Below are 72,089 nucleotides of genomic sequence, written 5' to 3'. Positions count from 1 at the left end.
GACGCAGGGTTGCCAAGGCAGCAATCGGGACCAACCCCGAGTTAGCCCCCCCTTATTAAGAATTTGGGTAAAAAATGATTCCATTCGTTAGATCTTTGTTAGATCCGGTTTGATCAACCAAAACTAACGTTAGATCTTCTCTACAAAATTAGATATTTACGATCTTTTTCAGGGGGGGCTAACCCGTAGCTAGCCCCCCCTCTTTTGAAATTGGCCGTTTTTTGGATGGATTCTGATAGATATTCGTTAGATCCGGTTTGATCAGCAAAAATTAACGTTAGATCTCCTTTCGTTCCCGAGATATTGGGGGTGTCAGGTGGGGGGTTAGCTACGGGTTAGCCCCCCCTCTTTTGAAATTGGCCGTTTTTTGGATGGATTCTGATAGATATTCGTTAGATCCGGTTTGATCAGCAAAAATTAACGTTAGATCTCCTTTCGTTCCCGAGATATTGGGGGTGTCAGGTGGGGGGTTAGCTACGGGTTAGCCCCCCCTCTTTTGAAATTGGCCGTTTTTTGGATGGATTCTGATAGATATTCGTTAGATCCGGTTTGATCAGCAAAAATTAACGTTAGATCTCCTTTCGTTCCCGAGATATTGGGGGTGTCAGGTGGGGGGTTAGCTACGGGTTAGCCCCCCCTCTTTTGAAATTGGCCGTTTTTTGGATGGATTCTGATAGATATTCGTTAGATCCGGTTTGATCAGCAAAAATTAACGTTAGATCTCCTTTCGTTCCCCAGATATTGGGGGTGTCAGGTGGGGGGTTAGCTACGGGTTAGCCCCCCCTCTTTTGAAATTGGCCGTTTTTTGGATGGATTCTGATAGATATTTGTTAGATCCGGTTTGATCAGCAAAAATTAACGTTAGATCTCCTTTCGTTCCCCAGATATTGGGGGTGTCAGGTGGGGGGTTAGCTACGGGTTAGCCCCCCCTCTTTTGAAATTGGCCGTTTTTTGGATGGATTCTGATAGATATTCGTTAGATCCGGTTTGATCAGCAAAAATTAACGTTAGATCTCCTTTCGTTCCCGAGATATTGGGGGTGTCAGGTGGGGGGTTAGCTACGGGTTAGCCCCCCCTCTTTTGAAATTGGCCGTTTTTTGGATGGATTCTGATAGATATTCGTTAGATCCGGTTTGATCAGCAAAAATTAACGTTAGATCTCCTTTCGTTCCCGAGATATTGGGGGTGTCAGGTGGGGGGTTAGCTACGGGTTAGCCCCCCCTCTTTTGAAATTGGCCGTTTTTTGGATGGATTCTGATAGATATTCGTTAGATCCGGTTTGATCAGCAAAAATTAACGTTAGATCTCCTTTCGTTCCCGAGATATTGGGGGTGTCAGGTGGGGGGTTAGCTACGGGTTAGCCCCCCCTCTTTTGAAATTGGCCGTTTTTTGGATGGATTCTGATAGATATTCGTTAGATCCGGTTTGATCAGCAAAAATTAACGTTAGATCTCCTTTCGTTCCCGAGATATTGGGGGTGTCAGGTGGGGGGTTAGCTACGGGTTAGCCCCCCCTCTTTTGAAATTGGCCGTTTTTTGGATGGATTCTGATAGATATTCGTTAGATCCGGTTTGATCAGCAAAAATTAACGTTAGATCTCCTTTCGTTCCCGAGATATTGGGGGTGTCAGGTGGGGGGTTAGCTACGGGTTAGCCCCCCCTCTTTTGAAATTGGCCGTTTTTTGGATGGATTCTGATAGATATTCGTTAGATCCGGTTTGATCAGCAAAAATTAACGTTAGATCTCCTTTCGTTCCCGAGATATTGGGGGTGTCAGGTGGGGGGTTAGCTACGGGTTAGCCCCCCCTCTTTTGAAATTGGCCGTTTTTTGGATGGATTCTGATAGATATTCGTTAGATCCGGTTTGATCAGCAAAAATTAACGTTAGATCTCCTTTCGTTCCCGAGATATTGGGGGTGTCAGGTGGGGGGTTAGCTACGGGTTAGCCCCCCCTCTTTTGAAATTGGCCGTTTTTTGGATGGATTCTGATAGATATTCGTTAGATCCGGTTTGATCAGCAAAAATTAACGTTAGATCTCCTTTCGTTCCCGAGATATTGGGGGTGTCAGGTGGGGGGTTAGCTACGGGTTAGCCCCCCCTCTTTTGAAATTGGCCGTTTTTTGGATGGATTCTGATAGATATTCGTTAGATCCGGTTTGATCAGCAAAAATTAACGTTAGATCTCCTTTCGTTCCCGAGATATTGGGGGTGTCAGGTGGGGGGTTAGCTACGGGTTAGCCCCCCCTCTTTTGAAATTGGCCGTTTTTTGGATGGATTCTGATAGATATTCGTTAGATCCGGTTTGATCAGCAAAAATTAACGTTAGATCTCCTTTCGTTCCCGAGATATTGGGGGTGTCAGGTGGGGGGTTAGCTACGGGTTAGCCCCCCCTCTTTTGAAATTGGCCGTTTTTTGGATGGATTCTGATAGATATTCGTTAGATCCGGTTTGATCAGCAAAAATTAACGTTAGATCTCCTTTCGTTCCCCAGATATTGGGGGTGTCAGGTGGGGGGTTAGCTACGGGTTAGCCCCCCCTCTTTTGAAATTGGCCGTTTTTTGGATGGATTCTGATAGATATTCGTTAGATCCGGTTTGATCAGCAAAAATTAACGTTAGATCTCCTTTCGTTCCCGAGATATTGGGGGTGTCAGGTGGGGGGTTAGCTACGGGTTAGCCCCCCCTCTTTTGAAATTGGCCGTTTTTTGGATGGATTCTGATAGATATTCGTTAGATCCGGTTTGATCAGCAAAAATTAACGTTAGATCTCCTTTCGTTCCCGAGATATTGGGGGTGTCAGGTGGGGGGTTAGCTACGGGTTAGCCCCCCCTCTTTTGAAATTGGCCGTTTTTTGGATGGATTCTGATAGATATTCGTTAGATCCGGTTTGATCAGCAAAAATTAACGTTAGATCTCCTTTCGTTCCCGAGATATTGGGGGTGTCAGGTGGGGGGTTAGCTACGGGTTAGCCCCCCCTCTTTTGAAATTGGCCGTTTTTTGGATGGATTCTGATAGATATTCGTTAGATCCGGTTTGATCAGCAAAAATTAACGTTAGATCTCTTTTCGTTCCCGAGATATTGGGGGTGTCAGGTGGGGGGTTAGCTACGAGTTAGCCCCCCCTCTTTTGAAATTGGCCGTTTTTTGGATGGATTCTGATAGATATTCATTAGATCCGGTTTGATCAGCAAAAATTAACGTTAGATCTCCTTTCGTTCCCGAGATATTGGGGGTGTCAGGTGGGGGGTTAGCTACGGGTTAGCCCCCCCTCTTTTGAAATTGGCCGTTTTTTGGATGGATTCTGATAGATATTCGTTAGATCCGTTTGAGCAATGGTCCTGAGGTGTAGATGGAGAAGAGGAGGGGTCCAAGGACAGAGCATTGGGGGACACCAACAGAGAGAGTGAAGTGAGGAGGTGGCGAGTGAGTTGGACAATCTAAAAGTTCGGTCAGTGAGTCATTCTCTTCCCCCGTGATGCCTACAGGCCCTCCTTTTCACAATCATCGCAGCACACTGCCCCCCTTCCCCCGCCACGACATATCGCCAATGAAGTCCTGATGCTGCCCACAATTCGCCCACGCCGAAGTCGCCGCTGCTCAAACGGATCTAGCGAATATCTGAATCCTTAAAAAAAAAGGCACATTTCAAAGTGGGGGGGCTTGTTTTTTGCATAGCAAGTTGTATTTTTCCTTTGCACCACTTTGGGTGCATATAATGTTTTGTATAACTTTTATTTATTTTCAGAAGAGGGAAAATTAAAAAAAAATTAATTACGGTAATGTTTTTGAGTTTTATTATTAGTTAATTTCCTGTGCGGTAAAAGTAACAGAATACCTTTATTCTCCGGGTCAGGTCGGACACACCGATACAAAATTTATGACTTTTTTTTACTACTTTTAAAAAGTAAAACTTTTTTTAAATAATGAGAGAGGATTTTGCCTCGCCGCATGTGCAGCCCCGTAGCGCTTTTATTTTTCTGACTACGGAGCAGTGGGATGCCTCATTTTTTGCTGGAAGAGTTGTAGTTTTTATTCGGACCATTTTGGGGCATATTCGATTTTTTGATCGCGTTTTATGACTTCTTTTTGTGACACAAACAGTGAAACAAATAGAAATTCTGGCTTTTTTTATTTTTTTATAACGTTTACCCTGTGGAATAAATACTAAACTATTTAATTTTTGGAGGTTGGGATCCCAGCTGATGGTAGGACAGCTGGGATCTCACGATTGCTGACAGGGCTAGCCGAGGCTGCCATTCCCCCGCCCGACGTGAAAACTATGGCAGAGGAATAAGGCCCGACTAACTCCGTCGTCAAAAGTCAATGATCGGTCATCAAGGGGTTAAAAATTCCTGTACATAGACTCTCATTTTTAGGTCCCATTTTTAATCAATTTAATTATCAAAACAATAAATCTTACTTATGTTTTTCACTGTACTAATAAGTAACAGTAATACCTTCCAGAAATAGAGATTTAACAATGGAAACCTGAACGTTTAGGACGCAAAATCCCTGGAATAGAAATAGGACACGTACATTGTAACATCTAGACGGAGGTCCTGAGTTATCGGTGTTTGACTTATACAAAAAAGAGAGAAAATTACTAATGTGACTAGATATAAATGTATTCAAATGTTTAATATCCTAGAATACCAATAATAATTTACAAAAAATATTCACGAAAGATGAAGGCTGTATCTAAAAAATAGGAGGACTGAAAACTCCCATGAGTGCCAAGCAACTCAAACAAAAGAAAGAAGAACAGTAACACCCCAACACCGATCAGTAAGACCCCAACACCGATCAGTAAGACCCCAACACCGATCAGTAAGACCCCAACACCGATCAGTAAGACCCCAACACCGATCAGTAAGACCCCAACACCAATCAGTAACACCCCAACACCGATCAGTAACACCCCAACACCGATCAGTAACACCCCAACACCGATCAGTAACACCCCAACACCGGTGTAACACTCAACCATAAAACCCAACACTGGGGTGTTACTGTTCTTCTTTCCTTTGTTTGAGTTACTTTGCACTCATGGGAATTTTCAGTCTTTCTATTCTTTAGATACAGCCTTCATCTTTCGTGAATATTTATTGTAAATTATTATTTGTATTCTATGATATTAAACATATTTGAATAAATTAATCTCCATTTCCCTAGTTTTTCTCCACTCATACAAAAACCCTACTTATGAATGGAGGAACTGTCTTTGGATAGAATTGCGTGGCGGTCAGAGCGCTCCGAGGCTGGCTTAGCTGCTAGTGCTGTAGCTGTGCTCAGCCTGTGAGGAGCTTGGCAAGCGCTGCTGTGTGTCACTGCCTCCTAAGCGTCCTGACCCAGACTGCAGATGTGGGATCAGTTTAGACAGCAGCAGCCCTCCTGTAGGTGAGTGGAGTGATGAGGGATCAGTTCAGACAGCAGCAGCCCTCCTGTAGGTGAGTGGAGTGATGAGGGATCAGTTCAGACAGCAGCAGCCCTCCTGTAGGTGAGTGGAGTGATGAGGGATCAGTTTAGACAGCAGCAGCCCTCCTGTAGGTGAGCGGAGTGATGAGGGATCAGTTCAGACAGCAGTAGCCCTCCTGTAGGTGAGCGGAATGATGAGCTCCTGCTGCCATGTGAGTCATATTGCTGTGCAGCAGGTGGTGAGCAGTGGGACTCAAGACACACAGGAGAGCAAAACAAATGCAACATTACTGACTTTGGGGGCATTATTGCTTAAGATGGGGGTATGTGAGGGTTATTATTTGTATTACATCTATTGTCATTTCGAAATCCATGCACATTTAATTTTTTTTGTTTCTTCTTGGTTGGTATAGTGTGGCAGTGAAAGCCACTGAGATTTGCATACTAACCTGTACTGTATTTATATGCAGAGTCTATAGACTATTGTAAGTGCCTTCAAATTGCCCCTTACAATTGCCACAGATGTCCACTAGATTTCCTTTTCTTCCATGATCCGCGTGATATCACGGGCATGGCTAGCACTGCGGCCAAACTCCTGATAGAGCTAGCAACCAGCCAAACAGCAGCCAGCCAATAAGGAGCACGGTCACATTGCTCTCCCCTTTTCTCCCTAATGCCAATGAGCCAGATAAAGCGGAAGAAATAAAAATCCAGTGGATGGTTGTCGGGATAACTTGGGGGCACATACAGAATCTGTAGACCCTGCATCTATATACAAGTAAATATATATGCCCTCTCCCTGCCCACTTATGAAATAGAAAAGTTAAGTTACTCTTTGAGAATTAATTGATATTCCTCTTTTTTTTTCCTTATTGCTTTTGACATAGAACTAATTTTGAAATGTAGTTTGGTTTCAGTTACAGTATATGAGAACGGTCTGTAAATGCACTTAGTGTAGGTTGAGTTCACAAGGGCATCGTATAGTTATATTCAGCTTCTCTGTCCAAAGGAGAGGCTGGACAGAACCAAATAGAATAGTTTCCTTCCCTGTTTCCTTGAACGGGGCCAGTAACTTACTGAACTGCTAGTGCTCAAATATTAGCACGTTTTTTCATACCCGCAGGCCTTTTTCCCCCCTGTTTTAAAGCAGCCTTAACATCTATAGTGCGAGCAGTTCAGAAGGCTTGTATCCTTATTCAAGTTATCGGGGAAGCGAAAGTCTTTGTTTTGTTGTATTCAGCCTCTTATTTTTGGACAGAGGAGCTGAATGAATCCCCCTGACCCCAAGCCTTAGCTTTATAAGAAGTGCTGTAAAGAATAGCTAAACTTTCAAACCAGTTTAACTCTATTGGCTTCCCCACCCTCATTATAACTTACCTTAGTCCTGCCAGTTGTGTGCTCCTGGACTGTGGTATCACCCATGGTTCTTGCCTTTCACACCCGCTCTGTCTCCCTGACATCCACCCAACATTTTCTCTGGCAAGTGTTTACATGTGTACTTACCCAAGATGGCATCAGCCCCAATCGGAGACTTCCTTTCCTCTGAAATCTGATTAGCAATAAGGAAAGGAAGGCTCTGATCCCTTCTGGTGCAATCTTGGGTGACTACATACAGTATGTAGTCACCAGCAAGAGGAAATATCTGGTGGACATTGGGGAGACAGAGTGCGATGCTGCGGCCAGGAGCGCTGTACTGCTGCAGGACTAAGTAAAGTTATAACAACAATAACAACAAGGCCCAAGGAGACAATAGAGGTAAACTTGCTTAAGAGTTTAGCTACTTTGTTATACCTGTAAACAGGAAAAACTACATTTTAACATATATTACAACTTCTGAATTCCCACATAGTTTGTTTGGGTCTACCGTTTTTACAGAGTAGCTCATGTCGTCATAAACTTCCCAACAACTGTCCTTTCTTCTACAATATGAAATGTAATGGTTTCCTTGAACATGCATTATAATGGCTCCTACTGTGTACCGTATATGTGATATGATCACTTGAGTGGGGAATTCAGAGATCCGTCGCTTTATCGGTAAACCAACACATGGCTCTATTATAAGATGTGGTCCTGGTTTGTAGATAATTGTAGCACGTTCGCTGCAGTTGGGTGTACATGGTTTATTAATGAGCTTAGATGAAATTTGCATAGCACGCTCAAAACCATGTTTTACATCATTAGTGTTGATTGGCCAAAAGATATTGCATCGTTCTTTGTTGTTTTTACATGTCACATTTTGACATGTAGATATTTCTGTTAAACTGGGGATGTCTTTTAAAAACACTTCTACTGTATGGCCAATGTAATCTTCTGCATCCAAACTTGTAATTCCACCTAGAAGTGTGTAGCTTCTGTAATTTTCCAGTATCAACTGAGCTCTCTTTCTGTACATGTTTTGATTTGACCCAAATTCCACAAAATACTTAACAGCACCCAAAAATGGGTTTTCTGAGTTAGTTATGAAGTTTCTGTATGAGTCATAATCAACAAACATGGTTGACAAACTATGCAGCAGTGAGTCAAATGGGCAAGTATTATTGACCTTATAAACATTATTATTTATATTAATGGTGTTCAAGAGATTCCCATTGCGCAGGATACCTAAAGGTTTTCGTGTACAAGGATCATCAATTATTTGACATATATTTGGATACGGCGTTAAATATGTTGGTCTCTTCTTGAAAGGTATGTTCAGTGGGGAAAGTAAATCCTTGGACTTCAACGACTTGTTATCACCTTCATTTTGTGCTATGGGAGTATGTACAATTTTCAGTTGAGAGTTGGTTTTACCCCGCCAACATTCTTCTTCCCTAAGCTCTATCACACTCTGTTCTGTGTTCCTACTTTCAAAAACACTTGTTTTTCATAGCTTGTTGAAGGGGCAGGAGAGTGTCTGTCAGCTTCTTTATGTGTTCACTAACCACTTCTTTTTCATGACTTTTTTCCTGCTGCCCATGTTTGTCTTTGGCAGATTCATCGATGACCTCTTCCTTTTCCAATGTTACTAAACTGCTACTTTCTGTGACATGTACAGCAGCTGCTATTTTTGAGCGCCCACACAGAGCACTTAAATGCAATGCAACAAATTTGTCAACTCGCATTGGAGTTTGAATATGCTGAAGAATGGAGTTCTTCAAAAGGCCAAAATCTCCCTCAATTGATGCAGAAGAGGCTGTTTTATTTGGTGATTGAAAAACTGGTTGCATCACAGATGTCCAAATAGGAAAATACTTCAGAAGGTGAAGTAGTTTATGAGAAAAATCTGGACAGAAGTAAGGGTTTGGCTGTTCCCCCTGTTCTAGACTTGCAGTTTCTGCTTCTTGCACAATGTCATTTAGCCAACCTGACAGTGGCTCACTATAGCTCTTTTCATTTTCATCACTCAGCATTTCAGTCTCCTGACAATTCTCCATATACTCATCAATAATTCTCAAATTCCCAGTCTCTATGCAATGGCAAAGGTATGCCTTTGATGATTTATATTTTGATGTTTCACGATCACTGACGTTACCTGTTGTCTCAGATACACAAAGAATAAAGGTACTGAGAACAAGCTGTTTAAGAATGTCAAATGATTCACACTTCACCAGAAGTCCAACACATCGTATATAGAACTTCCTCACAAGTTTTGCATTTTTTGGAAAGCACTTCCACCGACATACAGTTTTAATCAGGTGGGCAACATCTCCTCGTATATAGCATTTTGGTTTTTCACTTTTATTGCCAAGTAGGAGGAACAAGCAAGTCCTCAAGTATGTGTTAAGGCTACAGTCATTTAGAGCTCGTGACAATGCACCAAGTAATGCATGAGAAAAGTCGCAGACACATTCTTTAGGCAATGTCTGTACATCCTTTATGCATTTTTCCAGCCAAAACGTTATAGTTGGAGTATATTGAGTTTCACTCAACATTTGAGATACACTCATTTGTGTATTCTCAAAGTTAATAACAATCTCATATAAAAAAATATGAGCAGACAATTTATTTTCTCGTTTTATTTTGAATACCAAACTCCCTGTGGCATCTACTTGAATGCGAGGGAAGCAATGCTTTGAACAATACTTCTTAAAAATATATATTTGTTCCTTTGACCAATAATGAACAAAAAAACCATCATATGAGATAGTATGGATATCTCCTGCATACTTATGAGTACTCTTCATCTGAGACAGTGATAAAACTGGATCTTTCAACTTTGGTGTACCAAACATCCTATCCATAGCTTCTTGCCTAGCATCTTGACAAATTCTTAGTGATGGTATGGTTGGTGGTTCCTTTTCTCCAAATGCTATTTCGGAATCAATTGTTTCTCATCTCCAATTGTAGGGTAAAGTTTTTAACATTTCTTCTCCAAGTTTCCTTCTCTTCTCACCTCTCAACTGATTTTTTTTGGAATGTGGTATGGGTCTTGTGTCAGGTGCTCGAACATGAAGAATTAAAGGGTGTCCCAGATCAGGTTCCTCTTCTGCATAAATATGCACTGCTGCTTTGCACTCTGTGCAATGCCCATCTGCAGTTAAGAACTTTCTTGCTTTGTTTTCACCCACACAAACTTTGTTCCTCTTAAAGGAGAAGGCACATGGGAGTCCATGCTGTTTATAAAGAACCTCTGTGATAATAGAAGTCCATGCATGTTTTTTGAGCACCATACGCCTCTTTTTGCTGTCACCCTCATTAAAGAACACAGTTTTGGGCTTGATCTCTAAGTATTGGTTATAAGGGATTAATACATGCCATAGAAGTGTTGGTTCTTGTCCCTGTGTGCGCACAAAGCCACCCTCTGAAGAGTGTTCCTCTGGAGAGTTTTCATCAGATGTGCTTGTGTCAGGCCACAACTAGTGATGAGCGAGCATGCTTGTCACTACTCGGTACTCGCACGAGTATCACTGTACTCGGGCTGCTCGACGGGGACCGAGTAATCTCGCGATACTCGTGCTTTACTCGTGGTCTTCATTTCTGCATGTTGGCGCTCTTTTGAGAGCCAGCCCTCATGCAGGGATTGGCTGGCAGACCACTGCAATGCCACAGCCCTGTTAGTTGTGGAATTGCAGTGATTGGCCGGCCTGCACAGCGTCACCGAGCCTTTATATCGGCGGGCGCGCTGTGCTCTGCTCACAGCTATTCTGACAGTGAGTGTAGGGAGAGTGTCGCTGATTCAGGGAAAGCTTTGCGGCCCTTTATAGCTTTTTCAGTTGCAGGGCTGCAAACAGTGTGACCAAAAGTCCTTCTCAGGACTATTCTAGTTGTATACAGGCAGGCAGGGTATAGCCAGGTCGGCGTACAGTAGCAGAGTCCTTCTCAGGACTATTCTAGTTGTATACAGGCAGGCAGGGTATAGCCAGGTCGGCGTACAGTAGCAGAGTCCTTCTCAGGACTATTGTTGCTATATACAGGCAGGGTATAGCCAGGTCTGAATACAGGCTAGTGACCAAAAGAGTCCTTGTCAGGACTATTGTAGCAGTATACAGGCAGGCAGGCAGGCAGGGTAGTGGTGACCGTATACCAGCCTTCATATCTGGGGCTGGTGTACACAGTGTAAAACAGTCCAGATAGTGTCTGACTTGTCTGTAATTGTCGCTCCCCAAAAAAACCTGTTAGGTTATTATTGCGTCCGTGCTTGGTTTTTAAAACCGCACGTGTGTGCCTGTTGGTGGCAGCGTACAGGTGCACTGGTGTGCGTTTTTACCAAACTATTATATAACGCACAAGTGTAGTGTATAATACACGTCAGTCAGCAGTGGCTGATAGTGTCAGAGTTCTTAATTTTTGCTCCTAAAACCTGTGTTAGGTTATTATTGCGTCCGTGCTTGGTTTTTAAAACCGCACGTGTGTGCCTGTTGGTGGCAGCGTACAGGTGCACTGGTGTGCGTTTTTACCAAACTATTATATAACGCACAAGTGTAGTGTATAATACACGTCAGTCAGCAGTGGCTGATAGTGTCAGAGTTCTTAATTTTTGCTCCTAAAACCTGTGTTAGGTTATTATTGCGTCCGTGCTTGGTTTTTAAAACCGCACGTGTGTGCCTGTTGGTGGCAGCGTACAGGTGCACTGGTGTGCGTTTTTACCAAACTATTATATAACGCACAAGTGTAGTGTATAATACACGTCAGTCAGCAGTGGCTGATAGTGTCAGAGTTCTTAATTTTTGCTCCTAAAACCTGTGTTAGGTTATTATTGCGTCCGTGCTTGGTTTTTAAAACCGCACGTGTGTGCCTGTTGGTGGCAGCGTACAGGTGCACTGGTGTGCGTTTTTACCAAACTATTATATAACGCACAAGTGTAGTGTATAATACACGTCAGTCAGCAGTGGCTGATAGTGTCAGAGTTCTTAATTTTTGCTCCTAAAACCTGTGTTAGGTTATTATTGCGTCCGTGCTTGGTTTTTAAAACCGCACGTGTGTGCCTGTTGGTGGCAGCGTACAGGTGCACTGGTGTGCGTTTTTACCAAACTATTATATAACGCACAAGTGTAGTGTATAATACACGTCAGTCAGCAGTGGCTGATAGTGTCAGAGTTCTTAATTTTTGCTCCTAAAACCTGTGTTAGGTTATTATTGCGTCCGTGCTTGGTTTTTAAAACCGCACGTGTGTGCCTGTTGGTGGCAGCGTACAGGTGCACTGGTGTGCGTTTTTACCAAACTATTATATAACGCACAAGTGTAGTGTATAATACACGTCAGTCAGCAGTGGCTGATAGTGTCAGAGTTCTTAATTTTTGCTCCTAAAACCTGTGTTAGGTTATTATTGCGTCCGTGCTTGGTTTTTAAAACCGCACGTGTGTGCCTGTTGGTGGCAGCGTACAGGTGCACTGGTGTGCGTTTTTACCAAACTATTATATAACGCACAAGTGTAGTGTATAATACACGTCAGTCAGCAGTGGCTGATAGTGTCAGAGTTCTTAATTTTTGCTCCTAAAACCTGTGTTAGGTTATTATTGCGTCCGTGCTTGGTTTTTAAAACCGCACGTGTGTGCCTGTTGGTGGCAGCGTACAGGTGCACTGGTGTGCGTTTTTACCAAACTATTATATAACGCACAAGTGTAGTGTATAATACACGTCAGTCAGCAGTGGCTGATAGTGTCAGAGTTCTTAATTTTTGCTCCTAAAACCTGTGTTAGGTTATTATTGCGTCCGTGCTTGGTTTTTAAAACCGCACGTGTGTGCCTGTTGGTGGCAGCGTACAGGTGCACTGGTGTGCGTTTTTACCAAACTATTATATAACGCACAAGTGTAGTGTATAATACACGTCAGTCAGCAGTGGCTGATAGTGTCAGAGTTCTTAATTTTTGCTCCTAAAACCTGTGTTAGGTTATTATTGCGTCCGTGCTTGGTTTTTAAAACCGCACGTGTGTGCCTGTTGGTGGCAGCGTACAGGTGCACTGGTGTGCGTTTTTACCAAACTATTATATAACGCACAAGTGTAGTGTATAATACACGTCAGTCAGCAGTGGCTGATAGTGTCAGAGTTCTTAATTTTTGCTCCTAAAACCTGTGTTAGGTTATTATTGCGTCCGTGCTTGGTTTTTAAAACCGCACGTGTGTGCCTGTTGGTGGCAGCGTACAGGTGCACTGGTGTGCGTTTTTACCAAACTATTATATAACGCACAAGTGTAGTGTATAATACACGTCAGTCAGCAGTGGCTGATAGTGTCAGAGTTCTTAATTTTTGCTCCTAAAACCTGTGTTAGGTTCTTAGTGCGTCCGTGCTTGCATTTAAAAACCGCACGTGTGTGCCTGTCGGTGGCAGCGTACAGGTGCACTTGTGTGCAATTTCCAGAAACTTTGATATAACGCACAAGTAGTGAATATACACGTCAGCAGTGCACAGCATTGCAAAATGCGCAAGGGCATTGGCAAGGAACAAGGAAGTGGACGTGATGGTGGTGCAGGCAGAGGCCGAGGTCGTGGGCAAGCTCTAATTTCGCCACAACAAAGGGCCACATCTAGTCGCTCGCACGTCCTGTCCCAAATTCTTGGGGACCGCAGCAGTACACCGCTCTTGAACCAAGACCAGTGTCAACAGGTTGTTAGTTGGATAGCGGATAATGCTTCCAGTCAGATTGGCACCACCACAAACACTCTGTCTTCCACACGGTCAAGTGTCAGTAGCCGTGATACTGCACCGCACATTTCTGAACCTGATCCTCCTTCCTACCACCAGGCTGAGTACACGTCCTCCTCGGACATTAATGATCCCACACTTGGACACTCGGAAGAGCTGTTCACGTTTCCATTCACACATTCTGGCCTCTCGCCAGCTCATATTGAAGTGGGTCATGAGGAGATCGTCTGTACAGATGGCCAAATATTTGAGCAGCCACGTTCTCACGAAGTTGGCAACGTGTCTCAACAAGTGGTGGACGATGATGAGACACAATTGTCAGCAAGTCAGGAGGAGGAGCAGGGTGCGGAAGAGGAAGACGACGTGGTGGATGATCCAGTAACTGACCCAACCTGGCAGGAGGATATGCAGAGCGAGGACAGCAGTGCACAGGGGGAGGGAGGCGTAGCATCACAACAGGCAGTAAGAAGCAGGGTGGTGGCCCCAGGCAGAAGTCAGGCAACCGTTCCCCGGAACAACACGACGACACAAGGTGCCTGTACAAATGTTAGGTCTTCACGAGTCTGGCAGTTTTTTAAGTTGGATCCAGATGATTCAAAAAAGGCCATTTGCAACACCTGCCGTGCCAGCATCAGCAGGGGTACCAAAACTAGCAGCCTGACCACCACCAGCATGATCAGGCACATGTCAGCCAAGCACCCGACTTTGTGGGAAGTACAACAGAGTCGAGGAGCAGTGCTTGCTGATGTCACTGCTACGTCTTCGCTGGTTGTGCATGCGAGCCAATCCTCTGTCCATGCTGCCTGCGAACAAGCCTCCTCCACTCCTGCACCTGCAGTTGCCTACGCAGAAAGAACACCATCATCAAGCACGTCCTTGTCCCAGCGCAGCGTTCAGTTATCCATTCAGCAAACCTTTGAACGCAGGCGCAAATACACTGCCAACACCCCACATGCCACAGTTCTAAATGCTAACATTTCGCGACTGCTTGCGCTGGAAATGTTGCCTTTTAGGCTGGTGGAGACAGAAGCATTCCGTGACCTGATGGCGGCAGCTGTCCCACGTTACTCGGTCCCCAGCCGCCACTATTTCTCCCGGTGTGCCGTCCCCGCGTTGCATAACCACGTGTCACAAAACATCACACGTGCCCTGAACAACGCTGTTTCACCCAAGGTCCACCTAACCACAGACACGTGGACAAGTGCTTGTGGGCAAGGCCGCTACATCTCGTTGACGGCACACTGGGTTAATATTGTGGAAGCTGGGACCCAGTCTGAGCGAGGGACGGAACACGTCCTTCCCACACCAAGGTTTGCAGGCCCTACCTCAGTCAGTGTTTCACCCACACTCTACAGCTCCGGAATGTCATGCTCTTCAGCCTCCTCCTCCTCCTGCGCATCCTCATCCACTGTGCCCTCCACACCAGTCACAAGCTGGAAGCACTGCAGCACTGCCTCGGCGAAGCGGCAACAGGCTGTGCTGAAGCTAATCTGCATAGGTGACAAACCCCACAATGCAGAAGAGCTGTGGACAGCTCTGAAACAGCAGGCAGATCACTGGCTCACACCTCTGAACCTAAAGCCAGGAAAGGTCGTTTGTGACAATGGCCGGAACCTGGTGGCGGCTTTGAGGCGAGGCCAGCTGACACATGTTCCATGCGTGGCCCATGTGCTCAACCTCGTGGTTCAGCGGTTTATAAAGTCATACCCAGAGCTGTCTGATCTGCTGGTAAAAGTTCGCCGCCTGTCTGCACATTTTCGAAAGTCACCTACTGCTTCAGCCGGCCTTGCCGGCTTTCAGCGCCGTTTGCATCTTCCGGCTCACAGACTGGTGTGTGATGTCCCCACGCGTTGGAATTCAACTCTGCACATGTTGGTCAGGATATGTGAGCAGAAGAGGGCAGTTGTTGAGTACCTGCATCACCTAAGCCGTCGGGAAATGGTTCAAACTCCACACATAACACCTGAGGAGTGGAGATGGATGTCAGACCTATGTACCATCCTCCAAAACTTTGAGGACTCCACCAAGATGGTGAGTGGTGATGACGCCATTATTAGCGTCACCATACCGCTACTCTGCCTTCTAAAACGGTCCCTGCTGAAAAACAAACATGATGCATTGCAGGCGGAGCGCGATGAGTTGCAGCAAGAAACAGTAGTGGGTGTGGGTGATAACACACAGCCCAGCCTCGTCTCATCACAACGTGCAGTGGAGGACTATGACGAGGAGGAGGATGAAGACATGGAGCAACTCTCCGGCCAAATTGAGGATATGACATGCACACCAGTCATATCCTCGATTCAGCGTGGCTGGCCAGAGGACAGGGTAGATGAGGAGGAGGAGGAGGAGGAGGAGGAGGAGGAGGAGGACAGCATGTTCAGTCATCTTGTTGGTCAGGCTACTGAAGTCCTGGCTGTTAAGAGTCTGGCGCACATGGCTGACTTTATGGTAAGCTGCCTGTCTCGTGACCCTCGCGTTAAGAACATCTTGGCCGACAATCATTACTGGTTGGTAACACTGTTAGACCCACGCTACAAGGAGAACTTTTTGTCTCTTATTCCCGTGGAGGAGAGGTCAACCAAAATGCAGCAGTTTCGGAAGGCCATACTCACGGAAGTAGGCAAAGCATTCCCCTCACAAAACGCTAGCGGCATAGGTCAGGAATCAGTGGACAACCGAGGCGTACAGCCGAGAGAGGCACAAGTCCAATCCGCCAGAGGTAGGGGAACAGTCTTTAAGATGTGGGACAGTTTTCTCAGCCCCTCACGTACCACAGCCCCTGAGGTGCGGGGTAGTGCCACAAGAAATCCTAAGTTTGCCCAGATGCTGAAGGAGTACCTTGCAGATCGAACAACTGTACTCCGACATTCCTCTGTGCCTTACAATTATTGGGTATCCAAGCTGGACACGTGGCATGAATTGGCTCTCTACGCCTTGGAAGTCCTGGCCTGCCCTGCTGCTAGCGTTTTGTCAGAGCGTGTTTTTAGTGCCGCAGGTGGAATCATTACAGATAAACGCACCCGCCTGTCAACTGAAAATGCTGACAGGCTGACTCTGATAAAGATGAACAAGGGTTGGATTGGGCCAGACTTCACCACACCACCAGCAAATGAGAGCGGAATTTAAAGTTTGCCATGTACCTCCACTCACCCATGGGTACACTTCTCGACTTTGGATAATCGCTGGACTGCTCCTCCTTCTCCTCATGCGCCATCATGATGACCGTTACAATAGTTAGGTCTTTGTTTCAGGTATACCCCCAGTGGTAAATTTTTTCGCCCATTCTTTGCAGAATGGACATTACAACGACAGGAGACCCGCTCCTTTGCAATGGGAACAATGTTTTGAGGCCCTCATGCACGTCTCTACCCAGGGACAACGTGGAGCCTCCCAATTTTTGGCTGCCCTGCCTAAGGGCTATACTGAAATACACCCACTTCCTTAAAATGGACACTTAATGTTTTGAGGCCCTCATGCACGTCTCTACCCAGGGACAATGTGGAGCCTCCCAATTTTTGGCTGCCCTGCCTAAGGGCTATACTGAAATAGACCCACTTCCTTAAAATGGACACTTAATGTTTTGAGGCCCTCATGCACGTCTCTACCCAGGGACAATGTGGAGCCTCCCAATTTTTGGCTGCCCTGCCTAAGGGCTATACTGAAATACACCCACTTCCTTAAAATGGACACTTAATGTTTTGAGGCCATCATGCACGTCTCTACCCAGGGACAATGTGGAGCCTCCCAATTTTTGGCTGCCCTGGCAAAGGGCTATACTGAAATACACCCACTTCCTTAAAATGGACACTTAATGTTTTGAGGCCCTCATGCACGTCTCTACCCAGGGACAATGTGGAGCCTCCCAATTTTTGGCTGCCCTGCCTAAGGGCTATACTGAAATACACCCACTTCCTTAAAATGGACACTTAATGTTTTGAGGCCATCATGCACGTCTCTACCCAGGGACAACGTGGAGCCTCCCAATTTTTGGCTGCCCTGGCAAAGGGCTATACTGAAATAGACCCACTTCCTTACAATGGGCACTTCAGGTTTACAGGCCATAATGCACGGCTCTATCCAGGGACAATGTGGAGCCTCCCAATTTTTGGCTGCCCTGGCAAAGGGCTATACTGAAATAGACCCACTTCCTTAAAATGGACACTTAATGTTTTGAGGCCCTCATGCACGTCTCTACCCAGGGACAATGTGGAGCCTCCCAATTTTTGGCTGCCCTGCCTAAGGGCTATACTGAAATACACCCACTTCCTTAAAATGGACACTTAATGTTTTGAGGCCATCATGCACGTCTCTACCCAGGGACAACGTGGAGCCTCCCAATTTTTGGCTGCCCTGGCAAAGGGCTATACTGAAATAGACCCACTTCCTTACAATGGGCACTTCAGGTTTACAGGCCATAATGCACGGCTCTATCCAGGGACAATGTGGAGCCTCCCAATTTTTGGCTGCCCTGGCAAAGGGCTATACTGAAATAGACCCACTTCCTTAAAATGGACACTTAATGTTTTGAGGCCCTCATGCACGTCTCTACCCAGGGACAATGTGGAGCCTCCCAATTTTTGGCTGCCCTGCCTAAGGGCTATACTGAAATACACCCACTTCCTTAAAATGGACACTTAATGTTTTGAGGCCATCATGCACGTCTCTACCCAGGGACAATGTGGAGCCTCCCAATTTTTGGCTGCCCTGGCAAAGGGCTATACTGAAATACACCCACTTCCTTAAAATGGACACTTAATGTTTTGAGGCCCTCATGCACGTCTCTACCCAGGGACAATGTGGAGCCTCCCAATTTTTGGCTGCCCTGCCTAAGGGCTATACTGAAATACACCCACTTCCTTAAAATGGACACTTAATGTTTTGAGGCCATCATGCACGTCTCTACCCAGGGACAACGTGGAGCCTCCCAATTTTTGGCTGCCCTGGCAAAGGGCTATACTGAAATAGACCCACTTCCTTACAATGGGCACTTCAGGTTTAAAGGCCATCATGCACGTCTCTATCCAGGGACAATGTGGAGCCTCCCAATTTTTGGCTGCCCTGCCTAAGGGCTATACTATAATACACCCACTTCCTGACAATGGACACTTAATGTTTTGAGGCCCTCATGCACGTCTGTATGCAGGGGCATTGGTGAACCTCACAATTTTGGACTGCCCTGGCAAAGGAAAATACTACAAAGACTCACTTCCTCAAAATGGGCACATTAGACTCAAGAGGCCTTCATGTACGTCTCTTCTCAGGGACATCGGAGTGCCACACAATGTTTTCACGTAAAATCTTTCATGTATTAATCTCAAAAAGTAACATACACCAGCTCTATCTCACTATTGGGTATGTGCCCTTAACATTTCCGCCATGAAAAATCATTTTGGGGTCATTTTGGAAGGTTTTCTGGTGAGTCCGTAAAAATGGCGTAAAACGCGGACAAAATTGTTCACAGCTGTGACTTTTGAGTGATAAATGCTTCAAGGGGTCTTCCCCATGCTGTTGCCATGTCATTTGAGCACTCTTCTGAGACTTTTGTGCCATTTTTAGGGTTTCTCCATGCTGCCGGGAGGTCATTTCACAAAAATACTCGGGTCTCCCATAGGATAACATTGGGCTCGTTGCTCGGCCCGAGTACACGAGTATCTTGGGAGGCTCGGCCCGAGCTTCGAGCACCCGAGCTTTTTAGTACTCGCTCATCACTAGCCACAACTCATTCATTTCTGTATCTTTTGATTGAGGCAAGATGTGATGTTCCATACGTAAGTACATCTGCAAATCATACCTATTTTGAAATACATAGTCATGTATCTGTTTGGGTTTAAATATAGCCTTGGAAGTTTCTGATTCTTCCATCAAGGAGCTATATTTCTGCAAGGCGGGGTGAGAACATACTTCCCTCCAGATAGGATCAGAGGCTGACTTCAACTGTCCATTAGCATTGAAAATGCCAGGATAAGATTTTAATGTTTTTTTTAATGTCTGACTATCAATAGAGGGTTTTCGTGGCATCTAAAAACAAAAATAGGTAAACATTAGAATGGATAAGCTACTATGTTTTTTTCTTGTCACTAATCAGATATTACAACCTATATGTCTAGTTTCAAATAAACATTACTGCATGTAACATGGAAAGTGATCCTCGCCAATACACCATGGACATCTCAGTGTTTTGGTTGGAATTTCATTGTAATTTGAACTGTCATCAAAAAATAGATTTTGTTTAACAGGTACCGCAACCTTTTTTTTAATTAATTTATGTTGTTTAAATTCTGTCATGCTGTAGCTGCTGGCCACAGCATGACCGTAACGTATGTGTGGCAGTGCGGCGTGACATCAGTTCCCCAACGCCACTTGGCACATTTTCCTATTGTGCACTTATGTGCTTAAGGGCTAGAACACACAAACGAGTTTTGACGGGCGAATTCGTCCATCAAAATTCGTTCTAAATTCGCCTGCAATGCTGCCCTATGGGGCAGCACACACGGACGAATTTAAGCGGGTGTCATACATGGCGATATCGTGTTCAATATCGCCGCTATTTGGTCATAGCGGCGATATTGCACAGCAATCGCCACGTGTGACATCCCGACGCCGACCGTCGCAAGGTTTCTGAAGTTCCCAAACCTTGCGAGTGGGGTAAAACGCCGCATCGCCCCGTGTGACGCGGCGATGCGACGGCAGCAGAGACTCCTCTGAGCTATTCCTATGGAGCAGAAGCTCCCAGGAGTCTCCACCCCCATCGCGTGACGTCACACGCGACCGGTCCGCCTCCATCTTCTCACCATCGGCTTGCAAGGTGTCAGTGTGTGACACCTCGCAGCCATCGGCGGGCCGATGCGCGTGGCCGCGGCATCGCCTGCGATGCTGCGGTCGCGTCGCTATGTGTGACGCCCACTTTAATTCTCGTCGGCGCCCAACTAGGCGCCGACGAGAATTATCAGTTGCATGCAGCTGATTTCTGAGTTCGCCCAGCGCTGTGAATCAAAGTGCCAGGAGGCTCAGAAACGGCGCCAGCAAAACGCCCGGCATGAGCGTCTGTGTTCATCCAGCGTACTCGCCGGGTGAGTACGCTGGAAGAACACATACGCTCGTGTGTTCGAGCCCTTAGGTGGGATTTAATTTCCTAAGGCTCCCTTCAGATTGCGTTTTTCCCTATGTCCACAGGTCCCGTCGGGGCATCCATCTGGACCGCCCCTCCCCCACTTTGCAAAGCGTGCTCCGGACGCATGCGCTCGACAGGGCCATTCACTGTTATGGAGCGCACTGCGTTACCGTGTGCTCTGTTTTGTGCCATTTTTTGCACATTTACGTTTCTGCAGACGGACACCCGAACGTAGTGAGCTCTCTACATCCATTCTCCTGCTGCCATCCATATCTGCATACATTGATCAGCAGATCCATACACACACTCATGCACAGATAAAGATAGGACAATTACACACAGTAGATCCTTCCTGCATAGAAATATGCCATACATAGGAAATCAATACCTACCTTCACATTTAGTGAACACACTTGTACCAGAATGTATTTCTCTGCCTGCTCTTATGACTGAAGTGAAAATGAACATCCAAAGAAAAGGTCACACACAGGGTCAGACAGAGGGTGGGATCAAAATCACTCAAAAGTTGATACATTGTGTTGATAAAACTACATGCACATGTAAAAGGAGCTAAGGCTATGTCCACACTTTGCTTTTTATCTGCTTTTTACCTGCTTTTTACCTGCTTTTTTGCTGCTTTTTCAACTGCAGCGTTTAATGCCAAAATGGATGTGTTCTGCTTTTCAAGCAAAGTCTATGGGAATTTGGGTTTCTTGTGCACACTATGCAGTTCAAACTGCAGCCTTTTTGTTGCAGAACTTTGGTCAAAAACTCAGCTTTGCACTGCAAAACCCAAATGGCAAAAACAACTGACATGTGAATTGTTTTTGCCATTTGGGTTTTGCACTGCAAAGCTGAGTTTTTGACCAAAGTTCTGCAACAAAAAGGCTGCAGTTTGAACTGCATAGTGTGCACAAGAAACCAAAATTCCCATAGACTTTGCTGGAAAAGCAGGCAGATCTCACCAGCGACCAGTGACCAGCCCCCAGCCAGCAGCGACGTGCAAGCGACGCTGCGCTTGCACGGAGCCGGCGTCTGGAAGCTGTGGACACTGGTAACTAAGGTAAACATCGGGTATGGTTACCCGATGTTTACCTTAGTTACCAGCGCACACCGCTTAGGCTGCTTTCACACATCCGGATTTTTGCTCTGCGGCACAATACGGCGTTCTGCAGAAAAACCGCAACCGGCTTTTGTAACTCCGGTTGCGTTTTTTTTTGCATAGACTTACATTAGTGCCGTATTGTGCCGCAGGGGCTTGCGTTCGGTCCGGTTTTGGCCGCATGCGGCAGATTTAGCCGATGCCGCTGCCGGATCGAACGTTCCCTGCAACGTTTTTTGCTCCGGCAAAAAACACCGCATCGCGCCGCATCCGTCCGCTGTGGCGCATTTTTCAATGCATACCTATGGAGGCCGGATGCAGCGCGATGCGGAAAAAAAACGCATCCGGTCGCCGCATGCGTTTTTTTTCCACTGGGCATGCTCAGTAGCATGCCGCAACCGGAAAAAAACGGACGGGCCGCATGTAAAAACTTATGCAAAGGATGCGGTGTTTTCGCCGCATTCGTTGCATAGTTTTCACAGCCGTATTGAGCCGCAGGGCTCAAACCGGATGTGTGAAAGTAGCCTTAGCTTAGTGTGTGTAGGGAGCAGGAGCCGGCACCGGCAGTGTGAGAGCTGCGGAGGCTGGTAACGAAGTTAATATATCGGGTAACCACCTTGGTTACCCGATGTTTACCTTGGTTACAGCTTACCGCAGGCTGTCAGACGCCGGCTCCTGCTCCCTGCACATTCAGGATTGTTGCTGTCTCGCTGTCACACACAGCGATGTGCGCTTATCAGCGGGAGAGCAACAATAAAAAAACGAACCAGGGCTGTGTGTAACGAGCAGCGATCTCACAGCAGGGGCCAGATCCAGTGTCACACACAGCGAGATCGCTAATGAGGTCACAAAAACCGTGACTCAGCAGCGATCTCAGTAGCGATCTCGCTCTGTGTGAAGCACCCCTAAACAACTTACCAGCAATCCCAACAACGATACAACCTGATAGGGATCGCTGGTAAGTTGCTAGGAGGTTGCTGGTGAGATGTCACAAAGTCAGACCTAAGCGACGCTTCAGCGATCCCACCAGCAACCTGACCTGGCAGGGATCGCTGGAGCATCGCTACATGGGTTGCTGGTGAGCTGCCATACAGGCAGATCTCACCAGCAAGTGACCAGCCCCCAGCCAGCAGCGACGTGGAAGCGATGCTGTGCTTGGTAACTAAGGTAAATATCGGGTAACTAACCCGATATTTACCTTGGTTACCAGTGCACACCGCTTAGCGCTGGCTCCCTGCACACCTAGCCACAGTACACATCGGGTTAATTACTTGATGTGTCCTGCATCTACGTGTGCAGGGAGCAGGAGCCGGCACTGACAGTGTGAGAGCGGCGGATGCTGGTAACGAAGGTAAATATCAGGTAACCAAGGGAAGTGCTTCTTGGTTACCCGATGTTTACCATGGTTACCAGCGTCCGCAGAAGCCGGCTCCTGCTCACTGCACATTCAGTTGTTGCTCTGTCGCTGTCACACACAGTGATGAGCGCTTCACAGCGGGAGAGCAACAACTAAAAAATGGTCCAGGACATTCAGCAACAACCAATGACCTCACAGCAGGGGCCAGGTTGTTGTTGGATGTCACACACAGCAACATCGCTAGCAAGTTGTGCCTCAGCAGCGAGGTTGCTAGCGATGTTGCTTAGTGTGACGTGGCCTTTAGGCTAAGTTCACACTGCTTAAATATGACACCTGTTTTGTCTGAACCGGAATTAAACTCTGAATGTGGTAGTGCAGGGGTTCCTTGGTGTCTCCTGCTGGCGGGGTCTCCCCTCCAGTGTCCTATGCCGGGGAAATGCCAGGGAACCACAGACAAAGCCTGCAGTACAAGACCCACAGGTAGCCGACAGCAAGGGAGGCCATGAGTACCCGTGCTGCTGCAGCGAAGCGGGAGGACGATGTGCAGGGGAGCACTGCTCACCGGCATCCCTCTGTTGTGGTGCTGTAAGGATTCCCTGAGCTTTCCCGCTGGCAGGGTGACATCACCCCACCAGCGTTCTGCAGCCTGGGGAAATCCCAGGGAAACCCCTTCAGCACCATACATCACATGCTCACATTGGATTACAGAACAGGTACTACCAGGGGTCAAGTTCTGGGAAAAAAATGTGGGAACTCACCGAAGATTTCCTACTTGCCCCCACTCTGATCAGAGTTACACTAACATCGTAATGAAATAATACTGCCATACTGTGACTGAATAAACCGCATGCAAAGACCAATATTACCCCTATACAGTGACCATAGATAAGCAGAAACTAGCTACACGGCGCTCTGCAGACCGCAGTAGTGATTATGTTACCTTTAGTCCTCTTTCACATGATCATATGTGTATTGCGCGCATTAAAAATGCAGCGATGTCACTGCGTATTTACCGTCGTATTTCACGCAGCCTAGTGATTTGTATTAATTGGGCTACGAAATATGCTACAAAATAGAACATGCCGTATTTGTTTTTCACGCATTTAACGCATATGAGAATAAACCCATCGGTTTCAATGGGTATATTTCATCGTGAAATACACATGCGTGAAAAACACAGCGTATTACACGACAAAAATAAGATCATGTGAAAGAGGCCTTATATCCATCCAATGGTCACATGCAACGTTTGCTGTTACTGGGGTCATTTGCTCTTCCTATTTCTAGTCCAGACCGCCACAATGATTTTTCCCAGCCTCTACTTGTCTCTGTAGTATTTTGTATTCAGACAGCTACGGGTTAGACCCCCCAGAAAAAGAGCGTAAATATCTCGGGAACGAAAGGAGATCTAACGTTAATTTTTGCTGATCAAACCGGATCTAACGAATATCTATCAGAATCCATCCAAAAAACGGCCAATTTCAAAAGAGGGGGGGCTAACCCGTAGCTAACCCCCCACCTGACACCCCCAATATCTCGGGAACGAAAGGAGATCTAACGTTAATTTTTGCTGATCAAACCGGATCTAACGAATATCTATCAGAATCCATCCAAAAAACGGCCAATTTCAAAAGAGGGGGGGCTAACCCGTAGCTAACCCCCCACCTGACACCCCCAATATCTCGGGAACGAAAGGAGATCTAACGTTAATTTTTGCTGATCAAACCGGATCTAACGAATATCTATCAGAATCCATCCAAAAAACGGCCAATTTCAAAAGAGGGGGGGCTAACCCGTAGCTAACCCCCCACCTGACACCCCCAATATCTCGGGAACGAAAGGAGATCTAACGTTAATTTTTGCTGATCAAACCGGATCTAACGAATATCTATCAGAATCCATCCAAAAAACGGCCAATTTCAAAAGAGGGGGGGCTAACCCGTAGCTAACCCCCCACCTGACACCCCCAATATCTCGGGAACGAAAGGAGATCTAACGTTAATTTTTGCTGATCAAACCGGATCTAACGAATATCTATCAGAATCCATCCAAAAAACGGCCAATTTCAAAAGAGGGGGGGCTAACCCGTAGCTAACCCCCCACCTGACACCCCCAATATCTCGGGAACGAAAGGAGATCTAACGTTAATTTTTGCTGATCAAACCGGATCTAACGAATATCTATCAGAATCCATCCAAAAAACGGCCAATTTCAAAAGAGGGGGGGCTAACCCGTAGCTAACCCCCCACCTGACACCCCCAATATCTCGGGAACGAAAGGAGATCTAACGTTAATTTTTGCTGATCAAACCGGATCTAACGAATATCTATCAGAATCCATCCAAAAAACGGCCAATTTCAAAAGAGGGGGGGCTAACCCGTAGCTAACCCCCCACCTGACACCCCCAATATCTCGGGAACGAAAGGAGATCTAACGTTAATTTTTGCTGATCAAACCGGATCTAACGAATATCTATCAGAATCCATCCAAAAAACGGCCAATTTCAAAAGAGGGGGGGCTAGCTACGGGTTAGCCCCCCCTGAAAAAGATCGTAAATATCTAATTTTGTAGAGGAGATCTAACGTTAGTTTTGGTTGATCAAACCGGATCTAACAAAGATCTAACGAATGGAATCATTTTTTAGCCAAATTCTTAATAAGGGGGGGCTAACTCGGGGTTGGTGCAATCGGGGCCCTGTGATCACATGAGGTGATCCCTTTCTCTGGCTCCTGAATGCTGCTATTGCATTGATTGCACCATTCAGGGGGTTAAATTGCTGCCAGGAGCAACGCAGGTACAGCTCCGGGCACTAAGAGTTGGGTCCCAGCTGTAAGGCTATGTTCACACAGGGCTTTTTTGGTAAGTTTTTGCTGTGTTTTTTAGCTGCAGATTTGCCTTGGTTTTATGCAAATCCATGCTAATAAAAAGCTGCTTTTTACAGTTCCAGCAAAGTCTATGAGATTTCTGAAATCTCATACACACACACACACACACACACACACATCAGGTTTCTTTCCTGTTTTGTCAAATACCTGCGTTTTGGGTCATGTCTGTAGAGAATGAGCATGTCAATTCTTTGTTGCAGATTTGCTGTTTTTTTTCATTGATACAACTCATTTGGTAGAAAAAAAAAAGCAGCAAATCTGCAGCAAAAACGCCACTAAAAACTCAAGAAAAACGCAGATGACTCAAAGGAGATTTCCTGCCACATGAATCAGGTTTTAGTCAGGAAAAAAACTTACCAAAAAAGCCCTGTGTGAGCATAGCCTAACATCAGCCAGAGACCTGGTGGCGATCGTGTGGCTACAGCGCCTGAGCCGCCGCAATCGCCAAGACAAAAAAAAAAAAATCATGAAAAACACATGAAAAAACTCGCAAACAAAAAATGTGCATTGTTTCTGCTGCCTTTTTCCTGCCAAAACATGCGTTTTTATGTACACAAAATCTGCACACAAAAAAGCAAAGTGTGCACATAGCCTCAGATCAGTATCAGTCATCATTTAGAGGAGAAAGTTTGGTACTAAAACACCCATCCTCACACTGTGAATATTAGGGGTTGTGACAGCAGCATAGCTACCGGGTGGGGATGGCCCCGGGCCCCGTGCTCAGAGGGGCGCACTAGGAGCTGTCACCTGTGAGTGCTGCAGGGGCAGAGCAGAAACTTGTCCAGATGACGAAAATACATCCTAGTGGTGTAGATAGGACCTGCGATGATGTCATGCCCATGTGACCGAGTGGGAGGAGCCACAGTCTTGCGAAACAAGGAGATTCCTGAAGGAGATGGGAGCTCGTGACCAGTAGTGAGGGAAGATGGAGGTGCAGGGTGAGTGGCATATGAGGGGTGCAGACTGTGTCAGAATGGTGTGGAGGGGTGCAGACTGTGTCAGAATGGTGTGGAGGGGTGCAGACTGTGTCAGAATGGTGTGGAGGGGTGCAGACTGTGTCAGAATGGTGTGGAGGGGTGCAGACTGTGTCAGAATGGTGTGGAGGGGTGCAGGGTGTTTGAGGGAGGGGTAAGTTGGGGTACAGGCTGTGTGACATAAATAAAAAACACGGTATTATATGTATGTATGGCTGGCGTCACACTGGCGTGCCTCGTGCGAGTATGGGATCGCACTGCCCGGACCGGCTGTCATCTCTCCTGACAGGAGCGGCTCCGCTGTATGTATTTCTATGATGCTGACCCGCTCCTGTCAGGAGAGCCGCGGCCGGTCCGGGCAGTGCGATCCCATACTCGCATGAGTCATACGCCAGTGTGACGCCAGCCATACATACATATCCATACCGTATTTCCCGGATTATAAGACACACTTTTCCTCCTAAAAATTTGGGCGGAAAATGAGGGGTGGGTCTTAAAATACGAATGTAGCTTACTGGGGATGGTAGAGAGGGGTCAAAGAAGGCAGGGGCAATGCTATGCCGTGTGCTGCCGGCGCTGCTCTGTGTGTGTCTCACTCTGCTCTGCATTGTGCGACTCACTCTGCTCTGCATTGTGCTTCTCTGCTCTGCAGGGCGGCTCTGCTTTGCAGCGCAACTATTCTGCTTGCTCTGCTGCTCTGTTCAGCGCGGCTCTGCTTTGTGTGGGGCTGCACTGCTCGGCGTGGGGCTGCACTGCTCAGCGTGGGGCTGCTCTGTGGTTCGGGCGGTATGGCACCAGCCATTCTGAAGATGTTGGCGGTGAGGACTTCTTCAAATAATAGCGCTTAGATTCGGCTCGTGTGCAGATGGAGCTCTCAGCTCAGGCTCTCATCTGCGAACGCGCAGACTCCGGCCGCCATTATTTGAAGAATCCCTCACCGCCAACATCTTCAGAATGGCTGGTGCCATACCGCCCGCCACCCTGCCCAGAGCAGAGCCGCCCAGAGCAGAGCCGCGGCAAGCCTAGCAGCCCCACGCAGAGCAGACCTGCCCAGCACAGAGCATGCAGTGTGTATCTGGGCCCCCATCTGTACTACTCACAGCATCGCCGTACTCCACTACCGCCCCTGCCTCCTATGAACCCCGCTCCTCTTACAGCCCTCATCCCTGGTAGACACCACCAGATTATAATACGAACACCATATATATATATATTTTTTTTTTATTCCAAATTTGGGGAACGTCTTATAATCCAGTCCGTCTTATAAAACAAAAAATACGGTAATTAAAGTAAAATTAAGAAAAATACATATAAACAGACATAAATCTATGCACAGTCATACACACATGGATACACATCATACACACGGACACACATAGATACACATCATACATACACGCACAGAGACGCATTAGAGATATTATTGATGTAGGAAAGCCGGCAGTAGCCTCACTCCCCTCCCCGCTTGCTCCATCCAGCTCCTCCTGGGCATGGGCCTGTGTTGTATGATGGCCGTCACTAACAGACATGGCCGCACAGTGCACACAGACTGCTGTATATACATCACAAGAGGGTCTGGGGGCTACAATATATACATTACAGGAAGGGCTGGGGGATACAGTATATAAATGACAGGAGGGGCTGGGGGCATAAACATTACTGGGGAGCATACATGTTACTGAGGTGCATACATATTCCTGGGGGGCATATATGTTACTGGGGTAGTATACAACTCTGGGGGCATACACTTTACTGGGGTGGGTGGCATAGAGCTCTGGGGGGGCAGCGCAAATGGCTCTGAGGTGGCAGTGTATACAGCTCTGTGGAGCCAGCGCATACGGCTCTGGGGTGGCATTGTATACGGCTCTGTGGAGCCAGTGCATACGGCTCTGGGGTGGCAGCACATATGGCTCTGGCAGTCCCTTAAGGCTCAAGAGGGGTCACCTACTAGTAGTTCAGAAGTGGGTGCCCATACAGATGGGGGGTGGAATATACAGCTCAGATGATGAGGGGGTCCTATACAGATCGGAGGTGGAACATACAGCTCAGGTTGAGGGGGCATACAACATGGGAGGACATATGCTGGGCTCAGTGTACTGGGGAATGATGGCTGGAGCTGCGCTGTGACTCCTCTTCATATGTGAGCCTGAAGCACACTGCACGGTAGCTCCACCCACAGATGAATTTTAATGCAGGAGGTTCACTGAGCATTCAACAGTGAATGCTGTGAGCCAGTGTGGATTAAAGGGTTGGCAACCGCACTATCCAGGATGCAGGATAGTGCAGCTGCCAACCCAAGCACTGCAGTCCCTGGAACTCAGCCCGGGGCCCGCAGGACTGAAGACGGTGAGTGGGCAACCCCAGATGTCCAGGGCCCCAGCATTTGTCCTGGGCCCCAGCATTTGTCCTGTGGTGTGCAGGTTGCTGATGCCGGCCCTGGATGCAGGGTGTGTAAAATATGGTGGTTCAGGGTGTTTGAGAGAGGGGTAAAAGGGGCTTTACACGCTACGATATCGTTAATGTTTTATCGTCGGGGTCACATGGTTAGTGACGCACATCTGACGTCATTAACGATATCGCAACGTGTGACACTGACCAGCGACCTCAAAAATGGTGAAAATCGTTCACCATGGAGAGGTCGTCCCAAACTCAAAAATCGGTGAGGGTTGTTTATCCATGTTGTTCATCGCTCATGCAGCAGCACACATCGCTATGTGTGACACCGCAGGAGCGAGGAACGTCTCCTTACCTGCCGCCGGCCACAATGCGGAAGGAAGGAGGTGGGCGGGATGTTACATCCCGCTCATCTCCGCCCCTCCGCTTTGATTGGCCGGCCGCTTAGTGACGTCGCGGTGACGCCGAACGTCCCTCCCCCTTGAGGGAGGGATTGTTCGGCAGTCACAGCGCCGCCGCGACCAGGTAAGTGCGTGTGACGCTGCCGTAGCGATAATGTTCGCTGCGGCAGCGATCACACGATATAGCATGTGCGACGGGGACGGGTACTTACACGCTCGATATCGCTAGAAATTGCTAGCGATATCGTAGCGTGTAAAGCCCGCTTTAGTTGGAATACAGGCTGTGTGAGATATAGGGATGCAGGGTGTGTGTGATATGGGGGTACAGGCTGGGGTGAAGGGTTTATGGGATATGGGGTGCAGTGTGGGATATGGGGGTGCAGGATGTGTCTGGGATACAGCACCACAAAGGAGGTAAAGATGAGGGACAAGGTAAGTGCTCCACCATGAAGCTGTAGATGCGAGGAACTTTTACTGTAAAGTGTGTGAGGACTAATAGCATTCACTTAGTATATAGAGTGACAGCATATTATGGGAGGCAGTACGGACAGTATATGAGGGACGGTGTGAGGGCACAGTATGAGAGGAGCAGTATACGAGGGACAGAGTGAGGGCACAGTATGAGAGGAGCAGTATACGAGGGACAGTGTGAGGGCACAGTATGAGAGGAGCAGTATACGAGGGACAATGTGAGGGCACAGTATGAGAGGAGCAGTATACGAGGGACAATGTGAGGGCACAGTATGAGAGGAGCAGTATACAAGGGACAATGTGAGGGCACAGTATGAGAGGATCAGTATACGAGGGACAGTGTGAGGGCACAGTATGAGAGGAGCAGTATACGAGGGACAGTGTGAGGGCACAGTATGAGAGGAGCAGTATACGAGGGACAGTGTGAGGGCACAGTATGAGAGGAGCAGTATACGAGGGACAGTGTGAGGGCACAGTATGAGAGGAGCAGTATACGAGGGACAGTGTGAGAGGAGCAGTATACGAGGGACAATGTGAGGGCACAGTATGAGAGTAGCAGTATACGAGGGACAGTGTGAGGGCACAGTATGAGAGGAGCAGTATACAAGGGACAGTGTGAGGGCACAGTATAAGAGGAGCAGTATACGAGGGACAGTGTGAGGGCACAGTATGAGAGGAGCAGTATACGAGGGACAGTGTGAGGGCACAGTGTGAGGGCACAGTATGAGAGGAGCAGTATACGAGGGACAATGTGAGGGCACAGTATGAGAGGAGCAGTATACGAGGGACAATGTGAGGGCACAGTATGAGAGGAGCAGTATACGAGGGACAGTGTGAGGGCACAGTATGAGAGGAGCAGTATACGAGGGACAGTGTGAGGGCACAGTATGAGAGGAGCAGTATACGAGGGACAATGTGAGGGCACAGTATGAGAGGAGCAGTATACGAGGGACAGTGTGAGGGCACAGTATGAGAGGAGCAGTATACGAGGGACAATGTGAGGGCACAGTATGAGAGGAGCAGTGTGCGAGGGACAGTGTGAGGGCACAGTATGAGAGGAGCAGTATACGAGGGACAGTGTGAGGGCACAGTATGAGAGGAGCAGTATACGAGGGACAGTGTGAGGGCACATTGTGAAGGCTGTACGGTGTGAAAAGACAGCAGAGTGCACAATGTGGAGGCTATTGTTCACATCACAGATGCATTATTTTGTATGGAAAGCGTATAGGACATGGTTAATGAGGGGGGATGGTTTTATGGATATTTTTTATAAGGAAAGACATTGTGGCGGACATAATTCATGGTGAGGGATGGTGCAGGGGTTGTAGTATATGAGAGGCACAATGTGGAGGCCATGTATCATTAGGGGGATAGTGTAGGGGTTCACTTTTTGATCAGGGAGCATAGTGGGGGGAAATATCTTTTCTAGTGCACAGTATGTACGGATATTTTTTATTTAGATGTAATAATGATGCTCATATTTTTAGGGCATCATGTTGGGATATGTTGTGGAAAACCAGAGAATGGAAGTCTGCGGAAAGAAGCTGTGTACGTCCAAAGTCATCATGCCGTCTGGAACAGATGAAGAAGAATGGAGTGAGACAAAACCAATCAGAGAAGGAGTCACAAATACGGTACCTGGATCTAAGGTAACATTTATACTGGACAATCCCTGCATTCAAAGAGGTATCTGTCACAAGGTTTTTTCTCCCCCATCTGAGAGCAGCATAATGTAGTGACAGAGACCCTGATTCCAGAAATCACTTACTGAGCTGTTTGCTGTCATTTTGATAAAATCAATGTTTTCTCGGCTGCAGATCTAGCAGTTATACAGAGCTCATGAATATGTTGGACTACCTGCAGCATGCAAAGTAGTCCTATAATGATAATCTACTGCTGATAATCAGGAATTTTATCAAAACTGCACTGAGCAGGTCAGTAAGTGACACATCACTGGAATCAGGATCTATGCCCCTACGTTATGCTGCTCTCAGACTAGAGGGCAAAAACCTGGTGACAGATTCCCTTTAAATGATAGTCGACTGGTTATATGAAGCCGATTGGCAACTGTTTAATGGCCTGTGACTGCAGACTTGTGAATCCTCATAGCATGCATTGCACACAGTGCACTGTCATGGTTTTACAAAGTGAGAGCGGGCCGTCATGTGACCACAAGTGTGCGATTGCCATACTTCTAGCCACATCTGCATGAGGCTTTAATCTGATTTATTGGTAGGGTACTTGATCAATTTAAGTGCTTAGAACAGCATGAACGCCAACTACGGCCGCTACACTTAATTGTACCAATCTGCGCATGCACGCTGCAATTTATTTTTTTTCTCAGACCACTTGGACTGAGCACAAAATCAAATATGTGCACTGCCTCATTAGAGAACACTGGTCTGAAAGCGATCCGCTATTTTGTTGGATCGCGCTTGGACCAAAAATACGGTTGTCTACACAAGCTATTAGGCTTTGACACCATCATTGTAAATATGGCTACCTGGTTAGGGGCCCACTCAGAAGTTTCACCCCCTCTGAGCTAAACCCCTAGCTACACCTCTGGGTTGTGAGCCTTATAGATCTGCGTGGAGGAGGGGAATAGTGATATCCAATATTGGTGAAGGGAGAACACGACCTCTGAGAGCGGAGCGTGAAGGTGGCTGCACACAGAGTAATGTGTATGAATGCGCGAGTCAGGAATACAGTAACATCTGCTCTTCACTTAGTATTTTATTAGAATAGATACGACGGAGGACAATTATTACCAGAACACAGGAGACGGCTGATGAAGTGATCTTTATTTATCAAGGTGTATAAATGAATTCACTGATTAGTCAGTTCTGAGCTTGGTGGGGAACTACTTGTGCCAGCCACTGTGCGTGATGTCTGATGACTCACACTGTAAGGTGCCGGACTCCATGGCATTGTAAAGAGCTGATGGGCAGCAGCGGTACAACTAACAGTGGCAGAGCAATTGGAGAACTCTGACAGATACCCAATTAGGTCTGTGTCGGGGTCAAATAGGAGGAGTAAGATGGTAGTCATGGGGGTCTCGGCAATCCATCAGCACCTGCAATCTCATCACTGGGATCCATTGAGTGTAGAAAGAGCCCTCTCCTTCTGACTAACCACCTAGATGTGGACTTCAGCATATGAAGGGTTAAGCTGCCATAATCTCTACATAGATACTACATTTTTATACAAATACATGTGAGGTTCTTGGCGCACAATGTGATCAAATTGTGCGAGCCCATCTGCCAACGTCAAGGCGACCTCTTCAGATGGGTCCCTACACTAACTTATCACTAAATTGCTAACTAACTGGGGCTAGGACAAATGTGAGATTATTACTACCATTTTTATTATTACGGCACTATTACTTTTTTATATATTCACCTATTGTTATTTTTATTTTATTTTTTTCTTACCCCTGTTGTTCTAAGTGTTGTATTAAAAACTCCTAATAAATAATTCCTAATGTTTTTGATCCAAAAGAAGGCAAAAACCCCCATGACACCTTCAGCCAATCTGTGCCACAGGGGAAAAATTCCTTCTCGACCCCGAGAAAAGGCGATCAGTCCTAGGACCCTGGATCAAAGCTAATGATGCTATGTGTAGTGAAGTAATTAATATTACAGAGCTAATTATACTGGTCCTATAGTGTGTACAGAGTGTAGCTATTATACTATTCTTACCCTGCTCTCTTATTACAGTGTTATTCTAAATTATTTTTTTCTAATTTAGTGTTTTCTAAAACTATTAATACTAAACTATCCCCCCACTGTTGATCCAGAAGAAGACAAAAAACCCCATGACACCTTCAGCCAATTTGTGTCACAGGGGAAAAATTCCTTCTTGACCCCGAGAAAAGGCGATCAGTCCTAGGACCCTGGATCAAACGTCTGTTCTACCTACTGCTATCACTACCCTTATTTCATTAATAATTGAACTACGTTCTTATTATTACTCATGTTATTACTATTATTATTATTTCTAGTTTTTTTATTAATACTCACCACCGCCGTTCATTCGAGAGGTCCCAGCAGCATGGTCCATATGAGGTTTCTTCTTCCTCCCAGGAACCTGCTCACATTTTGGTGGTTATTGTCCTGCTGCATTCTTCTTTCTGGTGTCGGCCTCCTCTCAGGAATCTGTCTTTCTTGCGTCGTCCTTCTTTGAGGAATCCGTAGATTTAATTTGTCCAATTTCAGTTTTTTTACTGACGGCTTTTTCACTGGTTCTTCTTCATCCAGGTCTTTGCAGAGGTCTCTCATGGTCTTTATTTCTTCTTCTCTCTTTCTCTTCTCTCTGGTCTGGATGGGTTTGGATGGTCCTGGATTTTCTACTTTCCTGACTTGATATCTCCTTTGGGCCATTGGATTAGTCGGCATCAGGCGCTGGGAAGACAAAAGATTAAGTTAGAAAGATAAATATGAACATCCAAATACACAACCCCCTTTATAAAAAAGACAGTGATGTTGCCCTCAGTTTTCTCACTGACCACCTTCTTGAAGAAGGGTGATGGCAGCATCATCATACAATGGGACAATCTTCTCAGCTTCTCCTCAGGTGTGACGTAAGCTGAAGGAAACACAACCAGAAATTGGGATCAGTCCTAACCGTATAATAAAGACTGTCATATGGATGAAAAAAAATGACACATTTTATTGTTAAAAAATACATCATACACAAAAACCTGATATAAATAATAGGCCGATTTCTGATGACATTTACTTTTTAAGCTTTTTGTTACTTTTTTAATGTTGATCCGTCTTCCCTGTCAGTAGTCCTGTCCATGTAGGCAGGACCAGCGCACAGCAAACTGTTTGGGTCAGTACTGGAATATCCTTATCTTGGCCATCTTTGGTGTTTACTAGGCCCGTGCAATTATTATTGATGGATCCCATTAAACTAGCAGTAAATTAAAGGGGCTATCTGGGGCTATTTTAGTTTTCTTTACTATGGGCCTGAGAAGTAACAGGCAGGGAGTCGGCATCTACCTGCCTGATAGGTTCTAGGCCCAAAGTGTAGCAAAGAAATATTCCTGGAAACCCTAAATGTAGGGAACAGTCGCCCTCACAGACTGATGATACTACCTGATCCTCTGCTGGGTCCATACGCGGTCCAATCCATGGGTTCCTCTGCCATTGTCGCTCCTTGTAATGTATAGGAATCTCTCGCTGATTGTCGCTGTCTGTCTTCACTCTCAGATGAGGCGTAACAAACTGAGGACAAACTGCTTTTTTTTTTCCATTTCAATTCTAACTGAGCAATTCTATTGGCTGTTTCAATGCGGTTACCATGGTTACAGAGGTAGCTGCAGATTTAAAGGGACAGGACGCAGTCATTGCGCTTATAGTACATTTTACAATGAATGTCATACAGTACAGACCAACAGTTTGGACACACCTTCTCATTCAAAGAGTTTTCTTTATTTTCATGACTCTGAAAATTGTAAATTCACATTGAAGGCATCGAAACTATGAATTAACACATGTGCAATGAAATACTTAACAAAAAAGTGTGAAACAACTGAAAATATGTCTTATATTCTAGGTTCTTCAAAGTAGCCACCTTTTGCTTTGATTACTGCTTTGCACACTCTTGGCATTCTCTTGATGAGCTTCAAGAGGTAGTCACCGGAAATGGTTTTCACTTCCCAGGTGTGCCCTGTCAGGTTTAATAAGTGGGATTTCTTGCCTTATAAATGGGGTTGGGACCATCAGTTGTGTTGTACAGAAGTCTGGTGGATACACAGCTGATAGTCCTACTGATGAGACTGTTAGCTGCTTTTTTTCTTGCCATAATACAAATTCTAACAGTCTCATCAGTAGGACTATCCGCTGTGTATCCACCAGACTTCTGTACAACACAACTGATGGTCCCAACATGGCTGTCTGTGCCCCCCCCAGCATTTTCCTGCATGTGCCTTTAGATATGTATATACCCCCAGCAATGCTTGTGCCCCCAGCTATGTCTGTACCCCCGAGTGATGTCTATGCCTTGCTGCTTCCCTAGTGATGAATATTCCTCCCAGCCCCTCCAGTGATGTAAATACCTCCAGAAATGTTTGTGCCCCCCAGCTATATCTGTGTTCCCCACCAATGATGTATATACCCCCAGTGATGTCTGTGCCCCCATTGATGTATCTACCTGCAGTGATATCTTTGCTCCACAGCCACGTCTATGCCACACAGCTTTTCTATTGATCTATATTCCTCCCAGGCCTCCCCAGTGATATATTAGCTCTCAGCGTCTCATTTGATGTCTATGCCCACCAGCCTCACTAGTCATGTCTATGCCCCCCAGCCTCCCTAGTGATCATTATTCCTCCAAACCCTCCCCTGTGATGTGTATGCCCCGCCTCCCCAGTGATGTATATTCCTCCCAGCACTCCCCTGTGCTATATACCCCCAGCCCCTCCTGTGATGTATATGCCCCCGCCTCCCCAGTGATGTATATGCCTCCCAGCACTCCCCTGTGCTATATACCCCCAGCCCCTCCTGTGATGTATATGCCTCTATCCCCTCCTGTGATGTATATACAGCAGTCCCAGTCGACTCAAACCTGGAAAAGTAGTTGTGAGAAGTAACAAGATCAATATTGCCTAATATCACAGCTGCACCAAAGGGAAGAAGCTCCAGTCGTAACAGTGAGTTGTTTGACCAAACATGGCTGGGTAAAATTGATAATTTTGTGCAGCCCCCGAAATATGGTAGAAATTTCCAAATGGGCCCCGGCAGAAAAAGGTTCCACACCGCTGTAGTAGAGCATTCACAATTAAATTGCGCAGTATTACTATATAATGCCCTACATACTGCTGCTGATGCTGAGATACAGAAGGATAGATGAGCAGGAAAACCTCATTATTTACTGTAAATGGGAAACATTAGAGCAGTCTCCACCCACTTGCTCAGACTTGCTCAGAGACAATTGACAAATTAAGGTAAATCCTGCAAAGAGGAAAACTAGTCAATAAATATCATATAATAACCAGTAAAAAACCTTATTCTTAATGTATTCACACAAACATCACATCTTATTCTGAAAAGTAACGTGAAACAACAGGTACGCTTGAAGAAAAAAATCTTTCCATTAATGCCAGCAAAGTAAAATGGTATAAAGTTGGAGCATACTGCAGCATTTAAAACTCCCCCCCCCCCCTCCAAAGTGAGTACAATCACTCCCATTGCTCCTTTCTCCAGGAATTTTTAAAAGTTATTTTCTGTACTTTTCACAAACTTTATTTTGGAAAAGGAATCACAGGAATCTTCTTGAAACAGTTATTTGATTTTTTTCTGAATGTTGCTAGCCTCATATTTGGTCGTGTTCTCGGGCTTTACATACGTTCCTGTGGTTTCTGATGTAACACATTGTTAGTGCGATATTTTCGGAAATGTTTTACTTATAGACAATTTGCATATAAATAGAACTGATTCAATTTGTCTTTCAGTTACATTATTGTCTCATTTTTCAGGCTTCGCTCCTAAAGAACATCGCAGCGGGGTGCTGTGTCCTGGATCACATAAAAGGCATGCTGCTTTCATTAGTACATAAGTTATGGGGCCATATATAACCAAGAATGAAAAAAAGATGGCAGTCTCGCTGTGTAAGTGCAGAATAAGGTAGGACAAAAAGATTTACAAAAATAAAAAGTAAATATACAGTACGATTGCATTTTTCTGTTATTGTCCAACACAGTACAGCGTTTCCTATTATATTGATACAAGGGGGACGATTTGGCTGCTTTAAGCTGTGACAGTGAAAGATCCAGTCTTAGCCATGATAAAGAACAGTCAGCCAGCCTCTTTGAAACACAGAACGGATGACGCGCTGTACAAATACAGGCTAATTTAAAAAGACCCTACACGTGTCATATTAAATGTGAATTCTAAGGCATTTAAGAAAAAAAATTGCCCCAAAAGTTGGCCAACCCCTTTAAGTATTCCTGTTTGTAGGATTTAAAACATACTATAGTTCCCTTCTTGTGTGACCTTGTATCCATTGCATTAAAGGGAACTTTTCTATGTAAAGTAAAGGCAGTAAAAGATGTTTTAGGGTAGCGTAACTAGGGAACAGGTAGCAGGAGTGGGATGTCAGTGGTAGTTAGTTTGTTAGAACAGAGCAGGAACAGAGAGCAGGGGAGTGGTTAATAGGGAGATAGAGACAAGGAGGGAGCAGAATGGGATGAGATACAAAGGAACTTTTGAACAGAGTGAAGAGTGCGAACAGGGCCCGAAGCTATGGCCTGTCCAGGAAGGGAGGAATCCTCCCATGCGTCAAGCAAGACCTCAACCTGCGGACGGGCTGTAGAGTTTCCTGATATCGGTGGGACGTTGTGGTATAGGCCTGGCGGAACCTGTAACTGGTCGGGAGTAGCTAAGTTGTCTGAGGGCCCAAATGAGATATCGCAGCCGCAAGGAAAGGTTAGAGGGGGAGGAAGCAGAGGACTCAGCTGGTGGAGGATAGTTTTCAGGGTGAATGCCAGCAAGATAGAAATCCCCCCCTTCCCCGAGAGAGCAGCAACAGCACGAGTGGCCCTTTGGGGCTGAAGTACAGTAGAAGTATAATCTACATTAAAATGGTTACTGCTTGTTTACAAGAGACTAGTGTATGACTTCTGTCACCCTCCCTGTCTACAACCAGGACCCAGAAAGTGAAAAACGAGGTAACACAGGACGTAATAAAAAATGCCTCATGCCCCAACAGGAGCATCACATGAACATTTACATTTAATGAAGCAACGGGAAGCACTGCCGGCCATCACCTGGTTCCCCTCTTCACAAGCATATCTTTTTTTGATAGATTGGATTTTTGATTGCTGAAATATTTTTAATCAAATTTCCAGAAACGCACTGCACCTTTGATTGGCGTGTGCATTGGGGCAGGCTTTTGTGGGTTGGGTCCTCACTCTAAATTCCTCCTCCTGCGTCCTCTATGATGTCCCCCTTTTTTTTATCTAAATTTCATGCTGCACCACCATGGCAGCTGTTGGTGGCGCATGCGCATTGCTATAGTGATTGTCTTCATTAAAATGGCGCCGAAGTCCACGAAAGCGTGCACCACAATCTCCGGCACCATATTATTGAAGACACTGTGGAGAAGACCATGAGCGGCATCGGCGCATGCACAGATTTTTTTTTTCTTACACCTGTGCACGGCGCCCTGCTGCTCATAATCTTCTCCGCAGTGTCTGGAAAATCCTAGGGGTTGTTTTCCTTTTAAGAGCAAATTCACTGCCACCTTCTGTGGAGTTCTGTAGAAGTTCCTTTCTCCAGTATTCATCTAGTAGCTTGATCTTTCCAAACTCCATTGACGTCCGTCTCACTCCTTGTTTCTCGTACATTGATCAGTGCAATGTATGTGTCAGATAAGCTACTGTACATTGCAATATGGTTGCAATACTACTGTTTTATTTCCTCATCTACCATCTCAGTTCTATCATCACTTTCATCATTTCATTTATATACTCATGCATTTGTGCCGCCCCCGTGCCAGCAGCCGGCGCTGCTCGGGTCCGGGCCTTCTGGGTTGGTGGCTCGAGGGCCTCCGGACCCGGGGGTCTCGTGGACACGCCGAATAAAAAGGGGGAGGACGTAAATATACGGGCTAGGCCGTAGTAAGTTTGTGATGCCACCCACGGTGTGTGGTGAAGTGGGACACCACCACCGCTGCTGTTGTAGGGCACCCGGGGGAGATGTTGTGCAGCCAGTTGTTAAACCCTCCGTGGGTAGGGATGGTGGCCCCAGGACCCGGTGTCTCTGTGCAGGGGATAGCGACCACAGGGAGTGTTTGTGTACTCACGGTTAATAAACCACACAAGTCTCTGGTAAACCAAGGTGGTGGTGGCCGGTGCCGCGGCCGGTTGCATTCGGGTCCCCCACCCAGCTGGTGGTGTCTATCCTTTTCTCTGCACTGTTTTGTGTAACGTGTACTTCCTAGCGTGAAACTCAGGAGCCCGCTCCTGGCTGGATGTGGCCTAAGGAGCCGTGCCCGCAGACGCTGGCCCGTGGGATCTATGGGCCCTGGCGGTGACCTCTTATCCCTATCAGTGGCCTGTTGTCTTCTATGAGGGACTTTGGGTGGGACAGGACCTCTAGTCCTGGCCTCAATCGGTGAATTAACCGTCTGTTGGTTTCCGCTCCTGGCTTCAGGGTCCGAGTACCCCCTTTGTGCTCTGGTTTCTGGGTCGGTTCCTCGTGTCGGTATCGGCGGGCTACAACCCTGTCCCGGGCCACCTCGGTGCTGCTGAGCCGTCTTTCCGTCTCCTGCTGATGGAGACCACCGTCTGCCTCCTAGCCAAGGCACCAGGGCTCCTACCCTGGTACCGTCCAACTTGAACTTTCCTGCTGGAGCTACACTTAGCTCCAGCCCACACTCCTCTCCAAACTTCACTCCATACTTCTCTAACTGTTTTCCCGCCCCGGGCTGTCTGGACCCATGGGTGGGCGTGTCCTAACCGCCTGGTCACGCCCACTGGTGTGTCAATCTTTCCCTAAGGGGGGTGACTAGGGTTTCTGGTTGGCTGTGTGGTTCCTAGTGAGGGAAGGTGTTATAGAGGGGCCTATTATTATATGGTTTTGCCAGGGCGTCACACATTTATTTTCTTTTCCTGATTTATAACAGTTTCCTCTGAAGAAACAACTTGTTGTTTAGACTTGATCTCTCATTATTGCTGTGCATCCCACATTCAATTAGCAGTGTTCTTATGTCTTATGTGGTTCAGTTGGTTTTCCTCCATTAATAAGCTTGTAAAAGCTTTTGCCCATTCAGTTGGCAAATTGTAGACTGGGGAACAAGCGCACAGAACCAGCCAATGGGTGGGAATCTATTAACGCTGGCTGCTGCATAAAGGTGGAAATACCACAGATGTTGAGATTGTACATATATGCACAATTCTTGATACATGATTGACCTCTTAATAAAAGCTTAAAACATAGATACAGAACCAGAACAAAGCCTACTACATCGATAATGTGCCAGCACCAAGCTTACTCCATAGATGCAGTATCACAATCATCCCTATTAAATAGATACATTAACCAAACCCAGGTTACTACATAGACACTTTAACCAAAATAAGTTTACTATATATGGTAACCAAAGTAAGCCTACTATGGAGATACCAGCACCTAGCTTACTAAATAGATATGGTAAGTAGGGATGAGCAAACCTGTGGAAATTTGGTTTGCCTGGTGCCCCTGGACTATAGCTAAAAATTCGGTTCGGAAGCCGGACTTGACCCCAGACACCGAACACCATATAAGTCAATGGGACGAGAACTTTGATGCTGTAAAATGGCTGTCAAATGGTCGTAGTAGGGGTTTGGGACTGGAAAAGGAAGCAAAATGGGGGTAAGAGAAGGACAATTGCTCTGCAATCAAATGTTGATAAGGAATAATTAAAAAAAAAAAGATGTGGGATCCTGCATATTTTTGATAACCAGGGCAGGTAAAGCAGACAGCTTTGGGCTGCAACTCTCAGCTGTCTGCTTTACCTTGGCTCGTTATCAAAAATAGAGGGCTTTGCAAGCCTTTTTTTTTTTTTCATTATTTACTTAAATAATTTAAAAATGAGGTCCCCCTATTTATGATAACCAACCAAGGTAAAGCAGACAGCTGAGAGCTGGTATTATCAGACTGGGAAGGCCCATCATTATTTGGCCCTGCCCAGCCTAAAAATAACAAACTGCAGTACCCCAGAAGTGGCACATCTGATGCACCAATTCTGGCTCTTTACCCAGCTCTTCCTAATGGGCCTGTTAATATAAAAAAAAAAGTTTAATAGGAAAAATCAGTCACACCTACACTCATATGTAATGAATCTATGTAAACATAAGTGTAGAGTAGTAATAAATGGTGCAGGGGTTGTAGGAACAATGATGTTTTTTTTCTCAGTTGTCTGATGGACCTGTTGCAGAACAAAGCTCCATAAGAATCGATGGCCATCATGGGACATTACACCATTGAATTACATTGAATCTTTGAGGATTTCTTTTTAATTAATAAATAGATGAAAGAGAGACTGTGGGGAAGTCTTTATTCAAATAAACTGGGTTTTTTTTCCAGAGTGTCTCTGTGTGTTTTGTTTTTTTTTTTAACTGTATACTTGCTGGGTCAGTAATGGGACTGTCTGATAGAGGCTTCTACATTACTACAAGGCTTGTGGCCATCTGTCAATTCACAGCTGACATAAACCCCAAAAATACTACTAGCGCACCAGGGCAATTGGGAAGCGTCAAGCAAAGCGCCAGAATTGGTGTATCTAATGGATGCACTACTAATGTCTCCTTTCCTTGGCTGGTTATCAAAAATTGAGGGGACCCAATGCTGTTGTTTTTTTTGTTTTTTTTTAATATTTAAGTTAATAAAATAACAGTGTGGGTTCCCCTCTATTGCTTGCATCAGGATCTCTGTTCTCTATATTCTACTATTCCTAAATGAGGTAGCAAGAACCTGCTGACAGATTCCCTTTAGCAAATGCTGAGACTGTAATGCGAACTAAGCTGCAAATTTATCAAAATTGTATCAAATGCATGAGTATGTTTTTGCACTTGTACACTTTAGGCTAGGTTCACACTTCCGTTAAATTGTATCAGTCACAATCCGCTGCTTTGGTAAACAACGGAATCCGTTTGGCGGATTCCGTGGTTCCCATAGACTTGTATGAGCGGCGGATTGTGACTGATGATGCTGCGTTGCATCCTCCGCCTGACTGATCAGTCGTGGAACGACTGACTGCGAGGCGGAAGGAACGCAGCTTGTAACGTTTTTTGAGCAGCGCAATCCGTAGGATTTCGCTGTGCATGCTCTCTCTTGCTCCCTGCACACGTAACCAGGATATACATCAGGTTACCAAGCAATGCGCTTTGCCTGGTTACCCGATATTTACCCTGGTTACGTGTGCAAGGAGCCAGCGCTAAGCGGTGTACGCTGGTAACCAAGGTAAATATCGGGTAACCAAGCAAAGTGCTTTGCTTAGTTTTTACCCGATATTTACCCTGGCTACGTGTGCAGGGAGCCCGACACTTCCCCGTTGGGCTCCGTCCCCTCCTGCACTCCGCATGTGTACACACACACACACACACACCTGTCCCCAGCCATGCAGACCACGGTACTGACGTCCTCAGCGCCACGGCCCCGTTCTGCTCCACCCTCCTCGCACTCCACCCCCCGCACACAACGGAGTCTGACAATGAATTCTGTTCTTTGTTATCCGTTGTACAACGCATCAGTCACATGCGTCAAGCAACGCAAGTGACTGATGCAAAACAACGGAAATGTGAACCTAGCCTTAACCAACATACACACAGTAATACGTTTTTACATAAATACACAGATGTACATCTTCTAAACATTTTTGCACACTTTAACACATACCCACACATTAGCTTGCATTTACAGATAAACCTACAATCACTCCCAGTGGCATACCCAGGTACAATTTTATACATATTGGGACATGCACAGAAAAAATACAGGTAAAAATATTTACATGGACATTTAAGCTTTAGGTCCATCTGTTCTTTATACTGATGTGCTCAGCCCCAGCGGAGGACCACAGCAAGCAACCAAGAGAAAAGGCAGGCGACTGAAGCCGGGGTTGGTGATGTGGTGATGCCTCCTAATAGGAAGAGCCGCTATAAACACCCTGTGACCACCGATGATGGGGATTGCGGCCTCCAGCAGCTGGCGTCTACGGTACATGCCATAGAGTACTGTGGCCGAGCAGTTTAGGAGGCAGCCATGGATTTTTAGATACCGCCAATGTTATAAACCTGCTATTTCAGCCCTTAACATGTAGGGGGGCTAGCCAGAGGGCTGTTGCCAATCTTTTTTTTTTTTGTCCCATTCCTGATTATTAATCTATGGTCTCTCTGTAGTAATAACGTCCCACGTGTCATTTGTGGACAGTAAGATTTCCACTTTAAACTTCCATAGTTGCTCATTATTTTGTTTGCCCACTTTTAATTACTGTGTTTTCCGGTGTATAAGGCGCATCGAATTATGACACACCCCAAATTTGGAGGAAAAAAAGGCAAAAAAAAATGGGGTCCGTCTTACAATACGTTGGTGTCTTACTGGCAGCGGGTGGTAGTGGTGGTGGAGTGGGGTCACAGCAGGCAGGGATGGTGGTGGAGTAGGGCGATGCTGTGGTCAGTGCGACGGGTGTTCAGATGCTCGCTGCGGGCTTCAAAGAAATGGCGCCTGGAGTCGGTGCGTGCGCAAATGAAGCTCTCGGCTCAAGATCTCATCTGCGTACGTTCCACCTCCGGGCACCATTTTCCTGGGAGATCAATGAGTCGGAGGCAGCATGAGATCTTGAGCCGAGAGCGTCATATGTGCATGCGCCGACTCCAGGTGCCATTATTTGAAGTCCGCACCGGCAACAACATTTTCAGGATGGCGCCCACAGCCCCAGCACAGCACCTACGGCCTGCAGCCCCAGTACAGCACAGCACCCGTGGTCCGCAGCCCCAGTACATTACAGCATTCATGACCCGTGGCCCACAGCCCCAGCACAGCACAGTGCCTGCGATCCCAGCACAGCACCCGCACCCTTGCTTTGGCGCCCTCCCTCCACCAACACCCGGTAAGCAACAATTGGATTATAAGATGCACCCCTCTTTTTCCTCCCAAAATTTTAGGAGGAAAAGTGCGTCTTATAATCTGAAAAATACGGTAAGCTCCGATCAGCTAATTTTTTTTTATCTCGCATTAAGTACATGCTAAGCTTTTTAGGGTAGGGTCACACTTGTAGAGTGTTCTCTCCTGAACACTATGACACCGTTTCTGTCGGGATCCCCAAAAATCAGGATTCTGACGAGGAACCTCGTCAAAGCCATTGCCAGAGATATACAATCAACGAAGTCACTTTGGATGTTGTCTGTCCTTTGTCCTTGTAGTTTTTGTCTTTTTTTTTTTTTGCAATAACCATATTAGAATGCGTCTTTGTGAATGTTTTTAAAAAGACAAATATATCAGGATGGAGATCAGACAGTGCCCAATGTAACTCCATCAGTTTCATTGAGCTGAATGGCCCCCATCACGGTTCCTTGTTAGAATACTGTTATTTGGGGATTCCGACAGAAACCCAACAGCGGAGAGCACTGTATGAGTATGAGCCTAGCCTTACTTATTTACAGGAGATGAAAACCTTAGGTAGAGTCCTTCTAAAAGACTGTTCACCTAGTGGTGATGTCTGGATGCTTTCAGCAGAATCATCAGCACCCAGATATTGTGGGAGAATGGGCTGCTTTTAATTGGGACATTACGCATCTATTATTTACATCTTCACAACATGGAAGATTATTGTAAGAACAGAGGCGCACACACAAAGGTCACACAGTACAGAATGAAAATTATACATCAAATGGAGCATCATCGGCTCAACATAGCACCCACTCTAGCATAAGTATGTCGTTGATATATTCTACAACCAACACCTATGAGTTTGGTCATAAAATGTGGGTGGAGGAAATGTGCACAATATGGGGTGAACACACAATCTGTATACAGATTATGTTCATGGTCAGAATTGAACCCATGTGCCCATTACTGTAAGGAGTGCTTAAAGGGAACCGCTCAGGTGCAATATGCACCCAGAACCACGAGCAGTTCTGGGTGCATATTGCTAATCGCTGCCTAACCGTCCCTGTATCTAGTGGCATGCATAAAGAGAACTTTAGAAAAAGTATTTCTAAAGATCCTTTTTGAAATGCTAATGAGGTCAGCAACTAGTCGCAAGGGTGTTAGTTCCGCCCTCTTACCATGTTAAAACACCCACAGGGGCATGCTAACACGCTATTCAATGTCCATTGTCTAGCGTCATCAGCGATGACACGCATACCTGTGTCCATTGTCACTGCATCAGACACCAGGCAATGAGCATGATCAGAAGTCACCGCACTTATGTTCATGTGCACTAGACCTCTCTGAAGCTGGGACGTGTACACCCGACTTCATAGTGCACATCACTGGAAGTGTGACTTCTGATCATGCGCATTGTCTGTCATCTGATGCGGTGACAGCAGACACAGGTACGTACATCACCGCTGATTACGCTAGGCAATGGGCATTGAATAGCATGTCAGCACGCCCCTGTGGGCGTCGTACTTACATGCTAAGAGGGAGGAATGAGCAGAGGATCTAACACCCTTGCGATTAGTCCCTGTACTCATTAGCATGTCATAAAGGATCTTTAGAAATACATTTTCTAAAGATCTCTTTATCTATGCTACTAGATACAGGGACAGTTAGGCAGGGATTAGCAATATACACCCAGAACTGCTCGTGGTTCTGGGTGCATATTGGACCTGACAGGTTCCCTTTATATCCGAGCCATCACAGATCTTTAATTCAAAGAGTTCTGCTCAGCAAGTTAATTTAGCAAATTTCTCCTAAGTGTACAAAAGCGCTTGTCAATGAAGAAATGAAAACATATCGCATCACAAAAGGTCAGAATCTGCCCCAAAAGTGGAGCTACATTTGAAGTCAGCCAAATGTCCGGTGTTATATAGGGTTATGTCATTTTCGGACCTGTAAGGTGACTCTACACCGTATTGCTGCCAAATGAATTCTTCATAGGGAAGTGCTTTGGCCTTTGTTAAGGGACAGTTTAGCTGTAGGCCCCAGTCTCCTGTGTGGTCCCGAAAAGGAACGTGTAGGTTCTCTGTTTATAACGCTGCACTCTGATTACAAGGATTGTATACAGTCTGAGAGCCGGATCGGAGGAGGAAAAGGAGGGGAAATATGAAGAGTGATTAATTGTTTAGATCTTTTCTCTCTAAAACACATTGACCCAATGTAAACAGCTCCAAGAATAACTTGCTGTCAGCCGTGACGTCGTTTTCCTTTAGAACAAGGACCTCAGGCTGTACCTTGATAGTGCTTTTGAGAAGGCCAAGAACACCTGGTAATGGATTCAAAGTTCCTTTCTTTTCTCCTCTAACTTCTACAATCGCAAAATGTCCAAGCTACAATTGCATCAACTTTCTACACTATGCCAAGAAATAAGCAGCTATACGAGATATCTGATCTTTCCACATAGATGCCATAGAAATGAACAAAAGACACATTTCCACTGTTATAGTATGACATGGACAATCAAGACTATATTTTAGAGACGGCCTGCTCCCCTTATTCCACAGAACACAAAAAAATGCTTTCGATGCACCCTAGTCTATAATGTTCAGGGACTGTACAAATTCTCATACTCAGCTATTTGAAATCCACTCTTTTTGAGTGGATGGTTCCTCTTTATGAGCATTCTGGCAGCACAATAGGTGCTGGAACTTTATTTTTTCTTACTTCTGCATTATTCAATTGCCTATCCTGGATTGAAAGCTTGCCACACTGTTGAGTCTGTATTTAGTGGGACAGATAGGAGTCCATGAGCAGGGAGACAAAGCTCTCCCCCTTCTCTATGTTGATATCTCTGCTGTTAGGCTGGAGTCACACTTGTGAGAGACTCGCGCAAGTCTGGCATCACATCACCCGGCATGGCCACATGCTCTGCTGATAGGAGCGGGTCGGCTGCATGTATTTCTATGCAGCTGAGACACTCCGGTCAGGAGAGTGTGCAGCCGTGCCGGGTGATGTGATGCGAGACTTGCGCGAGTCTCTCGCAAGTGTGACTCCGGCCTTAGGAGATAGATTACACTTGAGAAGGTAGTAGATGTTAAATTAGACCTTATCTATCAAACGAGATGAAGTTTTCTGATGTACAGTGATTAGGACCCTAGCACCAAGTTCTAGTGGTGCTGTGATATCCCACCCACTCAGGAACCACATACAGGGGGTCTGAGAGCTATACATAACTTCCAAACCATTGGTTGGGCAAAATGTTTCATTCAGTCCACTGAGGTCCATTGAAATAAATGGAGCATCTTTTAATTCACAATGTTGAAATCTTGCAGTCTGGATCTATTGTAGAGATTCAAGGCTTGGTTGGTGGATTCTAATTTGTTTGATGGTTTGACTTGAAAAATCACTAAGCATTAGTAAATAAAATTAATGTAATGGGCATGGCTAGCATTACCCAAGCAGAAGTGTATACATGCATCTTTTACCAAGGGCAAATAGTTTTTGACTAGAGATGAGCGAACTTTTCAAGGTTTGGTTCGGGTTCGACGCCATTGAATTCAATGGGAGGCAAAACTTATGTATTAGTAAAGGCTATGGGGGCTGGTGTTAGTAAGGGCTGGGGGGAGCAAAAAGAAAGAAAATAAGAAATAAAGCAGGACAGTTACACTTAATGACCTTCCATGCTGCTGTAAAACTGTTTCCGGGTCCATTTATTAACCCTAATACATATTCACTGCTTCCACCACCCAGCGGCAGTTTGAGGGTCTCTTATTGGTTGCAGTCAGACCATGCCCCAACCCTGTAATTGATTGGAATCGCACACACACTATCCATGTCCCTATAGTGGTGTAAAAATAAATAAAAATTAATTTAAAAAGTAGGGTCCCCCCATATTTTGATACCCGGTGCAAATAAAGCAGACAGCTACAAGCTGAAACCTCTAGCCATGTGCTTATCTTTGCTGTGTACCAAAATAAGAGGGACCCAATGTGGCTTTTTTAATTATTTAAATAAATAGATTAAAAAAACGGCACGCAGTGCCCCCCAATTTTGATACATAGCCAAGATAAAACCGACAGCGGGGACTGGTATTCTCAGGGTGAGGAGGCCCATGGTTATTGGGACTCCCCAGCCTAAAAGCAGCAGCCTGCAGCCACCCACAATTGTTGCATCCATTAGGTATGACAATTCCGTGCTTTACCAAGCTCATTCTAATTTTCTCGGTGCAGTGGCAATTGGGGTAATATAAAGGGTTAATGACAGCTGTGATTTGTCAGTTGCCATCAAGCCCTAGATTAGTAATAGGAAGTGGTCTATGAGACACCCCCCATTACTAATCCTGTAAGTGAAAAGAAATAAAACACACTGAAAAAAATCCTTTATTTGAAATAAACTACACACACCCTTTTTCACCCCTTTATTAACCTCAAAAATACCCTTGTAAGTCGCAGCACGCGGGCACATTAGAAAACGTGAATGCCCACTGCAGTTTTAGGCAGACACTGACTGAGCCGCAGTTGTGAGCGGTGATATTACTGAGTTTACCTGCGGTTACAGCTAGAGGTTCCCACGGTCCCCCCCCACCTGTGACTGCAGGTAAACTCACCTCAGGTGAATTCATTGACTTCAATGAGACCTGCAACTCCTGTCAGAAAATCGTGGGGTTTTTGTTTTTTTTTTGGCAAGAGATTCAGATTTGGTGCTGAAATTTACTTGATATGGCTGTCATGTGATGGGGCTAAAAGTGGATGATTTCTGCAATAGTGTAAATGCGAACAGTTACTGAACAATATAAAGGACTGGCACATGACTTATTTCTTCCAAAGACAGTACTAAGGACCATGGGGCATTCACTGCGAATGGAAGAAAAGCGATTCCGCCTGCTAAATAGGAAAGGGTTCTTTACAGTTAGAGCAGTCAGACTGTGGAATGCCCTACCACAAGAGGTAGTAATGGCAGATACTATAACAGCTTTCAAAAAAGGGCTGGATGATTTCCTCACTACACACAACATTGTTGGTTATAAGTGACTTGGGGATAAAATGTAGAATTGGTGGAGGAAGGGTGAACTAGATGGACCTAGGTCTTTTTTCAACCTAAGTAACTATGTAACAAAGGCTGAATTTTACCAATTTTTGACAAGTGTTTGGGAATCCCAATGGACGGAAAGGATTGTGCTGAATTTGAGATTTGCAAACCTTTTCCGAACAAATTCACTCATCTAGTCCTAATGTCTTCTGCAGAATTTTCTGTCTCCTGGCTTTGCTTGCACCTAGCACCTGTTGCATGTGCCCAACCATAATTCCCATTCTCTTCAATTACATACATGATAAAAATGTGAACTGTTTTATAATTCCAGTGCTTGAAGGTATGGACAAAAGGCAAGGGATTTTTTCTCAATATGAAGTAAGAACACTGTGGGTTAAAATTGCCTGCCTTAGGCCTCATTCAGATGCCCATTTTTGTGTGTTTGAGAAAAAAATGAACAATTTACATTAGTCTGCAGGATTTGATTTTCAACCATTTTTGGTCAAAGTGCTCATTTTTTCATATGCAAAAATTGATGAGAATAGAATATGCTCTAAATCTCCTTTACTGGAGGCGCAGATCAATTTTTAAAATGGATGTGTACCAATAGAACTCTATGGGTAATTGTGCTGTCAGAGAAAAAAATGGACAGCGCTAGAACATGTCACACAGATGGGTGAATGTAAGATAGCCCATTCTTGAATGCCAAAGTGCCCCAAATAAAATAAGTAGGGAGAGGACGCGCTAAAACCACAGGATCCAGAAGTTTTAAATAAATCCCTTCATTTTCATAAGTCTACGCGTTTCAGAGATATAACCATCTCCTTCAGGACAAGGGAAAAAAGGATGATTTCCCTAGTCCTGAAGAAGGAGATGGTTATATCTCTGAAACGCGTAGACTTATGAAAATATAGGGATTTATTTAAAATCTTCTGGATCCTGTGGTTTTAGCGCGGCTTACACCCGTATTTCTCTCCCTGTTTATGATACGATTTACTTTCGGGGCCGCTGCTGACCACCACCGTTACTTGTGCAGAAAGGAGTTGTGATTGGCACAACCCCACCAAGTGAGTGTATTTTCAGCACTAGACAACCCTATACTGGGTAAGACCCTATTTTGCGCTTTTTATTCCACAGTTACATCACGTTCCAAATAAAATAAGAACAGACGGAAAAAAACACCCATGGTCACATCCTGGGCCAGCGCTGTCCCAGCAATGTCGGTGCTGTGGCTCTTCGTGGTATGGAATACTGTTAAAAAAAAACAAAGAAGAAAATAATTATAAACCCGTATACCTTGCTGTAACTATTATAAAAGCATAATGCATATTAATGAACATAGTTGACTTAGTAAACACTATTTTTGATCAAAAAAGCGTAAAACCACCCCACCGCGTATAGTTACAGCAGGGTATATGTTCATATTATTATTTTCTTCCTCCTTTTTTTATGTCTTATGGTCAGTGTGAACATTAGCTTACAAGTTACATGTACACCAACTCATACTCCGGTCACTTTTTTTTTAAATGGAACACTGTCGTATGACATGACTGATGTAGCCATTGATGGGCTGCAGCGTTCACAGTTCCATCTGTTGGGAGACACAGTACTGACATCACTGGAACCACACTGTCTGGTAACATTTTTTTTTTTTTTTCTTTTTATGTGGGGCATTATATCATGTAAAAGGGACCTGACAGGTCCCTTATGCCACCCAAGCCAAAAGCATTCACACTTCTATATTAAAATTCCATTTCCAGCCCTGTATAACATAATTCTCTAAAATTGATATATATACAGTATATGTACTGTGTGTGTGTGTGTGTGTAATATATATATATATATATATATATATATATATATATATATATACTGTATTTATATATTTATCATCTTTGTGTTTCATATGCAAATTAGGGTCTTGACTAGACAAAAGGGCATTATTTTCCCAGACTAGTTGGCCCTCTTTTCGTGTTATCACGCCCCTGTGGGCGTGATGACATGATTTCCATGAGCCAATGTCACTGCAGCTTGACTAGACAAAAGGGCAATATTTTCCCAGACTAGTTGGCCCTCTTTTCGTGTTATCACGCCCCTATGGGCGTGATGACCTGATTTCCATGAGCCAACGTCGCCACATCTCCTGGAAATCTTGCGCATGCGTGCTGCTCATTTCAACAGTGTCCACGCGCCTCTCTGAAACTGGACTGCGTACACCCAGCTAGAGAGACACACAAGGAGCGAGGGCCTACTAGTCAGGGGAACTAATGCCCCTGCCACTAGTCAGGGCCCTAACTTGCATACGAAAAACAGACCTGAAAAATGCTTTTTTTACACATTGATTGTAGAGAATGATGTTATACAAGGCTGGTTAGGAAGGGAATTTTGACCTACAAATGTGAATGTTGCTGGCTTGGATGGCATAAGGGACAGGTTCCCTTTAATAAAGGGTTTTGTAGTAATGGATAAACCTTAAAAAATTTACTGGAGTAAAATGAAGTTTTCCTTTTGTTGCACATTTGTGAAGGTCTGCTGGCATACAATACATAGATGAAACAGTAGATGAGGCTATATTTAGAGTATAAAGTAAAATTATTGCCAAATGTATGTGAATATATTATTAGAAAGCAATTGAGCCTTGCAATGTATATAATTAGAAAATAGCAGTGATTACATATAATGTTTAGTTGGTTGGGTCTTTTTTGCTTATTGCCCAGAAAAAGTAATAAAAAACAGGGACCACATTAACCACCGTATCTGAGACACTGTTAAATCCACAGTTGCTGAGACCAGAACATATCATATGGCTGGATAATGATATTAAACCTACAAAGAGGAGATATAGCTACCACCAAGTATTCAGCCGTGGGCTAAAGCTCACCTTCCGTAAATCATTGTCACCAATGTCTCGGAAAAGGTAACAACAGTTTCTGCATGCACATTGCAAAAAGTGTAAGGAGAGCTAGATTATGTATACAGGGCAACTGTCACACAGAGCTTTGCACTAATCTTGCCAACTGTCATGGCGGCGTCAGGCTCTGTTCACATTGCAGAATCTGACACTCCGTCCAATAGTTTCCCTCGTGTTTTTGATCAACACAGGCAGACCCGAGCGACGATCTGCTGTGTGCTCATTCATAAACAGGCTAGCAAGAGTTACCTCACCCAGCCTGCTCATTAGGCTGCTTTGATCCCCTGTTGTAAAAAAGCCAATCACTTCTGCTCCTCTCATTTTTAGGCTGGAGGAAATCTCCTACCTATGCCAACTATAGTTTATGCTGTGTTGGTCTCTGAGTTGCTTTGTGCTTGGTGTTGTTATGGAGTTACCAGTCATGTTGTTGTTTCCACCCTGCTCTTGTTTTCCTGCTAATCTCTTTTTGCTTTATACGTCTGTGTGTGTGTGTTGTGTGACAGAGTTTAGGTTTCCCCTGTTTGTCTATTTCTGTCCCGGCCCTCCCCCTGGGGGAAACTGATGGCGCTCCCTCCTTCACACACAGTGGTCATGCGATCGCTGCTCCCTCTAAACAGTGAGGGAGCAGGAACTGCTGGGAGACCAGACGGCTCTGCTATGTAGCCACAGGAGGAGATTACATTTCACTTCTGATTTTAGGGTTAATATACCTACCCCAGTTACATGGGAAATAAAAATATTATATTTAAATACCCCCTCCTCTCTCCAAGGTCTTTTATGACCGTATGGGGGAGGGGGCACAATTTGTAAAATAAATGAAAAATAAGTAAATAAAAACATGTAAATAAATAACTTAAAAAAAATGTCACTGTCAAACCAAATCGCTGTTACTAGTCTCGCCTCCATGAAAAATGTGTCCAATATATTTGTTAAAGAATGGGAACAAAATGTAAATGTATGTTATTGATCCTGTGTAGGAGGACGGAGAATAGCGCCCTCTCCTACGAAGGTGGTGTAAACATGTATTGTATGTATAACAGTAAAGATAAGATGTAACAGAGGTGAACAGGCTCCACTCAGCTGTCACCGCTGGTATAGATCAGATAATGAGGAAATGTATGTGTTTATATGTTGTAAATAATGTGTATAACATATACTGGTCCCTTGTGCTGTGTTCAGCAGGAGATGTAGTACAGGGCCAGGTATAGAAGCAGGGTAAGGATAGGTATAGAAGTAGTGATAGGAATAAGGCTGCTTTCACACTACGTTTTTTTTAACATGTGTCATGAAAGCAGGATCCGCTTTTACAGCAAAAAAAACACATGTAAACGCATGTTATTTTGCAGGATCCTGTCACTTGAAGTTTATGGGCGGGCATTGGAGTCATGTGATCGGGAATGAGGAGAACTGAACGTGACAGACTGGGAGCCGGCATCTGACAGCTGCGGAGGCTCGTAACCAAGGTAAACATTGGGTAACTAGCTTGGATACCCGATATTTACCTTCGTTACGAGCGTCTGCACATGTAACCAACATAAACATAAGGTAACTAAGAGAAGCGCTTTGCTTGGGTACCCGATATTTACCTTGGTTACGAGTGTCCGTAGCTCTCAGGCGGGGGAGAGAGACCTAGAGGGAGGGGGAGAGAGAGAGGAGAGGGAGGGGGAGAGAGACAGAGAGGGAGGGGAAGAGAGGGAGAGGGAGAGAGAGACTGATCACGCCAGGCTGGTTTCTGGGCATGCTCAGTAGAGCAAGCAGGATCCTGTCTATCAGCATGCCAGCGTTCACATGCATTTGCGTGCAGTATAGTCAGGATCCAGCAATTTGCAGTATTTGGACGCAGCTCAAAAATGGTACAAGTAGCGTTTTTGAAAAATGTTAAAAACTGCAAGTCGCTGGATCCTCACTATAACGCACGCAAACGCAGGTGAACGCATGTTGACGCGAGTCCATTGCAAATGCATTGAAATGAAAATGCATTTGCACTGGATCCGTTTTTGCGTTAAAAAAACGTTCATGACGCATGTTAACAAAATATAGTGTGAAAGCAGCTTGAGTGAACTAGGGAATAAGCAGCAGGAGGAGCATGGGAGGAGTAGTTTAGTTAGCCAAAAGTTATAATAGGTTACACAGAAAGTAGAGGGTTACAGCATGTGTGCAGAAATAATCTAGGGAGTTAAGCGGCAGGAACTGTGCTAGGCAGGACTCCGTGTTAGGGTCTGACTCAACTGGAGGGAATCCCTCCATATGTGTCAAGACCTCACCCGGCTGACGGGTGGCAGATCGACCTCGGACCAGTGGGACACTGGGATTCGGAGACCCCAGTGGCACCTCGTACTGGCCAGGAGAGACTGCGCATCTGGAACACAATCAAGAGTGTGACATGGCAGCCGCAAAGGAACGGATACCGGGGGGAAAATAAAGTGTACAGGACTTAGCTGCTGGAGGAAGTTACCCAGGGCAAGTTAGCAGAGTTTTTCCCCGAGGAGAAAAGAACACATTACGGGGGTCCTAGGGACCAGACGTACGGATACTGAACGTGCCAGAATAAAGAAGTTCCAGTTACTTGTATTAAGCCTGTCGTGTGGTGAGTGCCGCCTCCACCCCGTCTAACATGAGGATTCCAGCACAGAGAGATGGGCACGATCTCGAATGTATTGACTCACACTCGCTTATTCACATACACAGAAGTCAGGGGAAGCAAGGCCGGCCATCACACGGCTCCCCTCTTCACCCGTGTGGTCATAGGTTTTTTTGTTTCTTAAATGTGAAAAATTAGACACTTACAGTATTTCCCTTATTTTTCCACCAAAATATCAGAAAGAGAACATTTTTTCATTGCTCTTTAAACCACATATACAAATAAAATGTGCCTGGTCAGAAACGAGTGGGTGGAGGGGCAAGGAGGTAAGGCCCAGTCTTGATCTGGTTAAGGAATGTACTGATTTTTGGCTGAATAACTTCTTTATTGAAGCATGCACGGAAGTGGGCTCAGGGATTAACCACCATATACTGGAAGACTATTCTAATGGTTGATCTCTATCACTTTATGCTTGCCCCTAGGCAGACACTTCAATTCATGCTTTTTCAGAGTATAATGCCTTGTTTGCAAAAAATAACAAATAGTAAGAAGCCAACTGAGAAGCTCTTTTTAATCTGATGACAAAATGTTGCATGACAGGTTCAAGCTCTACAAACATCATCTGAACCGCTCTTTATAGGTATTAGCTAAAATGCAAGATTATAGAAATACAGTATGTGCTTTAAAGGGAACCTGTAATCTACTCACCGATGGGGCAGTCTGATGTGGTCTGGTTCGATGGGCATCGCTGATCTTGACCCGATGCTTCTTCTATCCTTGCAATCGCCATCTTCCTTCTTGCTTCATTCGGAATACGCATCCTACGTCATCCATAGAGTGTCCTACGTGGCGCTCCTGCGCATGCGCACTTCTTTCTGCCATGCTGAGGGCAGAGCAAAGTATTGTAATGCACAGGCATGGGGAAAGGTCAAAGGATACCACCTGCGCATGTGCACTACAATACTTTGATTTGCCCTAGGCATGGCAGAGGGAAGTGTGCGTACGCAGGAGCGCAATGGAGGGCAATATGTGGATGATGTAGGACGCATCGTCCACATGAAGCAAGAAGGAGGACGGCAATCGCAAGGATAGAGGAGGTGCCCATTGGACTGGAACTTATCAGACCGCCTCACAAGTGAATATCAACCACCATTTCCAGTTTTTGTTTTTTTCAAACATTATTTTGCCGACTCTATGCAGAATTCATACATACAAGAAAAATGAGTCTTTAACGCAATGAGGTAATTTTTACAAAAGTATCAAAATATTTATTTAGATCTAAAACACACATTATAAACAGCACATGCAGGGTCTTCAAGTGATGCAAATAACCCGAAAAACAGGTCCTCCTCGCCATGGACTACAAAATAATTACCTAGTGGTACATACAGTAATATATTAGCATTTTTTTAGTCTCACTTGACTACGCAATATTTACTCACAAAATTAAAGTGAATAGATTACAGTATTGGCTCATTTAACAGTGCATTCTTACAAAATAATTTCATTCAATGAACCATGATGATTTAACAGTGGAATACAGAGCTTCAACTAATGCTATGTAGGCACGTCAATTGCAAGATTAGTTTATTGGACCATACCTCATTTAAACCGCCCTACAAGTGAGTCGGTGACAGGGTCCCTTTAAAGGGAACCTGACACCAGATTTGAGGCCCATAAGCGTCCTACGTCATGCACACGCGCCGGCATTGAGGTCCAGCGCAGGCGCAGCACAATACTTTGATCAGCCCTGTTCAGGGCAGATCAAAGTGCGGGAACCATGAGGCCGGCGATGGAAGGGAAGGTAAAGTGAGCATAATGTGTGTACTTTCCATTCCATCGCCGGCCTCATGGTTCTTGTAGTTTGCCGCTACAGGCTGTGTATCGGTAACCATCGCGTTGAGGGAGGAACTTCCACTGTCAGCCGCTACTCAAAGGCAGCGCGCTGGCCAATCAGAGGCAAGCGGCTCCTGCCTTTGATGTCAGCGCTCTGGCAGCGGAAGTTTCTCCCTCGTCGCTATGGTTACCAGGTACCTTGTTTAGACATTTTATCTTTGTATATGTGTGTATATATATATATATATATATATATATATATATATATATACATATATATATATATATATATATATATATAATTTGTATTGTCTTCTTGTCCAGACCCTTTTTCTTCCCCTGATGAAGCTTGTTCACAAGCGACACGCGTTTGGTGGGGGTATTTGTTCATCTTGCCATCATGTTTAAACCGTAATTGAAATTGATATTGGTGGGTGTTCTTTCCATTTACACCTTTGGCAGTTTGGATCTTTTTTGCAGGTTGTGTTAACATTGGTACTTTTTCATCCTCATATATCTCTTTGGTTTGATTCTTTCTGAGATTTTGCTCCCAGGCTTACCTGATACTATATATTTAGGGTAATTGTTATACGAATATATATCGATTTACCTTGTTATTGGATCATATATTTGAGGATATTGATTGCTTGACCTGCACATTTATGTATATCAATTCCTGCTGCTAACTGCTATACGGTGGTGATTATATAATATATATCTTTTGCCCACCATATTTATGACTTATCTTTATCATGATGGATGGACATTTGGTCATTTGGTTTTAAATGGTTTTAAGATTGTCTAAATAAACATGTCTAAAATTGTGGTTAACCCGTGAGTTGAGTGCTTCTTGGCCCATGCTTTTCCTTCTTTGGCGATGGTTACCCGATACACATCCTGTACCGGCGAACTACAAGATCCAGGAGGCCGGCGATGGAACGGAAGGTAAGGTGATCATAATACATATATGTATGTGTGAGTTTGTACGTTTGTGGAATGGCACAATAGGGGACCAGGATGGGACATTTAACAAGTTGTGGAACGAATTATCTGCATTGCAATGATTTCCTATGGGAAATCTTGCTTTGCTGAACGAGTAACTTGGTTAACAAGCACAGTCCCAGAGCGGATTGTTCTCGTTAACCAAGGTTCCACTGTATATACATATTTGAAGACAAATTCTCTAATATACATATAAACAGACAAAAATATACACACAGTCATATACACTGACATACATTGATATACACATCATACATGCACACAACAGAGACATATTAAAGATATTATTAATATGGGGATACCAGAAGCCTCACTCATCTCTGCTTGTCTTCGTCCAGCTCCAATCGGGCATGTGGCTGTGCAGGCCACGCTGCATGATGGCCATCATTTTAACAGACCTAGTAGCACACAGTGAGACTGCTGTATATAAATCACAGGGGAGGCTGTGGGCTACAGTATATACATCACAGGGGAGGCTGTGGGCTATAGTATATATATCACAGGGGAGACTGGGGGCAACAGTATATACATCATAGGTGAGGCTGAGGGCAACAGTATACACATCACAGGCAAGGCTGGGGGCTACAGTATATACATCACAGAAGGGGCTGAGGTTTACAACATATACATCACGGGAGAGGCTGGGGGCTACAGTATATACATCACAGGAGGGGCTGGAGCTACAGTATATACATCACAGAGGGGCTGGAGCTACAGTATATACATCACAGGAGGGGCTGGGGCTACAGTATATACTTCACAAGAGAGGCTTGGGGCATAGACAATACTTGGGGGCATACACATTGCTAGGCAGGCATGCACATTACTAGGGGTGCATACATATTACCGAAGGGCATACATGTTACTAAGGGGTATACACATTACTGGGGGAAATATACTTTTCTGTGGGGCATACACATTACTGGGGGTCATAGTTGTTACTGGGGGGCGCAAATGTTATTATGGGGCATACACATCACTGGGGAAGGGGGCATACAGCTCTGGTGGGGAGCCCCATAGAGCTCTGATTGAGGCACCATATAATTCTGATGGAGGGCCCCATACAGTTCTGGTGGGAGCCTAATACAGCTCTGGTGGGGGGCTTGGGGCATACTGCTCTGGTGAGTGGGGCCAGGGGCATACAGCTTTTTTGAGGTCGGCTGGGGGCATACTACTCTTCTCTGGTGGGGCCAGGGGCATACTGCTATGCTCTGGTGGAGCCAAACTGCTGTGGGGGGCCCATGCTGCTCTGATGATGGGGGCCTGGGAGCATACTGCTCTGCTCTGGTAGGGCTGGGGGAATTCTGCTCTGGTAGAACCAAACTGCTCTGGGGAGTCGGGAGCAAACCGCTCTGCTCTGGTGGAGCCATACTGCTTTTGGGGGCGCACACTGCTCTGCTCTGGTGGGCCCATACAGCTCTGGGTAGGTGGGGGGAGGCAAGGGGCCACAGACAGCGCTCTGCACTGGTGATGTTACCTGGCGCTGTGGCTCTGCTCTCTCCAGTCTCTTCATCTGTGGGACAGGAGTGCAGCATGTCGTGCAGTAGCTCCACCCACAGTTGAACTTCCATATACAAGCACTCCAGCAGTCAGCAGTGAATTCTGGGCTGCAAGTGCCAAGTTTAAATGGTTGGGAGCCAGGAAAGTGTGGCAGCCGCCCTGAGAACTGTGGTCCCTGGAACTCAGCCCGGGTACCGCAGAACTGATCACCACCCCTCAGTACGGTGAGTGGACCCTCCGGCTGTCCAGGGCCCCGGCACTTGCCCGGGTGTGTTGGGTGCTGACACTGGCCCTGCACCCGTCCATCCATCCATCCCGGACGGAACCTCTACACCAGCTGCTGCACCAACTCTATACGAGAGACTGTCGCTCTCATACCCCTGGGGCCAGCCAACGCAACACCAGTCTTCCTGAGTGGCACCCGGATTCTACCTTGCAGCGTAACACTTCCACCATCAGGAGCTCTGGTGAAAACCAGGTTTGGGTCTGTAGTCAAGCCCCTCTGGGTTTTCTGTGTGTTGCGGCCCAGTGGGTCCACTAAAATCCCTGCTCGCCCAGCAAGTCTAACATAATGTGCCCAAACCACTCAAAGATTAGGCGTTTTTGCCTGTTCTATATTTCTTTAGGTCCATAAATGGAAATTTGCCTTTGAAAGACGCAGGTCTGTAACTGTGCTTAAATTATCATAAATTTGGGATTATAATCTAATATGTATAATTACATTAGAAGTCTGTATTTGCCGTATGTGGGTTCAACACGTGCGGTACCTCCTCAGTCTCTTGTTCTTGTCATCTTGGCTGAAAGAGAAAACATATACAATATCTGGATGGGTGTAAAGTGCCAACATTAACGTTAGAAGCCAATTGGATTAAACGTCTTTGGATATATATGACTACATCTAGCCAAGACATGTAAGGTATTTGAGCGTGTGCCTATAATAATGCCTATAATTTGGCACTTTTTCCATGTATGCATAATGAAACTATTGGCTTTATTGAAATGTAAAATATTGTTATTTCTTCCTCCCTTAAGGCACTAAGACGATAACTGATAAATGCCTTGTTAATACTCTTCTTGCTATGACTGTATAAATTTTAAAGAGCACCTGCCACAAGAATTTTCCGAAGGCCGGTATCACGCAGCTAGAATAAATGTATTTAAAGAGGACACTTTATAGCTAATGTCATGTTTGTTACATAATGAATATATGGAATTTACTCATATATCTTTTTTTTCAAGTTCTGCTCTTCCTGGATTTGTGAAGCTATTCCTCCTTGGACTACAAGCCTTCTGCTCTGTCTGCATAACTAGATGTATCCAGCCTTGCTCAATTCACTTATATTGAGCAAGGCCGCGCACATCTAGTTGGCATATGACTGTATGTAAGCAAATTGCATACTTGTGGTCATGCACCCGCTAGTTCCCGATGTTGGCACTGGAGAATCCTGACAGCATGTGCATTGCGCGCTGTGAGGATTCATGACTTTGGAGTCAGCTAATGACTGCAGACTTGTACCGGAAGGCAAGACAACCCCTAAAATCTGTATTCAGTGAAGACTTTTCCATTACTGAGATACTATGATGCCAGCTGTTAGTGATGAGATTCTATGCAGATAGAGGAAGGAGGAAAGGCATAATCATGAGTGTGTCTTGCTCTGGCAAGTCTGGGACCAGAAGGTCACAATGCCTTAGTTTGCAATTCTACAACTGGAACTTGAATGCATCTACTTTCTTTTAGTGTTCCAGGGGTTAAGGATTCTTTCCTATCTGGCTGTTTTTTGTAGCCTTAATTTTAGGTGCTTTTGTGACCACTCCCCTTCACTATTAAAAGTCACATATCTTACCATCTGCGACTGGTTATAGAATTTCATTCTTATGCTGACCACTTCGGAAGGAGCCAGTCTCAAGAAGCAGCTTAGACGTCATGACTGTTACAGTGGTGATGTTTTCATGCATTAAAGAAACTTGGAGTGTTTTCCTATTTGTGTCATTTTCTCTCTGTTTGTCTCTCTTAGCCTGTTTCACACATCAGTGAAAAACAGACTTTTTCACTGACGTGTTAAAAATGCCTATGTCCCTCCGTGTGCCGTAATTCATGGCACTGAAATAAACTGTGGGAAAAAAGGCGCAAAATAGGGTCTTATCCGGTATAACAAATGGAATAAGGAATGTGCAATGGAAGCACTCACCTGGTGGGGTTGTGTGAGTCACAACACCCTTAATCGCATAAAACAAACGTGGAAGGCTGAGTCTGATAATAAAATATTGACGAAAACATTTTTTAAACAAGTGGACACTAACGGATACATCCACTTTAACAGTGAGCACTACTCCAAATGGCTTGAAAACATTCCAGGGAACCAATATAAACGTATTAGAAAGAACTGTTCCCGTCTGGAGGACTTTAACCATCAGGTAAAAATACTTAGGGATCGTTTTTTGGTAAAAGAATACCCCAAAACTCTCATCCAAAGAGCATACCACAATGCCGCCACTTTGGAGCAAAAGGACTTGATCACCCCTAAAACCTCCATCACCCCTGTTTCTGGTAATAATGAGGGTTCTTTCCACCTCAATTTTTTGACCACTTATAGCAGTGATAACCTTAAAATCAGGAATATTTTCTCCAAGCATTGGAATATTTTATTGAATGATCCTTTCCTAAAAACCATCCTTCCCCCCATCCCTGGTATTACATTCAGAAGAGCCCCTAGTATAAAGAATGTTTTAGCCCCCAGCCGCCTCAGAACTTCCTTTCCGAGAGTGATTAACCCCATTGTTCCCTCAGGGTCTTACCGATGCGGTTTAAAGAATTGCCTCTGTTGCAAAACAATTTGTCACAAGCGTACAAGCTTCAAATCTTCTAATGGCACAGAAGAGTTCCCCATCAAAGCCCATCTTACCTGCCAATCCAATTTCGTGGTATACCTCATTGATTGTAATTGTGGCAAACAATACATAGGTAGGACTTGTCAAGCTCTCCACAATCGCCTGAATTCACACAGATATAACATCAGGATCGGTTACATGCTTCATGGACTTTCCAGACACTGCACTTTGTCCCATAACAAGACTCTTGCCTTTTCCATTACGCCCATTGAACAAATCCCCTCTAATAACCCCAATAGAATGGATGTTCTGAGCAAAAAAGAATCCTTCTGGATACACAAACTGGGCACTTTGAAGCCAATGGGCCTGAATCTGATTACGGACTTGTCATTTTAGTTTTTATATAATCATACACATCTCTTTTTTTACCATGTGATTTTACTTTTATTCTTTTACGCTAAATAATTTTTTATATATATATATTTAATATCTTTTATGTGGATTTTATTGGTTCAAGTATTTTGTACTATTTCATGCACTTATTTTTCTTTTTCTATATCTGTCCACTCTTTTATCAGCTTATCTATATATATACACTGATTTTTGCGTGGTTCCTTACACCCACACATTTTATATATACATTTTTTACATATTTTTTATATATTTTATATATTTCATATATATATATATTTTTATATATATCCATTTTTTTATATCCCCGTTTTTATTTCCCTACAACCATTAATTTATCCCTTTTTTTTTTTTTTTTTTTCTTTGGTAATCATCTTGCCTATACTTTTACCCCTGCTCGGGAATTCCCCATGGTCCATTTGTGACCATGTTGAACACTTCTTGCAACTTCATTCCATGCACTCATATACACTCCTTTTTCTACCAATCATTATACTTTTTCATTATCCTTTTTCCCAACAAACCTTATTTTTATACTAATCACTTTTATATTAATTCCTTTTTAAATACGTTTTTGTAATAAATATAGCATTATGTGTTTGTGTAGATATATTTGTGCGCATATATGTATGTGCATTCATTTTCTTTTTTATATCATTCTAATTTTCTACGTGTTTCCGGCCTCTTAGTTGCCACCCCAAACTAATATTTTTTTCATAAATACATATATTGTTGTAAGATACACCACTAGGCTAATACATACATCCTTTTCCCCGATCGTTAGTTTTGCCCCCCCTTTTTTAATGTAACCCTTTTTTTCTTTGCGAACACACATTCCTGCAGATTATTAACTATACGGCCCCTTTTTTTTTTCCCCATTTCGTGCAAACCCATCCCCCTTATTGACCTGCAGTCACCCCTTTGCGCAAGTGCTCAATGTTTTTTTTTCTGGTTTATACGCTTTCACATTATTTCACCCTTCGCGCAGGCGCATATCATATTTTCCCACGCTGTCAAGTCTTCTTACACGCGTTCACCTCATTTCACCCCTTGCGCAGGCGCATATCACATTTTCCCACGCTGTCAAATCCTTTATGTCTCCACAGCGGGTGTTACCGCTCCCGCCCTGGTTTTTCAATGCTCCTTTTGTTGCAACACACATTTTTACCATCTTTTGAGTTTCCCACGCCCTTCCCCATTTTTATGAACTTTTTCATATATAATTTTGCCTCATACATTTACATTTTATGCACATTTAGACACTAACCATATGGATAACAGCAAAACATCTGCACACACTTTTTTTGTATTCACTTTAATTCAATTTATATATTCACATCAATGGTTATTCACATCTCCATTTTTTCTCCCCTTTTTGATTTTTTCGGCTTTTATTCCCCCTTTCCTTTCCTTCTCTTTTTTCTCCCTTTTTTTCTTTTTTTCTTTTTTTTCCTTTTTTCCCCTTTTTTTTCTCTCTCTTTTTTTCTCTTTTTTTCCCCCCTCTTGACAACAATCTGAGCTTTATTCACTCCTCCACGTGCTTTTGAACCATGAGGAGGTTGATGACGTAATCACTGCATACGTGGCTTTTTTTCAATGTATATATGGGAGCCTGCAGCCTTCCTGCTCGCTATGGTGTTCTCTGCATTTGTCCTGAGGAAGAGGACGGATATGTCCTTGAAACGCGTAGACCTGTGAAAATAAAGAAAAGAGAATTACTTCTTCATCTTGATTCCTGTGGTTTGGCGCGGTATTTAACCTGTAATTCATGGCACGTGTGTTCTCCATGTACAATCCGTGATACGTGATTCATACTCCATGATTGCACATGGACGTACTGTATACTCACCTGTCCCCACTCCTGATGTGCGTGTTGCTGAAGAGTCTTGTGATGCAGCATCCGGCCGCCACTGTCTGACCACTACAGCTACTTCCGGGTCGGCTTTGGCTGCATACATGAATATGCATGCCATAATGAGCCGGCCAGGAAGAAGCAGAGAGCAGAGGCAGAACACAGCGTTGCTGGAGACGGGTGAGTTGAAAATGCTTTTTATTTTCAACTAGCTGTACTACCCGGCTTCGCCCGGGTTAATAACTGCTGTTAACAAAATAGAATGTATTAAAAAAAATGTATTCTGCACACAAAAACCACAAAACAAATAGATATAAATGTAATTATAATGTCTGTCTCCCCCTCTGTATATATCTCTCTGTCTCTCTCTCTATCTCTTTGTCTGTCTGTCTGTCTGTCTCTTTACCTGTCTGTCTCTGACTGTCTTTGTCTCTTTCTCCGTCTGTCTCAATCTCTCTTTCCCTGTCTGTCTATCTATCTCTTTCCCTGTCTGTCTATCTATCTCGGTCACTTTCCCTGTCTGTCTCTTTCCCTCTCTTTCCCTGTCTGTCTCTTTCCCTCTGTCTATTTCCCTGTGTCTGTCTCTTTACCTGCCTTTGTCTCTTACCCTGTCTGTCTCTTTCCCTCTTTCCCTGTCTGTGTTTCCCTGTGTCTGTCTCTTTGTCTGTGTCTGTCTCTTTACCTGTCTATGTCTGTCTCTTAACCTGTTTCTCTCTTTCCCTGTCTGTCTCTTTCCCTGTCAGTCTGTCTTTTTGTCTGTGTCTGTCTCTTTGTGTCTGTTTCTTACCCGGTCTGTGTCTGCCTCTTTCCCTGGCTGCATTGTGACACTCCAACATTCCATATAAGGGCGTGGCTGCGCATTCTTCTGAAGTTCTGGCTGCACTGTGGCTCCCAGCTCCATTCGCTTTAATGGAGGCAGGTTTTTTGGTGAATAACTGTAAAGCGCGGGGTTAAAATTTCCCCTCAAAACATAGCCTATGACGCTCTCGGGGTCCAGAAGTGTGAGTGTGCAAAATTTTGTGGCTGTAGCTGCGACGGTGCAGATGCCAATCAAGGACATACATACATACATACACACACACATAAATACACACATTCAGCTTTATAGTGTGGTCCGTGGGACATTAGTGGTGCCAGAAAAAATGGACATATCTCCGTGCTGCAATCATGGACATGCACGTACTCTGCACGGAGACACGGTCAGTGAAAAATCACTGATGTGTGTGCAGGCCTATTGATTATAATGGGTCTGCGTATGTCCGTGATTCTGGTATGTATAAAAACTAGCACATATGTACCAGAATCACTGACGTGTGAAACAAGCCTTACCTTGTGTTGTATTATTGTAAAGGGTAGACTACTCTCACCGGCTTTCTCATTAGCCAGGGTGAGTCAAGGGCAAGCACTTGACAGCAACAGAGGGAAGGACCCGTATAGGGACATTAGGGAGCTTAGGGTAAAGACTCAGGTGAGTTGCAGGAGGTGTCCATTCTACCCTCTCCCTATCGCCAGGGCCTTCCATTTACAACATCCCCATTGTCACTACACCATGTCACTCCAGAGCGTCTGTACGTTCTGGATTGACATGGTGGATCTCTGCCTCTAGTTCCTCCCTCTTCTATCTACATAGAATCTCATCAATAGTAACTGCCTTCTCTTATCTCAGTAATTGGAAAAGCTGCACTGAATACAGATTTTACCTTAGAATTGAGAATTTTGATAACGACTGATAAATTCTGGCAGACAGAAGCAGATTTGTCTGATACGATATATCACAAAGTTGCTTATTGTCATTTGTACTATTGATTCATGAAATAAAAATTAAAACAACGATTATACTATAAGGCCAGTATCACACTTGCGAGTGCCTTGCGTGTAAACTGCACAAGTCGCTCATTGCATCAACCGTCACAGCCGCACAATCGCCGGACAGGAGCATCTGAGCTGCATAGAGATACATGCAACCGACCTGCTCCTGTCCGGAGAGTGTGCGGCCGTGCCGGGTGATTCAATGAGAGACTCGCAAGTGTGACTCCGGCCTGGTTCTCAGGATCAGTGGGAGTCGCAGAGGTCGGTCCCCGTCCAATCAGAAAGTCATCACCTGTCCTGTGAATAGGTGATAACAGCTTTCTTTTTGGGCAATAACCCTTTAAATTACATTTTCCATGTAATACATTTTAGCTCTGATACCTGGAACTAATTAACCCTGATGGAGGCGTTGAAGCCCATTGCTGGCATTCATTGAAATAACTGTTTGTACCTTTAAATGTTTATCATTCAGTTATCCAAAGCGGTGAATCATAATGCGAGTAGTCTGTGTGCAATAATCTAATTATTTGGGGAATTCCACACTGCTGAGTATTACCATAAGTGTATCTTACTGAGTGACATAATAACTCAAACTGCATCTGAAAAAAAATGCATTAGATTGATGAAATAAACGTAAACACCACAACTCCTTAATTTTTGTTAAACTAAATGTGCCAAACCAAATATTATGCTCGTTTTGCTCTAACTGGACTAGAGAAGTTCATAGCGCATGAATAGATGTAAAATCAGGTTGACAATCTATGTAGATACTACTGTAGATATTAGTGGATCAGGTAAAATCCTAATTCACCTATTTGTACAGTTTTTCCCTGGCAATTCAAGTAATAGAGCAGTTATTATTTGTAAATATAATGTCCCTTAATATTCTCAGGGGTTCCTTTAGAGACTGGAGTATGATCAATGTAAGATGTAAAACATAAAAAAAATTATCATCACCGTTCATCTCCCTGGCTCCTCCATTCCTCACCTTCACCCGTCCAGCCTTCGTTGCATGTTCTTTTTATCACCATTAGCGCGGAATCCCCAGGCCACCTCATATTTGGCCAGGATTTCAGGCTCTGACATGCTCCAGGACACTTCTACTCATGTGCAGGTAGGGTCACAAAGTCCTGATGTCACAACGTGTACCACGGTCTTGCGCGTGCATGCGCTGAAATGCTTGTGGAGGTGGAAAAAAGTTGCAAAAAGGACCAGAGAGATACCAATGAGGAACAAAAGGGTGGGTTATGTGAGAAGTAAGTTTAAGTATGTTTTTATACTTTAGTCTTTTGATCGCTCTTTAAAGTTAAAATACCTACAATGAATAAGGACAGCTAGTCCGAAACGCGTTTGTATGACCCTGGATATCCTTGGTTGTTGTGTTTTTATCTTTTTTCAAATGGATTGAAGTTTCTAACTGAAAATATAATAAAAAAATCTACTGTTTATGGATCATGGATGCCGGATTATTCTCTTCATCGAAAACTTTGATTTGCACTATGTGAGCGATATACAGTCCTTCTATGCCATTGGAACTCCAAATTAATAAGATTTGTTTTACAAGAACTTGGGAAATCAATACAGCACAGCCTAGTATGGTGTATTGAAAGTTTCTGTCTTTATTACATCATGTGACCAGTTTATATAGTATACCAAACAAAGAAGTAACTATGCACCAATAAGAGCTGCAGGGGTGTGTGTAGAAATGTGAAACTTCCCCACCCATCAGTGTTAGCTGAGCCCTATGACATCATTCAGTTACAAGACAAGATGATTTTTATAAGTACAAAATGGCTTGTATTCTCTCACACAGTATATACAGGATAGCTATACATTAAAATTACACAAATATTGTTTAAAAGCCAAATTTTAAGTATCAAAAGTACACTTGTGCAAATAATAGAGAGGGAAAAAGCAAAGGTAAAAGAGATAACCAGTTCCCAATGTTTCACCCTGCACTTATGCACTACCTAACAGCGGAGGTTAAATACCCTACTATTGTGGCGCCCCCGCTCCACATTGGCTGACTCTTAAGCTGTCCTATAAGCCAATCAAAAAGGTACAAAGTGTGCCAAAATGAAAAAATCAAAGTGTAAAATAGTGCTTACAAAGTCTATAAGGCTGATAATTGTAATTCCTAACGGCAGCTACTCATGGCAATAGGTAAAGTATAGTCAAGGTACTTATCTATATTATTCAAACTGCCTCAACACATTTCCCCATTAGGTTCTTCAGGAGGCTGATATAATAGCAGATAAGAAATTATATCCACTAATGGCTTCACTTTATAAATGCCCACAGAATGATCATATAGTTGCCTAAAAACTGAATACATTGACTAGTAAATAAACACACCTGTTATCATATAAACACTCCTCATAGTCTTTGTGGTTCTCAAATCCACAGATGCCTCGCCAATGTTACTGAGATGTGACCCCAGAACTGAACTATTGTTCCGGCAAACAAACCGCGTAAGCATTCAGCTACCGCTGTGCTGACATGCGTGGTGTGGATGCATGTCTACGGATCACTACTACATAACCTACCATGTGTCACTCGGATCGGCACTGGCAGTTTGCTACTAATTGTTTGGACTCCATACACACTTCCAACAAGCAACTTGGTTTCTGTAAGTAGCTCTGTTCTATCGGGCGTCGTTTTTTTTCCTTCATCTCTCCTTCAGGCACTGTAGGAGTTAATGCTGGCTTCTCAGGGAACCAGGTTTGCTAATCACCATTTCCAGCTGGCCTCCTCCTACTTAAAGGTACCTTCACACTTAGCGATGCAGCAGCGATCCGACCAGCGATCTGACCTGGTCAGGATCGCTGCTGCATCGCTACATGGTCGCTGGTGAGCTGTCAAACAGGCAGATCTCACCAGCGACCAGTGAACAGCCCCCAGCCAGCAGCGACGTGCAAGCGACGCTGCGCTTGCACGGAGCTGCCGTCTGGAAGCTGCGGAGACTGGTAACTAAGGTAAACATCGGGTATGGTTACCCGATGTTTACATTAGTTACCAGTGTGAGCAGGGAGCAGGGAGCCGCGCACACTGAGCGCTGGCTCCTTGCTCTCCTACCATAGCTACAGTACACATCGGGTTAATTAACCCGATGTGTAATGCAGCTACATGTTCAGAGAGCAGGGAGCCGCGCACACTGCTTAGCGCTGGCTCCTTGCTCTCCTAGCTGCTGTACACATCGAGTTAATTAACCCGATGTGTACAGCAGCTACATGTGCAGAGAGCCGGAGCCGGCAGCACAGGCAGCGTGAGAGCTGCAGAGGCTCGTAACTAAGGTAAATATCGGGTAACCACCTTGGTTACCCGATGTTTATCTTGGATACAGCTTACCTCAGCTGTCAGATGCCGGCTCCTGCTCCCTGCTCGCTTCATTTGTCGCTCTCTCGCTGTCACACACAGCGATCTGTGTGTCACAGCGGGAGAGCGGCTTTGAAGAAAACGAACCAGGGCTGTGTGTAACGAGCAGCGATCTCGCAGCAGGGGCCAGATCGCTGCTCATTGTCACACACAGCGAGATCGCTAATGAGGTCACTGCTGCGTCACAAAAAGCGTGACTCAGCAGCGATCTCGGCAGCGAGCTCGCTGTGTGTGAAGCACCCCTTAGTCTGGGTGGTTTTCTGAACCATCGCTGAAGATAGTATCTGTTTGCTGTTGTGAAATCACAGCGTCTGTGGCATTCCTCTATTTGGGGACCAGCTATTCGTTGTTTGCTTTTTTTGTGAGTTCCCTGGTGTGAATTACTCCTACCACTTTTGGTTTACTCCCTCCGGTGTCGTTTTGTCTCTCTTCTGTGGTTATTTGAGTGAGTGTGTTTCAGTTTTATCCCCTCATCTGTGTCTTTGGGAGGGTATTACTTTGTGTCCTGCCCATCCTAAGGTTGGTGGTCCTGGGAGACGTATTAGGACAGGACTGGACAGGAGATAGGGCTAGGGCAGGGACCTGGACCTCCTTACCATCAAGGGTACCTCCAGGGTCAGGGTGAGTGCAGGGCCCACGGTCTTACTGCCAGCTTAGCACCCCCTGACATGTGCGTTCCAACCTGGAACGCATCACCGGGTGCGTCTGCACAGAGGCACGGTTTTAGACTAACCGGAATTCATTTGGTCAATCCCCCTTTGCATCCCACTGTGGGACGCATGTATCAGTCTTTCCATCTGGCTTGGTGCTGGTACTTGCACTCCAAGCTGGAGCGCAACACTGGACGTGTGCAGAAGGATGTTATTTTTTCTTTACAACAGAGGAGTGTATGTTATGATGTGCAGCTATTACCGTTACTTGCATATTAACCTATTAGAAGTAAGTTAACTATTTGCCCTCAGCTATGTCCTCTTCCTTTAGTTAGGCTGCATAATACACACTTTACTGTTTGTCTATTAAATAACATTGTCCCGTTTGTATTTCAGGGTCCTGCAGCAGATGTGGAAAATTTTCACTTGATATCTGATTTTGTGACTTGCTACCCATCAAGATATATTGGGAAGTAAATCATTATTTTGCTTTTTTGTCAAATGTATGAGAAAAATAGTTTATTCAGTTTTCCTATAATTTTGGATGTTCCATTGATTAACAAAAGGACGAAACAGGACCGGTCACTCTGAATTCCCGGCCCGATCCATGCATTGGTTCCATTTACCATTCAGATACTGTTTAAAATGAGCCATCCCCCTCTCCCCCTCAAAGTTAGTACATGTCAGAGAAGAGATCTTATCAAATTTTGCACTCAATCTAGTAAAACTAAAGTAAAAGATACATTAATATATTTGCAATTTCCTCTTATGTCATTATTTGGGGTTTTCTTGGAGTAAGTCGTCTTGTTTCCGTTACTTTAAAATTTATTCTCAATAGACCCAGGGTGAAGTAATAAAAAAAAAAAAATCAAAAAACCTCAAGTACACTGTCCATCGCGTGTTTCGGGGTATGAACTTCTAATAGGGATGTTACAGAACTACCTTCACTTTCCAGCCAAGCAGAATAAGCCAACTCTAATTAAATATGACGGCTGCACTCAATCAGCAGTCATTGATTGACCGCATCGGTGTTAATGCCCCAAAGCCTACAGAGGATGTAGTATCATCATGCAGTGTGGAAGTGTGGAACCAGTCCAGGAGGGGATTAGAGGATTTTATTAATTATACCACTCTGGGTCATTGAGCATAATTTTTAAAGTACAGGAAAATCCCTTTAAGTTACATATTTTGCATCTGAGGCAGATAAAGTCAAATTGTGTTATACCAAGAGTTGAGCAAATCTTTTGAAATTCGAATTGGCCGGCTTCAGTGAATTTTACCAAAACATTCCATTTATGGTAAATAGTATTGCCAGTACTTTGAAAGCAAGGAAAAGACATACAGTGTGTCCACCCATATCCTGTCCACCGCCATTAACTTGAGAACGGCGGCAGCTATAGGCATAGAAGTGGTGTCTATGTATAGTAAAGTATCCATGCGCTACGCAATGAAACCACCTATAGCACCACCTGGTGGAAAACAACGGAGTTAGCATTTTTATCACGAAAACAGAACAGGATAGAGAAAAAAAGGGAATTACAAAGTTGT

The 72,089-nt window shown here is 44.8% G+C and overlaps 1 long non-coding RNA gene across 1 annotated transcript; it reads left to right on the top strand.

The window, feature by feature from the left end:
• Positions 1–31,677: 31,677 nt before the first annotated feature.
• LOC142313328 (uncharacterized) lies at positions 31,678–69,122 on the top strand. Its single transcript, XR_012754419.1, has 3 exons — positions 31,678–31,818; positions 37,650–37,781; positions 68,923–69,122. It is a non-coding gene; the product is annotated as an uncharacterized LOC142313328 (long non-coding RNA).
• Positions 69,123–72,089: the final 2,967 nt, after the last annotated feature.

Source organism: Anomaloglossus baeobatrachus, chromosome 5 (genome assembly GCF_048569485.1).
Source record: "Anomaloglossus baeobatrachus isolate aAnoBae1 chromosome 5, aAnoBae1.hap1, whole genome shotgun sequence".
In the NCBI taxonomy this organism is placed as follows: Eukaryota; Metazoa; Chordata; class Amphibia; order Anura; family Aromobatidae; genus Anomaloglossus; species Anomaloglossus baeobatrachus.
Note: the sequence above shows the minus strand (reverse complement) of the source record. Positions and strands in the feature narration are given on the sequence as shown.